At 29.5% G+C, this 72,089-nt stretch overlaps 1 protein-coding gene and 1 long non-coding RNA gene across 6 annotated transcripts; one reads left to right on the top strand and one right to left on the bottom strand.

Annotated features, from left to right (window-relative positions):
• Nucleotides 1-25,318: 25,318 nt before the first annotated feature.
• LOC147806887 (uncharacterized) lies at nt 25,319-27,299 on the top strand. The gene is made up of 2 exons (XM_087168624.1): nt 25,319-27,131; nt 27,217-27,299. Exons 1-2 carry the CDS (start codon nt 25,319-25,321, stop codon nt 27,297-27,299), a joined length of 1,896 nt encoding a protein of 631 aa, XP_087024750.1.
• Nucleotides 27,300-29,425: 2,126 nt separating this feature from the next.
• LOC147806886 (uncharacterized) lies at nt 29,426-53,451 on the bottom strand. Of its 5 annotated transcripts, XR_015435325.1 has the most exons (5): nt 50,617-51,991; nt 50,431-50,523; nt 45,700-45,864; nt 41,139-41,245; nt 29,426-31,644 (listed from the first exon to the last, which is right to left on the bottom strand). It is a non-coding gene; the product is annotated as an uncharacterized LOC147806886 (long non-coding RNA). The 5 variants fall into 5 exon arrangements; XR_015435327.1 differs by lacking the exon at nt 50,617-51,991 and having other exon boundaries at nt 50,418-50,609; XR_015435329.1 differs by lacking the exons at nt 29,426-31,644; nt 41,139-41,245; nt 50,617-51,991 and adding an exon at nt 53,094-53,451 and having other exon boundaries at nt 45,037-45,864.
• Nucleotides 53,452-72,089: the final 18,638 nt, after the last annotated feature.

Here is a 72,089-nt window from a genome sequence, read left to right as displayed (position 1 = left end):
AAATATTCACTTGTTCATATGTGCACTTGTTTTTATATTGAAAATTTTTTTAAAAATAGAATTAAAAAAATTTGATTCCAATTTTTTTTTTTCTAAATTAACCTAACAGGTTTTTCTGAAAAATTACAAGTATACAAAATTTTCGAAATCAATTTTGACAATAAATATGCGTAATTATAGTACGTGAAAGTACCACAAAATTAATTGGAGTGTGAGATAATTACGATAGCTAATAGTCTGCATTGAAGTAATAAAATACCGATTTTTCTAAATATTGAATTATTTTTTATCTCTCATAGGACCTTCTATGGGCTGAAACGAATGTTGCCCCCTATAATTATTCTTCATAAGGCATACATCCCACTAGTTTATTTCAAAATTTGCGAGTCACACTTCCCTTGTTAGAGAAACAAAAACTTCCAGCTTAATGATATTGGCTGAAATTTTGTGGATAAATGAGTTAATTAGATATGGATAAATGAGAAATTAAGTGAAATTTTAAGTATAACTAGATTATGGTGATGATGATGGTCAGATATATTTCAATGGACTAGATTCTTGAAAGTGTTGATACTTTTTCAGCTATACCGTATGCATAACCTGAGATTTTTTTAAAACTATTTTAATAAATTTTTTTTTGATTAAAAATGTATCATGTATTAATTTTACCATTTTAGAATTCTTCATTGCAAGCATTGACAAATAGCTTGCAGAAATAAGGAGAGAGATTAACTTTATAAATAACCATACTTTATTAATACTATATTGCAGAAAAAGGATTTAAAAATAAAAATAATTTCGAAATGTAACGGAATTCCTATTTAAGCTAGGAATAATGAATATAAGCGTTAATGTGTATTTAAATACTTAATACATAGTGAAACAAGAAAAAAAGATGACATAAACTGCATTAGTAAATATTTACGTAAAAAGAAAATCCTTCAACTCTATTAATAAATAAATAAACTAAAGAAGCAACATTAAATTACATTATTTGAATTTTTGATCATTAACACATAGATTGTAACGATGATGGACTGATATTTTTCAATAGACTAGATTTATGAAAATACTGATTTGTTTTAATGCAATAACGAATTATAAAATAATCCATCCTATATCAAAATGTATAAAATTTCTATCCAATCTGCGACTTATTTTAATTAAGTAATTAGGTTGTAATGAAGCATTATTTTAATTTAAAAGTAAGTGGAATAAAATAGTATTTTCTATGAACTTTAACACCACTGATTTCAGCCGAAAAGAAATTTTGATTCGCTGTAAAGAGCTACATAATCATTTCTTCAGATATTTTAATGATGAATAACAACGTTTGAATTTTTAAAATCTTTCTTTCATTTTGAACACATTCTCAGAACCGTAAATTTAATTCACAAAATTTTTATTGATAATTTGCAAAGGATGTTCATACGAATACGTGATATCAAAACTAAAATTTGATTGCATCACTTACGGAGGCCTTTTGGGGCAATTTAAATGTTTAATAACTAAATAAATTAACATTTGCCGAAAAAAACAATCAGATTTTCGGTTTCAGGAGAGAATTTCCAATAAGTTAGGTATGCTGTAATTGTGATCGGTGGAGTGCTCAAAATATTGAGTCGCGTGCCATTGGTTCGCCACCCCTGTACTATAGTATGTTGTAATATAGCACCTGACCGAGTTTGAAATTTGCATCTTAATATTAATGTGAATTATGGACTTATATATATACAGTATATGAGCAACAATTTCTCAATTTTAACGTTATTTTAGATATATATACGTACAGCAGACTTACATATTGTACCACATCGTGGGCTCTCAAATTAGTTTAAAATTATTTCCTAAGGAATGGTAGTATAGTTTGCTATAATGTAACACCCAATCGAGTTTGAAAGTTCTAGACTTATGTTAAAGGGAGATAGCAGGGCCGGCCCTAGACATTTTGGCGCTCCGGGCGAAACCTTAATTTTGCGCGCCCCCCCCCCGTTTTTTTAAGTAAATCTCATGCGACCATATCAGAAAGTCAAGAAAACATTGAAAAAAAAAATATTAAAAAAAACGTTTTATTAAAAACTCAATCATCAGATAACAAGATAAGCAATTTAGCATTTAAGGCAAAATAACAAAGATTAAAGTGTAGTAATGCTAACTACGAGGGTTGCTATTTATATTTCTGGCCTAATAATGAAAAAACAAATATGTAGGATCGAAATTGGTTTTATTGTTTTTCAAAATATTCTCCATGATGATCAATACACTTTTGCATGCGTTTGAACCAATTTTCAAAGCACTTTTTCCAGTCGGATTGAGGTAACTCCAAAGCATGCGTTTTGAATGCATCAACCGCTTCTTCGGGGGTCGAAAATCGTTGTCCACGTAATTTATTTTTGATGTGTGGGAATAAGAAGAAGTCATTGGGTGCCAAATCAGGGCTGTACGGCGGATGATCCATCAGTTCGATCTTTCGCTCCGTCAGAAATGCCTTTGTTTGAGTCGATGTGTGAGAGCTCGCATTGTCATGATGCAGAATGATTCGCCTGTTCTTCTGCTTTTTTCGAATTTCTCCGATGTCTTCTGGCAAACATATGGTCGTGTACCATTCAGAATTAACCATCCTGCGTTGCTCTAACGCCACTGTTGCCACATGACCGTTAATACCGAAGAAACAGGCAATCATTTGTTTCGATGTGCTTCTTCCTCGAACAACTTTTGTTGGTTTTGCCTCGTCTTGGAAGACCCATACAGTTGATTGCTGTTTTGTTTCCGGCCCATATGCATAGATCCATGATTCGTCACCTGTGCAGATTTTATACACAGCCTCTGATGTACCTTGAACGTATTTTTCCAACATATCCTTGCACCAATCGACACGAGCCTTTTTTTGAGCGTTTGTCAGATTATGCGGGATCCAACGCGAACAATTTTTTTTGACGCTCAAATGTTCATGCAATATTTTATTGATGCTAGTCATACTAATGTCCAAAGACGCCTCTATCTCACGGTATGTCACATGACGATCTTGCTTTATCAGTTCACGCACAGCATCGATCTTATCTGGCACAACAACGGATTTTGGACGACCTGCACGGGATTCGTCCTGGATCGACCACGATTAAATTCGTTATACCAATTTTTTACAGTGCTGTAGGATGGCGCTTTATCGCTGAATAAAGAATTAAGTTCATTGAAGCACTCTTGTCTTGACAATCCACGTCGAAAGTTATGAAAAATAATGGCACGAAAATGTTCACGATTCAATTCCATTTTTTGAATGAGAAGAACTTTTCAATTTACTGTCAACAACACAAATGAAGCTCTAATGGTAAATCGTCTGCTGAATTTATGTTTAAAAATATCAAACTTTCGATTAAAATCGTCTGCTGTCGCCTAGCAACATTTACTGTTGCCAAGGCCAGAAATAAAAATAGCAACCCTCGTAAACTAATATTCCATATTATAAATAAATTTTAACAAACCAAAGTAATTAAAATGCCCTTTTTTTAACTTTTCCTCCGGGAAACTCACGAACCAGTGATTTAAAATGTAATTTGTCACTAATTTGGTGTTCTATAGCTATCATTGCCAATCCATTGAGACGATTTTGCGTCTGCATCGTTCTGAGATAATTTTTTATTATTTTTTGTTTTGAAAAGCTTCTTTCCCCTGAAGCCACAGTGACTGGCAATGTAAGTAGGATTCTTAATGCTATGCTGAGGTTTGGTGCTATTTTAAGTGTAGCGATAAACTTGAGAACTTCAACAGGGGTTTCCTTTTTTGTTAATAATGACGAAACAATGTTTATTTCATCGGCTAGTTCCAGGGCGTTAAGATCGCTTGAATTTCCAGCAGTTAAAACTATTTCCAAATCTTTGCAATGAGCTAGCTCATTTCTGGGTATGTCTTTTAGACCAAAAATATTATACAAAATATTATGGTTGAGTGGTTTCGTCATGTTGAATTGAATTCAACTAGGTTTTGCCTTAATGTTTAAATATATTATATTATTTGAATTATGTGCTTAGAAATAAAAATAATAAATTCCGCCTACCGCCTCTCAATCTTGTTAACTATCATTTTGGCGCCCCTAGATCATTGCGCTCCGAGCGGCCGCCTGGATCGCCCTGCCCTGGGGCCGGCCCTGGAGATAGTATAATGTCATACAATATATGAGCAACGATTTTTCCATTTTGACGCACTAGGAAATATACACATACATTTTACCCCATATTCTAGATCTATAATTATTTCCTTTGATATGTTATATTATAATTTAACACGTGACCTTGTTTTAAAATTGCAAAATAATCATAAGGGGAGAACCATTTATACATAAAGTATTTAAGCAACATTGTAATTAACACACTCAGAAAAGGAAAAAATAATAGTACTACTTATAAATATAAAGACATATTTTAAAAATAATACTTTTAAGTATACGTTTCAATTCATTTAAATAAATACACAAATTTTTTGTTTACGAAATAAGGTTTTTCAACATTGATCACGTCCGGGTATTGATCCCCGGACCTTCAGAACCAGCAGTTTGTGACTTGACCGTCTGACTTGCTGCGTATTTAGTATGTTATAACGTAACACTTGAACGAATGTAAAAGCTATGGGTTAACAGAAAAAAGGCACTAACCCTACAATAATAGAAGAGACACTTTCCGTTTTTGACATTTTCTTTTTAATTTCTCAAGAAATACTTAAAAGATTATTTAATAACTTTAGAGATCATGTGATTTGTCATACTTAGCAATAAGATTTAAAATTCTCAAAGGGTAGGGAGACCCTGAACCCTTAAACCCTTCCTTCTCGCTCCCGTGAAAATGACGGGGTGAGATTTCGCCCGCTATTTCTCGCTCCCGTGATATTGACGGGCTGGAGTGTTCAGTAGTAACGCGCCAATAAGAATGAAACTAATTCATTTCTTTCGCTCAGAAAACATTTCATTTCTCATTTTACACACCTGATGGCAGTACCAGGATATTTTTAAGGTAATGGTAGATAGTTTATTTTAAACTAGTTGCAGCAGTAATCAAATACGTAATACAAAAGCCAATAAAATAGGCACTTTGATGACCGTTTTCTTGAAAATTTACCGATCGTTAAGGGGTTAAAGGTTTGAAATTCCAAAACATTCCATTACAAAAATCACTTAAAGATAAAATTTATAATGTGTCAATCTTAAAAATATATCAATTTTAACTCAGTTTTAAAATTCCCTCAATATCATTAAATTTTAAGCTGAAGGTTAAACTAAGGCTTTCGTATCCCTGGCATAAGGGAGAGAAATACGAAAATTATTTTGTCTTTTAAGGACTGTCAGAACACTCGTGGGTGAAAGAATGCCGAATTTCTATTAAAATCATTATGACAATTATAACAAAAACTTTAAAATGCGATAAATAAATAAAAAGTACGCTACATTATAAACATTCTGTTAAATTTCATGAATTTATCTGTAAATCAAACTACACTTATATTTTCCGAAAGCTTATTTCATGTATAACGAGGTGTCGATAAACTACTATAAGAAATATCTTTATAGTAAGTTTATTTTCTCTCCAGATTTTATAGTAATTGTATTCTCCCTAATAACCTGTATTGTTACGTAATTTATCATCAATGGTAGATGGGTTAGAGACCTCTTGCCGCCAGGCTAACTTTGGGAAATATACCTCTGCATGTAACGCAAATGCGGGTTAGTTCCATCAAAAAATCCTCCACGAAACCAAATTTCTCTTAATACTAGATGAAAGAGTTTCCTTGTCTTCTTAATTACAAGGCTACAGAGTTAAAGATTGGTAAACTCAAATTTGGGTCGGCTGCTCACCGACAGCTATAAAGAAAAATAACCAGCAATGAGCCGTGGCTACCCCAATGGGAATAGAGCGTTCGCCTTCGTCGTATTGGTAGGTTAACAAAACTAAATTCCGTTATTTTATGTCATTCTTTTTATTCAGTGGAAGCTCTTTTACACCTAGTTTCCAAATTTAAAAAGTTTTTGTATTTAAAAATTAGACTATTAAAGTTACTTAAAATTTGAGTTAAATTTTGTGTCTAGGTTCAATAGAACAAAATTTAAGGAATTAAATTAACTGTTCAAATGGATCCATTAGTTTAATTCAGAATTTTCTAAATGCTGAGGTGGAGGGTAGAAATCTTTTTAAGACCATTATTAAATATCAATCTTAATTTTCCGATATTACAGGTAATTTATAAAATCACATTTTTGAATTATGACTGAATATTTTGTATATGGATTTCAGTATAAAGTACCGATTTTTTAGTAACTATTGAATTGTTTTTAGAATTCAAAACATATTTTTACTTGTGCCGACAGCGTGTCTGACTGCAGAGCCATTGGCCGCGGGTTCGAATCCTGCTCAGGGCATGGATGTTTCTTTCTCTCTCTGTGTTCTATATCCTTTCCTATTTGTGTGAATGTGACCCGCCCTATGAACGGGGTTGTGTGACGTGGGCGACGCTGCTCCACAGCCGTGACTTCGCTACATTTGCCCACTGGGTAACGTGAAGAGAGTAGCAGCATTTCTGTGGCCAATGGGACAAAGCCCAAGTGCCCGCCATTAAAAAAAATATTTTTACTTGTAATTAGAGAGCTTAAAAATATATATAAGGAATACCTGTGTCCGATCTGCGTCGGTTAAAGAATTTTTCTCATTGCGTACTAGTATGTTAACAAATTAAATTCCGTTATTTTATGTTATTCATTGAAAGCTCTTTATGCACCTTGTAACCGATTTTAAAAAGTTTTTGTATTTAAAAATTAGACCAATAAAGTTTCTGAAATTTTAGAGCATTTTTAAAATATGAAAACTTAGTTAAATTTTATGAATAGGTTAAATAGAACAAAATTTACTGAATAAAATCAACTATTATTAGTTTCTTCAGAATTCTAATTTTCCAAATGCTGAAGGGGTGAAAAAAGACCTTGTCAAAACCATTATTTCTTAATTTCCATTATTACACGAACCTAATATTCTAGTTTTTAACTGTTTTATATCCTTGAAATAAAATTCGAATAAAACAACAAATAGTTTTTCATTGTGCTTAAGATTTTATAGCTTTTGATTATTCCACAAACGCAGATCCTTGCAAAACTACTAATTCCTTAATTGAAATTCTTATTTTCTTAATTAAAACTATAAAAAAAAATTGGAAAACTGTATAACGGAAAATCTTTTTAATTTATATGACGATCTTATGACTGAATACTCCAGGGACCAGAGCGTCAAATGACGGAAGAAATGCGGTTTTTACTTAGAAATATGTAGCGATGAAACTCTTGTAAAAAATGTGAGTTTAATTCATATTGTTAGGACTTAATAAGTTTTAGCGGGTCTGAAATCGCAAGATGAAAAGACTTCATGTAGAATTTTTTTTTTAGAAGTGACTGTGACTCTTTAAATGTAAGCATTGAGTAAAAGAAGAATGTGTGAAAGTTTCCAAATTTCTAATCGGCAATTTTTTTATCACCTAAAATGCACCGAGTTGGTAATTAAGATCTCAACCTTCCTTTTTTGAAATGTTTAAAATGGCGATATTTTCTCTGCCGGTTTCATCTGATGCCAATTTTCATGAAAAACTCTTCACTCTCCCACGAAGCACTCTTCATTAGGCCGGGATAGCCTGGTCGGTAGGGCAGTTGGGCCCATGTTCGTGGGTTCGTACTCCGCCGGTCCAAGACTCTCCGTGTAGTAAATGGTGACTGATTCACGTTAAATCTGCCGGATCACGAAGTCCTCCATGTTCTCATAACAAATTATACCTCTAAGGGTACAGAACTGGAGATGGATCGTTCTCTGCTTTAGGTTTAAATTACGATCTGTGGATGTATGAACGGGTCCGCCCTATAAACAGGTGTGACAGAAGTCCATAGTCTTGGCCATAGATGGCGCTTCTGGAAAACAAGAACAATCGCACCCTTCTACCTTAACAAGCATACGAGAGAATTGAATGGTTCCACTTTTGTATAAACTCCTCTTTGACGGGGAATTTGTAATCTAAAACATTAGGCCCATTTTTATAACAACTTTTACATTTCGGTACTGTACATGTATAAATATAATATTATTTATACAATGATATAATGAATAGCATATCCGACGGACATACCGAAGCTGTTGTTCAATAACAAATATTTAAAATTGTCGGTTTTAATCAGTTAAGAGCTACTATTTGTGACGTCGCTAAAAGACCTTGGAGATCTCAACGGCCTTATTTCTCGGAGGCTATGGTTCAGAGCCAGAGTTTTTTCTTTTAAGGTTAAATTTTATTTTATAACCGTGGTTGAACAGCCAACCCAATTTTATGGGTTTACTGACTACTAATATTCAACTCCGCAGCCTTGTAATTTTTAGCCCAATCCAGAAGACCTGGATTGAGTATTGGGAGAAATTTGCCTTCGTGATGGACTTTTTGATGGAGCTATCCCGCATCTGCGTTACATGGGGAGGAAGACCACGAGAACCTCGCATTGATAACCTGACGGCAAAGGGACTCTAACCCATGAATCGTCTACTACTGAGGATATTTCTTGTTAGTATTGTGGTCAGTGCAAGCGGGATTCGGACCCGGTTCGCCTCATTGGAAGGCGAACGCTCTATCCCCTTAGCCATCGCGGCTCTTTAAGCTTAAATTCGTGAAATCTCCAAAACATAAACGCGTTTTTTGATAATGTAAAGTAGATGAGCCGTGGTGGCTCAGGGGAAAAAGCGCCCGCCTTCTAACGAGGTGAACCTGGTTCGAATCCCAGCTGTGACAAGTCGATACAAAATCCGCACCGACTACAGTGCTGACGTAAAATGCCCTCAGTGGTAGGCGGATCATTGGCCACCTTGTTGTCAGGCTAACCGTGGTAACTTTTCTTCTCCATATTGCGCAAATGAGGGTTAGTTGCATCAAAAAATCCTCCACGAAGGTAAATTTCTCTAAATACGTGATACAGGAGTTCCCTTGGGCTCTGGATCGGGATCAAAATTACTTGTAATAGTGTGCCCTACCAGAGGAAATAATTATAGGTTACACAATGTTGCCCTATAGGTTACTATGTATGTATAGTTACTATGTATATATGAGTGTGCTAAATAGCGCTAAAATGAGGAAATTCGAAACCAATATTTTGTATTACAAGATGGCCCTATTTCTTCCCTTAATATTGAAATTGAACCACGTATTATATTACCGGGTACTAGTGTACCCTACATGATTTTAAAGGAGATAATTACATGCTTAATAGGGGGCCCACAATGTGGCCCTATAAGTTACTAATTTATTTTTTTTATTGTTCTTTACTGAAAATAAATCGACACGAATTTTTGCGTTTTTATTTAAATTGCATATTTTTGACTAAACGAATTTTTTAAAATTTCGCTTTTTTGAGCGCACGACTTCGCAAGTTATTTTTTAACGTATTGTCATCCAACAACAAAAATATTTAAATACACTTTCTTGAAGTGATTTTTCTCAAATTTTAAGAAAATCAACATTAAAATATAAAATTTTTTGTTTTTGACATAAAAAAATTCACTTTTTGAAAAAAACAATTTTTTTTTGCAATTCGGACATCTTTGATTTTTTTTTTAATATTTCGACAGTGTGAAGTATAATCAATAATGATAATAATTCCAAATTTTTGGAATGGTAAGACACTTTGTTCGAAAGATATAAACGAAACAGCACGCACGCCTCGCTCTAGTTTAGTAGGTAGCGGATGAGTTCGAGAACAGTCGAGCCATATTCTACATGCATACGAATCATTTCACCTCATTTTGAGCCACCACGGCTCTAAAATAATGGCGATCCCGTGGTGGGCTCGAAATCACCAAACTTTCGGTTAAAAATGCTCTACACTGGACAATCAACATGATATACTTCATGTATTTTTTGACTCTAAGTTTTATTGCACTTAAGTTGAATATTACAGAGCGCCCCACCTTCAGGTGACCCCCGGTAAGATTAACGTTCTAATGAATAAAAAAAAAGTGCGTAGGAAGTTACGCCGTAGGATAGCCTGGTTGGTAGGGCACTGGGCCCATGTTCAAGAGGTTGTGGATTCGATCCCCGCCGGCCGAAGACTCCCTGTGTAGTAAATGGTGACTGGTGCACGTTAAACCTGTCGAGTCACAAAGTCCTCCCTGTTCACAAAACAAATCATACTTTTGGAGGTACTGATCCAAGAATTTCCTTGTCTTTAATATAATATTAGGTCGAGTTTGGAAATTATAGTTTAATATTGAAGGGAGATATGGGGCCATATATGAGCAAGAATTTCTCCATTTTACTGCTATTGTATATGATTGAAAATAATAGTTTTTAAAAAAATGTTTTACTTAAGTTACAAGATTTAAAAATAAATAAAAAAAAATCACATTTGTTTTTATTAAATATAATTTTTAAATTTTGAACATGACCGAAGCTCGAGTCCCGAACCCTCGGGACTAGAAATACTTGTTTCCTAACACTCAACCCATAGATGTAGACGGGGAAGATGAATCAGTTCACCTGAAGGGCGTCAGGGTAAACTTGAACATTGTAGTCTTTACTCTATATTCGCGCCATCTAATGATCATTTATATAACATTTTGCTCTCAAATATTTTTAAAGAATTATCGAAGAGCTTGGTTTTGAACATAACAATATAATGTAAATAATTTTTAAAAATTGAATCCTCAACGATATCATTGTTCAAAATGATATTTATTTATAAGGAACGACGGTGCGAAATAATATATTTTTTTTATTGAACATTTCGTATTTTTACATTTTCCACAATTTCCAAATAAAATTATCAAATATCATGAAGTATTTTTCGTAATTTTTTTTTTATTTGTTTGCAGATTTCAAAGAAAATTCTTTTCGTTCAAAAATAAAAAGGTCAAAATTAAGTCAAGGCAAATCAGTTAATTCATAAATTAAGGAATACATAAAACGTTTTTAAATTAAATAATCATCTATATGAAAAATAAAATGAAACAAAAAAATAAATATGTTTATAATAGTTTAAAAAAAATTTCTTTAGAGCTGACATTTTCGTAATTATACCTTATGATTTTATTTAAAAGAAATTAAAGGCTTATAAGAATACTAAGTTTTCTTGCAAGAAATTTACACAATTGGCATATTTGGAATTGTTTTACAATATAAGTTTGGATTGCTTTATTATTTCAGTTTTAATGGTACTTTTATTCAATTGTTAATTCCTTTACTCTAACAATGTATTTTTGATGTATTTTTATTAAAACTGATGTGTATTTAAGTTTTTTGTTTAAAAAATTAAAGAGAAAACTTTATTTTGACTTAATATCAAGAAAAATAAATTAATGCCCAATTATTATTAATCATAATTAAGTTCCTTTAAAAAGTTGTTAAAAATCGTTTCTCACAATATATCATACCTTACGATAAAAAAAAATAAAAAAAACAGAGTATTAGTGTAACTAACACAATTTCAAACTCTACACATACTATAAATAATAATAATAATGTATGGATACCATGACTCATTCTTAGGAAGGATAATATTTTTCCTCACACCATAAAAACTTTTCATATAATATAAATTTTCTAAACTTTTAGTCACTTGTTACATTTAAGGCCTTTTTAAGAACTTTCAGGACAAATTTTTAAGGTCATACAAAATATGCTGTTCTCTCTATCTATTTGTTTAATTGACTTAATCATATGATTTTGAAAAATAGCAAAAGGTTGCACGGCCCTGCATACAAGGTTAAAAATCAAAAATTAATAATATAAAATTTCTACTAAAAACTAACAAAAACTTAATAATTTTGTTAAATATCTTATGATTATTGTATACATACCTCAGATTTAAAATCAGGAAGGATAATAATTTCTAACCTTCTATACCAACCTTTTCCATAAAACTCTACTTATAAAACTCATTCAGCTAGGATATAGTATATACTCAGATTACAATTAAACCAGGCAATAGCTCTTGCTTCACTGTCCACCATTTGGCCAAGAAGTAATCCAACTAAATATTTAAACTATATTGGATCTTTGGCAATATCACTGAAACCCTAATATAGTTCACCATTTAGTTCACGTTTGGATATGTTGAAAATCTGAAAATATAGCTTAAATCTACTGGGATTTTATAAAATAATTTTCAAGCAGAAACTAAAAAATAAATAAAAGAGTGTAGTTTTAGATAAAAAAATATACTATGCAAAAATATAATAACATATAGGACTATGAAAAAATATAATACTATGTGAAAATATAATAAAATGTGGGACAAAATCAATTTTTAAAAAACTAGTAGTTTTGAGAAAAAAATTACTAAAAATCTTGCAATTTATTCGATCATCAAAGAATTCATTTTAAAAATAAACTATTGTAAGGACGCAAGATGATGGCAGAAAAACACCATCATAAAGAGCTTAATATTTTTAATCATACTTTCACATCAAACATTTAACAATAAAGGGTAATAACATAACATTAACTAACATTAAAAAAAAAAAGAACTTGAAAGTTTTACTCAAATGAGTGGGGAAAAGGGAACCATGATGGTTCGCAGAGCTCGTCTTGCGTCATCTCCAATTAAGTCAGAATGAAGATTATTGTTACTGTTTTTGCCGATAGAGGGGCAGCGCCATCTGGTGCTACGAATTAACTGTCCGTTACACTATGAATATTGTTAAATACATACCAAAGTAAAACATCATACAGGAAAGTAATTTTCACCACATTCTAGAAATTATGGCAAACAATAATAATATCAAAGTTCCAGACGCTAATAAAAGCATACATTGAGAAAGAAAATATTATAAAATTCTTAAAAATAAATAAATAACAAAACTGTATTTAAACCTATAACTTTCCCAGCTTCAGCCTGATGCAAAAATCACACGCAACATAAAATTAATTATTATTATATTTTTATATAATAAAATCAATGATGAAAAATTTCAAACATAAATAAAAGGATGCACTGAAAAAGAAAATATTATAAAAGTAATTCTTAAAAGAAAAGAAAAAACAGTAGGTATAAATCTCTGTACAAAGTTTCCAGGCTCCAGCCAGATGTAAAAATGATATGCAACATATAATTAATTATTATTATATTTATATATAATAAAATCTTGATGAAAAAATTTCAAACATTAATAAAAGCATACATTGAAAAAGAAAATATTATAAAAGTAATTCTTAAAAGGAAAGAAAAAACAGTAGGTATAAATCTCTGTACAAAATTTCCAGGCTCCAGCCAGATGTAAAAATGATATGCAACATATAATTAATTATTATTATATTTATATATAATAAAATCAATGATGAAAAATTTCAAACATTAATAAAAGGATGCATTGAAAAAGAAAATATTATAAAAGTAATTCTTAAAAGGAAAGAAAAAACAGTAGGTATAAATCTCTGTACAAAATTTCCAGGAAAATGTTTTGTTTATAAATCACATACACAAGCAATTCCAGACATGAACACGCATATCTTATAAATTATAATTTAACATACAGAGTTTACCCCAATATATAAAGGTTAACATAAAAGTTAATATAACATTATAGAATAATAAAGTATTATAAATATAGAATATCATATTAAATATCTACATGCAAAGGGGAAATAAATTTTTTTTATATGTTTTCAAACATTGTAAAAAAATTAACTTGAAGAGTAATTAATTTCCCAGTTTATTTTTATTGTATTATATCACAGTTTATTTAAAATGTAAACAAATAAAAAGCATATACTATAAAAGTAAACTTTATTTTCAAATTTCAGCATTCCTTATGAAATTTTTTTCAATTTTATGTAACAATTTCTTTACAGTTCTATCCCAATGAACTGGAAACGAAAAGAAAAAAAAATTTATATGAGCCTTAAAATATTTTTGAAAAATAATGATTTTTTTTTTCCTTTCCAAAAATTAATGCTTGAAATTAAGAGGCACATACATGTAAAATTAATGAAGAAATCAAAAATCAAAGTAATACTTCAAAATTCTACAATAGATGCCCTACACTTTAATGTTAAATCAAAGCATTTCTGCAGCAACCTATTATGGGTCAAGGCGCGGTGAAGGCCCCTTAATTTTGTGACCAAAAGCATAATGGTGTCAATGCGGTGACACACAATTTTGCCTTTCAATCCCACACAAGCTTTTAACCATCAATCAGCAACTGTGTGTGGGCCTGTCACCGTCCTCCATAATTATACCTCAGTTTGTTTGATAACTCAGCCATTGCTGTAAATTTCAGATAATATAGTATAGAAATCAACTTAAATTTTGATTATAAATTTGATTGGTTAGAAATTAGCTCTTTAATTCAATAACAATAATAACAATTTTAAATGATCAAAAAATTGGCAATACCTGAATATTTTGAAAGCTTAAGGCCATATGAAAAAAAAAACATTTTCAATTATAAAAAACAGTGGGTTGAAATGAATGAACTTATAACTAGGGTGTAAGATTATTTATATGGGGGAACAAACATCCATGAAATGAAAATAATTCATAGGCATTATTTTCTAGTAAAATAAGGAGATGTACTATAAACTTAAATAACTTGACTAAAATTCAATTAAACTTATTTGTTGCCATAAAATAAGTTTTTTAATGAAATATTTAAATCAAAATAAAGTTTAAAGGTCTCACTTTTTAAACTTTAAAAGTCATACGATTTGCAGGTGTAATTCACACAAAGGCAGAATGCAGCCTTTGAATTGATTCAGCATCTAATTATTGCTATTGATTGAGCATCAAACTCAAGTTAAAATCTTACATTATTGCATACATTAAATAACAAAGTTAAACAGTTCTAGAAACTATGTCTGACAAAAACATAGGGGAAAAAAACTTGGATATTTAAGAAACTGTATTTATCTTAACATAATAAAACCCTTGATAGAGTTGATTTCAAAATAAAAATATCTAATTGTTTCTTAACTAACATTTAATAGATATTTAAATAATTCTAAAAATAATGCAGATTAATCCCAAATACTTCTGACAGAACTTTACCTTTAGGTACCTAAATTATTTTAAAATAATTTAGTTTCATTAATTAGTAAAGAAGGTTTGTCAGAAGATATAAGGCTAGTGTAAATATTTTTAACATAATATTTTGTTCTGCATCACATTGTGATTAAATGATGATGTTATACAATAGTAACAAATTTGTAACTGTTCGTTAGAAAATGCAATATGATACAAATAATGCAAAAAAGTAGATAAAATTCATATTTACAGTTAATAAAATTTAAAACAATTTAATTTATTATCATAGAAATCAACTTAAGTTGTGATTAATATTTTCATTCAACTTAAACTAGATTTTAAAAAAATACAATACAATAATGAAAATTTTTAACATTGCTGATCATAAAGACATATATATATATATATAACATTAAGTAAATACCACAAATAGTGACTGTAAAGAATGTTAGACATGATTAAGGTCATAACTCTATTTTAATATAGTCAGTAAATAAAATAATTTTAAAAAAAGAAGAGGTCATTCACACAATATTTTATTGAAATTAAAACTTAGATATAATGACATAATTTTAAAAGCTTCGTGTATTTGCTGACAAATAAGCAAATACAATTTTGTGAGAGGAGTTACTTAAATGCCCCTTTTAGTTTAAAAATAAAAATAGATTTTAACGAAATAAAATATTAATATCTAGTAAATAAAACTAAAATTATAAGTATTACATTTTCTCTATATTTGTAACATTTTTTGAACTACAGAATTTATATTTTTAGGCTACATTATAGAGGCCTTTTAAGAGATTTTTTAAAGCTATTTTTCAATTTTTTAAGGCCAACTGAAATCAAGACATTATACAAAATTCAGTTAGAAGAGTTGCACATTGTTTAAACTTAGAATCAATAATTTTATATGTACTCAATATCTAATTGAGGATCCAGTTCTGATAAGTTAACACAAGGAATTTAAGTAATATGAAAGAAAAAGAGATTTGAGGCTTGAAATTTTATTAAATGAAAAATTTTGCTTTTATAATTATGTAATTTGTATGTAGAAAGGGTCATATATTAATGTTTTTTTCACTTATAGACCATATAACAAAGAATTTATTGTAAGAATGTAAAAGCACATGAATTTCTTAATTGTATTTTAATGATATGAAAAAATGGATTTTTTCATTCACACCTTTTTAAAGCGTTTCAATTGGTGTCTTTTGCTTTTATTTAATATCTTTTCTTCATAAAAAAGTTTTCATTTTTTTTTCTTTCAATTGCATATTTAAAAGGTATAACATTTCCTTCAGTAAAGTTTCACTTCCATTTCCAACCTCCAAACTTAAAGTCAGATATTTAAAGTAAATTTCCAACTAAGCACTAAACATGTTAATTATTTTTTGTGAAAACTTTGGTTGCTAAATGATAAGTTTGCTAGAAATGTTTATTGCAGTTTTTAATGAATTTTTCACATTTGTATAAGTCATTAGAAAAGTGCTGTCCTTGTTTATTTTTTGCTATTGTCTGTTACAATTAATATTATCAGATTGAACATTAAAAACCCACTTATTAAATCATATAAAAATGAATGATTGTATGATTTCTTATTCTTCCTGTACAAGTGAAACATTGCAAATTTTTGACTATAGATTCAAGAATTTTGAACCCAAATCAGCTTAAAAGTAAGAATACTTGTATTACACATCACTACTGTTCCCATCTTGCTTTTATTTTATAATTTTGACATAAAAATTTTTTTATTTTATCATTGATAAACCTTTTAATGATATTTCTTAAAGGAAAAAAAACAACACATTATACGGTTCTAAAACATAACTATGTCAACTCAAAATATTATTTTTCCATGTCTAATAACTTAGATACTTGGCACTACTGTGCCACTAATTCTTTCTCTTAACGATAGGAATAAAACTGTGTTATTAGAGAATTACAAATTTATTATCATAAATTAATGATTTTTACTGAATTTTTCTTAAAAAGAAAATAATTTTAAAGGAAAATAAACTTTGAGAAGCAATATGTAAAAAATTGAGTAAATTATTTATACATATTTTTAATCAAAACATTAAAATCAATGTATCAGAAATATTTGTAATTAACATTTGTGACCAGTTTGGTTCTGATAAGGATTTTGACATTTTTCTGTTCCTCACTACAGGGTCCGGTGTTGTGATAATATAATATTTTGAATATAATTCAATAATTTATAGAAAAAAACTTCAAATAAACCTTTACTGGCCTTTATGGATTGTGTGCCCGGTCAGAACATCATGTCCAAGGCATACACACATTTCAGTTATATCATTTTATTTCAATTAGTCGGTAATTTCTAAACAAAAATTTCAAATAGTCACGAGTGGTCTTTATGTGCATCAGATTTTTTACTGTACCCAAAGTGCACAAAACAAAGCTTGAATTCATAGTATATAGCAAAGTGGATGTTTGCAGCTTTCAAAATTCAATTTTTAAAAAAATTGATTACTTGTTTTTTTAAACAATTACACCAAAAAGTACATAAATCATATCATCTTTCAAGTAGGTAACAAATCAAAGTAAAGATATTTATAATCAAATTTTAAGTTGAACACAATAACAATAAGCAAATTAATAAAAATAGCTAAATATAATTCTTTGCATAGCACTAATAATGAAATTAGATTTTACGATTTAAAATCAAAATTATTTTTAAAAAAAATAAATATATGTATTTTTTATTGTTTAGTTATTGTAAAGTAAATTTTTTTAAGTGAATTTTTATGTTATTCTCAATTATTTTTTTTCTTTCGAGTAAAAGAACAATTGATTACATAATGTAAAAACTAACAGAATAAATAATATTGATTTTGTTTTATTAGAAAACTATAAATGTAATTTAAAAGCCACTTTAAAGCACTACTTTTTATATATGGTTCAAAAAATTCTTTGATGTAACTTTATTCTTAGATGTGATGGTCATAAAATAAGTTAATTGTCTTGATATGAAAATACTTACATCCTCTATTAATTACAAAATGTCAACCGTTAGAAACTGACTACGTAGCTTTGTTATTGATTGCTTTGTTATTGATTATTGATTTTATATTTTAAATATTATATAGTAATAAGTAGGAAAACTTTTAAAACATTCATGATTTAAGTAAAAGTGTAAAAACAATAAAAACCTATAATCAGGACCCTTAAAGTTGACTTGATTGCAGATTTTTTCACCTTAAACATTAATTACATAATAAAAAATATCAGTTAAGAAAATAGTTTTAATTGGACAGCATAGATACAAAAAATTAAGTTTTTCTTAAAATACGCAGTGAGATGGCAGATAAATGCTTTCAGAAATCTCGATTACTAAATTGTAGTTTATAAGAAAAATTTGAATTTTGTTTATTATGATTTGTTTTTATACGCTAAAATTCAATACATAAGAACCTCAATCGATCCTTCTCGGGGAACTATTCTTCACAAACCACAGATGCAGGAAAACGACGACTGAGGGTTAACTTTTAAGAATTTGGAAATGTATGGAAATTAATACAATTGTAATAAGTATAAAACATTTAACTGAAAAATTATTCAAAATATTTACAGTGCAAAAAAGGGATAAATAAATGTATTAACTTCCTTAAAATATTTGGAAATTTTGGTTTTCTTAGGACAAACAATAAATTTTTAACAGCTGTTACAGATTGTAGTTCATTTTCTGAAAGTTCCTGTGAATACAGAAAGCTCCTTATTGTTTTTAAGGCTTTCAGACCGCCTGCAAATGTTTATTTTAATTGGTTGTGTTAAGTTCAGTCTTCATTGGAATTATATTGCACTTCTTCTACTTTTACAACTACTTCTTTAACTGACTACTTCACAATGTTTTTATCAATTGATGCATAAACATCAAACCTGTTGCTTCAGGTGTTTTACCCAAATTGTAATAAATCCACACTTTTTCTTTCACTATTAGCATTAGGATTCAGAAGATATTGTTCATCTTCTCAAAACAAATTAATTTCAATATTTTTATCAAATGTTGGTAAAAATTCTTAACAAGGAAAAAAGTACATGTAAGGAGCATAAATATATCTTGATTAGAGTAAATTCTTTTTAGTGAAATATCATCTTAAAGTAAAAATAAACAGAAATTTAAAAAAATTGCAAGCCATATTATTTCAAAAAATAAAAATACCTTATTTTAAGAAGCCTTGACACTGACTTAGCTTATTATTGAGTGAGTGTACATAACTCAACAAATCTACTCATTATTATTTTTTCAAGATAATGATTTGTGTTAGCCTTTATTTAAATGTTACAAATTAAATTTCAAGTTCATTTTTCTTAATTTAAATTTAAGTTTAATGTTACAAAAAATTAGGCAAGAGTCAAAACTTTCTTCTTTACACAGATTTAATATTGCCAATATGCTTTTAAACATTTAACAGTTAAAACATTCGCACAGATTCTGTATTGTAATGCATGAATGAAAGTCTACAAATTTGCTTGCAATTTATGATCACAGAAAAATAGTAAAAATCTAAGTTGCCGCTTTAAAATATAATAATTTTAAATACACTCTCCATTCATTATGTAGAATAAATAAGTACACCTATGTATCTCAAATTGTTACTATACATTTTTGCATACCTTGAAAATTTTACTTGTCAGAAAGTATCATCAATAGTTATTTCATTGGACTGTAAAAAGAAAAATTTAAAGTATGGAAATAATTAGCAATTAAAAATTATCACAAAAATTAAAAACCATGAAAGCAATAAAAATTTAAAATGACAGCTTTTTCCATGTTCAAAAAAATACTAGTACATAAAAATAAGGATTTCAAGCCAAAAATAAAATAGTGCAAAATTTTTAGCAAATATATAACATCTACTATCATTTTTACTAAATTAAAGTCCTGTATAAAATAAAATTATCCAAAAATAACGAACGATGAATACCAAAATGAGAATCACATAGTTTCATACAAGTTATAATTAACAAATTCAAGCAATGTTATTTTTTATTTTATTTTCAATAACGTGCTGCATTTTTTATTACTGAAAATATTTCAAATTTTTACAAAATTAGTTGCCAAGTAAAAATTTATTACATATGATTTACTTTTTACCTTTAACATTCTCAATCAATGTAACTTTTTATCTGGCCAACTAATGAGAAAAATTTGTTCAAAACTTTTGCTTTAAGCAATTTCTAAATTGAATGAATGATACGCAAGACTGAACAGAGGTTTTATGTGCCTCTGGTCAAGATCTACTACAGACCCATTCCTCAAAATACAAAAATCCTATTTTCATATTTGTAGAATGTTTTGTAAAATTTATAGAATATTTGTAAAATACGTAGAATATTTGCAGAATATTTGACTCTAAATACAAAATTGCAGTTTTTACTTAGATATAAAAAACTTTCTTTAAAAAAACTATAATTAATAAAAACTAAATTTTTTAAAAAATATTTTTGATAGAGCCCTAAGCAGACCCAACCCCAGAACTATGTCCTTCTTCATCACCCCTTGAATACCGCCATAAACAAGAGGACTGAGTGAGGTAACAAGTGAAGTACTAAAGTAAAAATTAAGTAAATTTCATACAAAACAATTTATTATATGCTCGTTATTCATGTAAAAAAAAATTCATAGCCAACTTTTAAAGTTTTACAAAAAAAATTTGGAAACATAGATATAAATTTAATACATAAATAATCAAGTTAGTTCATTAAAAAAAATATCAGTCTCCAAGTTCAAAAAGAACTATTAAAATTAGAGGACTTTAAAAAATATCAAGAAATTAAAGTTTAGAAATTATATTAAAAATATAATTTTCTAATAAATAAGCTTCAACTATTAAGCTTTTTTTTTAAAAAAAAAATTTATCTACCACCTAATAGTTGAAACTAAAATCTGCCAAAATCATGATAAATGTAGCTGCTTACTTTCATATTATAATAAATTTAAGTGTTAATAATTTTTATACCAGAATAATTGACTTTGATAATTGTTTCAAGCAGTTTAATCATTCATTTTTCAATTCATTGTAATAATCACTTCAATTTTCCAACATTTATCTACTGACATATCCTGCTTGCAGATACGACAAAAATACAGATAAATGTTGACCTATAGAGTCGTATTTCATGTAATGGTATATGCTAGGTTATAGGTTCAATACTATGTTTTAACATGACCATTTTAATCTTGTTATTATAATACAGATGCAGACCAGGCTCTGATAATCAAGATTCACAGATACATACTTCAGAATAATATTAAGCAAAGGACGGAAACAACTAATCTAGGTTCATTTCGATTGCGCAAGTAATTTCGGCAACTAACTTATCTATTTTTTTTTTCTTCTTTAAAAACATTACTTATAAATAATAATAATTAAAAAAAAACTGTTTAATTTATTTGCACTAAGTAAGTCTGCATTAATGACTTTATCGCCTACCCAGGCAAAATAGAAATATACCTAAATTTATTTAAAAACTGTTAACAACTAATTGAAATCTAAAAACCAATAACATGAAAAATATATTCCAATACTCCATGAAGTTAAGAAAGAAGTAAAAAATTAAAAACAGGAGAAGTAAACAGCTAGGAGAGAAAATTACACAATACATGCTCAGGATTCTAATTTTTTGTTTTTATTTATGATCTGTACTTTACAAAACTTATTTGCATACAGTGCTAAGAATGTTAAAAAAAATATCAAGCATGTTAACCATTCCAAGCTTCTTCCTGTTCCTTTTTAACTATCATAATTTTAGACAACAGCCAGATTTTTATAATTCCCAGATAAGTAGCTGATCTTTAAATGCTACATTTTAAGATAATTATACATTAAATCCAGAAACTTGTTAAATATTAGAACTTTATAAGCAGATCCTGCAGTAATAAATTACCAAGTGTTTTAACAAAAGAAAAACTAACACCATATAACCGTTGAGAAAAGTATTAAGAATGAGTAAAATACAACAATAAGAAAAATGTTTGTAAAATAGAGTTATAATGATGGCTATAGCTTTTTAATAACTCTTAAGAAAATGTTAAATTAATCTATAGATTAAGATGAATAAACAAATGAATGTGTGCAGTGAAATAGTGAAGAAGCTTTATCTGATTATTGAGATTGTAGAAGTATATATATATATATATATATATATATATATATATATATATATATATATATATATATATATATATATATATATATATATATATATATATATATATAAATGAATATTCTTCATAATTCCAAGAGCATTTAAACCCTAAAATTAGAATTATTAAAAAATGGAGAAACATTAAGCTTAAAATAATGATTTAAGCAGAAAAAATGTAGAAACTTTAAAACAAACCAGTTCTAAATTTTGACTAGGAAGATGGGCTTCGACAGTTTCTAAGCGATACTTATGTGAAGCTAAGCTCCTCATTTCACCATAAGTTTTCCAATCGTGAAAGGCATGGCTGCTAAATTCTAAAATAGTTTGTAAAGGCAATGTTCAACATAAGCTGGAAAATGATACAAAAAAAATTTATAAACATATAGAATACACTTTTATAAAAAATATATTTTATAATTAAAATTTATAAATGCATTTCTCTATTTAAGACTTAAACTAAAGCAAACAAGTTCACAGAGTTCAGACATATTTGCAAAATATATACAATATTCCAGTGCTTTAATTCTAACAGTTTTTCCTTCCTAGCATAAAAAGGATAGCAGGACAAGTGGAAGAGACATATTTCCTGGAAACAAGGGAGCTTTTGTTTCACAGTTGATGTTATCACTGGCCCCACCCTGATTTTCGTCATTTATTCCTTTCTGATTTATGCTTCTCCACTCCACGCCCATTTCTTACACTCTACAGCTGTTCATATGGCAGAAGGGAAAGAAAGACTTCCTTCTCTTGTAGATAGTGGTCTCCAGGAAGTGAGTCCAAAAAAGGATTAGGGAGGGGAAAATTCCAGGTATGCTGACCATTCCTTGGAGTAGCATTAAACATGAAAAAATAAAAAGCACAGTAACAGGTGGAAAAAATGATGAAATTTCCAGTGTGGTTTCTAAAAAGCAAAATTTTTTGAAGGAAAAAAAAAAAGTAATACTATATAGGCCGCCCCATTAGATATGCCTACCTACTAAATTTTCAAGTTTTAAATCAATAACGCCGCGGCCTATCTCCGCGAAATTACGGTATATATATATATATATATAAAATATTATATATATATATATATACACTTCTCTTTTATTTAAAGTTTACTTGTAATAAGAAAAAACATTGTAATTTTTATTGTATCATTTCTAATATTTGGCTGCAGATTTTCAGAATTTGGCGACACACAAAAGTGCCGCAAACAGTGGTTGAGAACCATTGTTCTAGACAAAGATATTTCATGCATAATTTTAATAATATTGAATGCAAGCAAAGTTAAATTTTTTTTTAAAAAAACTTCACCAAAAGAGTCATGTCTGTAAAAGAATAAAAATTCAGAAAACAATATTTTAATTCTTAAAAAAAAATCAGAAAACAAATAATTCTATTTAATTTAGGTTAAAAATTACTAAGCTAAATTATTCAGTTGAATAAATAAATATTTTTTATACTAATAATTATGGTAACAGACAAGGCATAGTAAAAAAAACTCTTAAAAGCTTCATCAACCAAAGAGAACATTCAAAGTAGATTATTTCCTTTTCAAAAGTCCCCATCCATAAATTCCAATTGTGTTACTTAAAAAACGTAAATAAGTGATGACAAATATGGCATGAATTTAAGGACAGCTGTACTTAGTTAAAAAAAAAGTTTACAATTTTATTAGTTGATTTTTATAATCTTTATAGAATCTTTTTAGAGTATTTAACACTTAAGTACACTTTTAGAGTATTTAACACTTAAGATACATGACAGAAGAGAAACATTTTAGGGTTTATTTAAAGAACCACTATGCTTTAAGTTCCCTCAAACTTAACACTTTAAATACTATTTTTCTAAAATACTGTCAAAACTTATCAATAAATATTATTGTGAATACTACTTTTCTTCTTTATTCTTATAATTTTATATTTTTCAACTTGGAAAGTATCCTACAAATGCTCATTTAATAGACAAAAATTATGTAAACTTTAACATCTTCAAGAAAAAAATATTTTTCAGATGGCAAACATATCCGGAACAAAAGAATCCGAAAAAAAAGGGGGGAATTAATAATATACCAGAAAATAAAAGACATAATCTTTTCAAATGCTCACACGATTACATCTTCAAAAAAAAAAAAGAGTGCTTTCCAATATTTTATCAATATAGCCAAAGCAAAATATCTCAATACAATAGTGTGAGGAGCAATTAAAGAAAATTACAACAAATAATATAGAACACATTAAGTAAAAATATAATGTAAAGACAGAAATTAAAATAAAAAAACAGAATAAAACATAAAATGAAATCTATAAAACGAGTAACGAATGAACTTACATAAACGGGTAATTTTTCAAGATAATTTTTTAGTGATAATCCAAGAAAAACCTTCTTTAATAATATTGTCAATAATTTTATTTAAGTATTTAAAGAAAATTGTGCCAGGTTTAGTTAGGTAATTATGTTCATCTATAGGGGTAATTACAAATTTTTTCTGTAGTTGCTTAATTGATTGAACAATTTTAGAAAAATTTGTTGAATTGTTATTTAAATTATCCTTATTATTGAAAACAAAGTTTTTAAAGTAATAATAAACACCCTATTTCCATTCTGTTAACAAATCTAAAGATTAAGAGAATCTATTCTTTAAACTTTAACCAAAAACTATTTAACCGTATCTTTAAACAAAAACTATTGAGATCATTAAGAAAGTATTTTGGAATTTTATTAATTGATGTATGGTAAATGGTCTAAATTTTGTGCCTTTTATCATTAAATTCCTAAGTTCTAAATTTTCTATAATATTTAAATTACCAGTAATAATATGTTTATGATGTATATCAACAAAATTAAAATATTTCTCTTTTTCACAGTGACTTTCATAATCGAATATATTTATCTTCCCTAAATATTTGCTTATATCATTATAATTAACTATAATTCTATCAAGAGATTTATTATATTTAAAGCTTTAAACTATGTTAAAATTAACTAGCTTCGGCTATCTTCGGGTAGCTTCGGCTATTCCGTGCGCCAGTCCCAAGCCTGGATAAAGGAGGAGGGTTGGGCGTAGGGCTAGTCCCTCTACCCCGTAAAACATCCCTGACTACAGAAACCAAAAGCATATCGGGCCAAATTCTCTTGGCGGAAGCAATGACTTGTGAAATTCCAAATGACAGTTATCTAACCTGGAATGAGGAAATCACGCCTATGAAGTGTCGAAGGGAAAGCCATTTGGAGCCTTCGATGCGGAAGAAGTCATTGATGAAACCTAAACACAAGTTACGAATTGGCGCTTGGAATGTAAGAACTATGTACCAATGTGGGAAAAGTAGACAGGTATCAATGGAAATGGATAGATACCAATTGGATATCTTGGGAATATCAGAACTTAGATGGACAGGTTTTGGCAAGATTAAAACTGGAAGTGAACAAATCATTTTGTACTCGGGAGCTGAAGAAAAGCACGAAAGAGGCGTGGCGCTAATCATTAATAAAGAAACAGCGAAGAGTCTTTTGGAATGGGAACCAATCAGTGAAAGAATTTTAAGAGCACGATTTTATTCAAAATATATTAAACTATCAATTATTCAAGTGTATGCACCAACGAATGATGCTGATGAGGAGGAAAAGGAGACATTTTATGATCAACTACAATGTGTTTTAAATCGAGTTCCAAAACATGACATGATAATTCTTATGGGAGACCTTAATGCTAAGGTTGGAAAACGGATTAGTGATGATGAAACCTCCATGGGAAACGAATCACCGGGTGAGAGGAACGAAAATGGAGAACTGTTTGTTTCCCTGTGCGAACTAAATAGTTTAAACATAGGTGGGAGTAGATTCAAGCATAGAGAGATACATAAATGTACATGGACCTCACCAGACGGAAGAACAAAGAATCAAATAGATCATATTGCAATTAATAACAAGTTCAGGAGCTCACTAAGAGACGTAAGAGCGATGAGAGGTGCCGACGTTGGATCAGATCACTACTTGATTCTTGCAATATTAAAACTGAAATTAAGAAAATCACCAAAGAAGACGGGCCATAAAAGAATAAGCTATGACATTGCTAAGTTAAAAGCCAAAGAGTGCAGACAAGAATTTTCAATCGAGTTGAAAAACAGATTTGAGCTGTTAAAGGAAGAAGAAAATCATGGCAACACTAAGCAATCAGAAAATGAGGTGAAAGGAAAAGTTGAAGAGACTTGGGAACATATCAAAAACATTTATTGCGACGTAGCAGAAAAAGTGTTGGGTAAAAAGAAAGGAAAGAAAAGCAAAGAATGGATTACGGGTGAAACATTAATACTAATTGAAAGCAGAAGGAAAAAGAAAATACAGATGGAAACTACAAAGTCTGAAAGATTATTTAATCGGTATAGACAGCAGTATAGTCAAATTGATAGAAAAGTAAAAAAGTCAGCCAGAAAAGACAAAAGGAAATATTTCACAGACCTTGCCAATGAGGCTCAAGATGCAGCGCAAAAAGGACAAATAAGTACTTTCTATCAGAAAGTGAAACAAATAAAAGGAAATAAACGAAATTCGCAATGTGCAGTACGAGACAAAAACAATAAGTTACTTACTACGGATAAGAGCATCGAAGAAAGATGGAGAGAATATTTTGAAGATACGCTTAACGCACACCATGTTGAAAATTCTGAGCAACTCCCAAATGTTACATTAAATGTAGCATCTACTGTAGATTTTTCTTTGGAAGATATCTCGCTGGATGAGGTACAGAGTGCCCTGAGGGCCACAAAACCAAAGAAGGCTGCAGGGAGAGACGGAATTGTGGCAGAGATGCTTAAGGCAGATTTTAAAACCGCTACAAGACAGTTGCAAAAGCTCTTCAATGAAATCTGGAGAAATGAAAGAATACCAGAACAATGGAAAGAAGCAGTAATAGTGAAAATTCCCAAGAAAGGCGATTTAACAAAATGCGAAAATTGGAGGGGCAATAGCCTACTTTCCATACCGGGAAAAATATTTGGAAGAATAGTTTTGAATAGACTAAAACATGAAATTTATGGAATTTTAAGAGAAGAACAGGCAGGTTTCCGCAGTGGAAGTGGAACAATGCAGCAAATCTTCACACTTAGAAATATCATTGAGCAAAGCTTAGAATTTAACACCTCTTTATATTTAAACTTTATTGATTTCAGTAAAGCCTTTGATTCAGTTAAGAGAGAGAAATTATGGGAAATTTTATCACTTTATAATATACCAGAAAAATATATTAACATAATCAAAGATATGTATGATAACAGCAAAGCATGTATAGAAGTTAATGGAGAATTAACTGAATTCTTTTTAGTAAAAACTGGCGTGAGACAGGGATGTGTTTTATCGGGATTTTTATTTATACTGGTGATAGACTGGATTATGCGAAACAGCTTGAAAGATCAGTGTTTTCATCATAGAAAAAAAATGGGTGAGAATTTCTCACCCTTTCTCAAAAACAGGGTGAGATTTCAGAAAGTTAAGTGAGATTTCTAAAAACTGAAAAAATACAAATAGACTTGGGAAAAAAAAATTTTTTTTGTTATAATACATTTTTAACGTCTTCTATTTTTTAAAGCATTGAATATTTTTGCTGCATCATCATTGAAGATTTTGCCTTTACTAGGTATTTGTCCATCTTACATTAGCGCATAAAAAAATTTGAACGTCTTACATGAAAAACCATACCTACAGTAAACACGTGGTTGCAGAGAAATGTGTTCTGAAAGGGGTTCCGTGGTTCGGAGGGGTTGTGTTCTGTTGTTCGAAAAAGTTCTGAACAATGCCTACTGGTAAATAGGGAAGCTGGATAACGGGGCAAGTGTTGAAAATAATGAAGATCCAGGAAGAAAAGTGAAACGGATTTTATTCTAAATGACATAATTCGAAGCTTTTTCCAAAATGCGAGAAATTCGCGAATTTTGAAATTGATTTATAGAATGCGCGAATTTCTCGCGGCAATCATTTTTTAATGCGAGAAAAGAAAAAAATATGCGAGATTCTCGCGTTCTCGCGCTGTAGTGAAAACACTGAAGATGAAAAAAGAGGAATAAGGTGGAATTTCACAACTACTTTAGAAGACCTTGATTTTGCTGATGACATCGTACTTATTTCATCCAAATGTACAGACCTTCAACTTAAAACAGACAAATTCAACAAATATTCAAATAGTGTAGGTTTATTCATGAACAAGAAGAAAACTAAAGTAATGAGAATAAATCAAAAGAAAAATGACAAAATTAAAATCGAAAATCACGAAATAGATGACATAGAGTCATTTAGCTATTTAGGTTCTATTGTAGATAAAAAAGGTGGAAGTAGCGAAGATATTAGACAGAGAATAATCAAAGCAAGAACATGTTTTAAGGGATTACATAAATTTTGGAGAGAGTCAAATATTGAAATAAAGACAAAAATAGTTGTTTACAAAGCTATTGTTAGAGCAGTACTATTATATGGCGCAGAAACCTGGAAACAGACTAAGATCGAAATACAAAAATTAGAAACCTTTCAAAACAAATGTTTAAGATTTATTTTTAAAATTTTCTGGCCTTACAAAGTATCAAACCAAAATCTATTAAAGAAAGCTAAAATAAAAACAATCGAAGATGAAATTAAAAAACGAAGATGGAGCTGGCTCGGACATATCCTTAGAATGCCCAAAGAAAAAATTTCATCTGTTGCGCTTACATGGGCCCCTGATGGTAAGAGAACAAGAGGAAGACCCAGACTTACCATCCAGCGCATGTTTTTGGGCGAATTAAAAGAATGTGGAATATCTGGCTGGGAGGAAGCAAGATCTATTGCTAAAGACAGGAGGCGTTGGAGGGATATGCTGGAGGCCTTAAGTGCCCAAGGCACGTAGAGGATAAGTAAGTAAGTATGGTAAATGGTCTAAATTTTGTGCCTTTTATCATTAAATTCCTAAGTTCTAAATTTTCTATAATATTTAAATTACCAGTAATAATATGTTTATGATGTATATCAACAAAATTAAAATATTTCTCTTTTTCACAGTGACTTTCATAATCGAATATATTTATCTTCCCTAAATATTTGCTTATATCATTATAATTAACTATAATTCTATCAAGAGATTTATTATATTTAAAGCTTTAAACTATGTTAAAATTAACTATTAACTATGTTAATGGATACAAATTTTTAAAATTTTCAAAAATATTATGAAATTTGATCTTATTGAAAATAGGGCTTTGAAAATTAAAAATGAAATATAAATTATCTAAATTTTTCTTTTTTTAGGGGGGGGGATTTTATTCATTTTAGCTTTCACAAGATCGAAACAAAGAATTTTGAATTAATAAAAGAAAAGCTAATAATAAGATATTGAAGCTTACATACATTATTACTCTTAACGGAGAAAACAAAATATTAGATTGGTTTAATATTATAATGATTATTAAAAACTTTTTTCCAAATTAGAAACAAAATTTTTATTTAATTTGTCACCATTAAGAGAGTTTCTATTACTTATTGATCCCCATTTACCTCAATTTGTAAGCTTATCTTCAATATGAAAAAGTGAATAAGTTGAGGAGTTATTTAAGTTAATCTGTGTATGTTGGAAAGTATTGTTTAGCCCATACAGGAAAATTGTTTTGTATAAAAGTAAATATTAATTTTCTTTTTGTAGTCGTAAATCTAAATCTTCTACTATATCTAAAACATTAATTTTGACACTGCTAAAATTATGTTCTCTAAAATGATTCAATTCCTGGTTATTGATAATTTTATTACTGTTTATAACAGAACGGTGTTGATTAATTCGAATGTTAAGAGAGTTACTGATTTGTCCAACATATTTCATATTATAAAAACCATAGGTTAACATATAAATAACAGTTTTAGTTTCACAAAACGATTTGGAGCCATCGTTATTAAGAATTGTATGTTTGTGGTCAATATTAGGACAAGTTTTGCATCTTTTATCACCATACTCTTTATAAGACGGTAAAATTTCGGGTATTGAATGTAATTCAAAAAATCTTTTGCTTCCGCTTTCATAGTAGCAGGATGTCGATCCAAAGGTCCCCTCTGAATTAGGCTCTTCGTATTGTGTACAACATGAAGAATAATTTAAATATCAAACATATTTTTTTTTAAATATTGAACATACTTTTTACCAGGCGCTAAATTGTTATAACTGTTAAAATCCATTAAAATAGGCTCATAGAGCAAAGTCCTAAGCACACGCAATGTCCCAACCACACGAAATTAGAAAAATAATTAATAAACGGAATGAGTAGGAAAACGAAAGTAAGTTAATAGTAGATAATAGAAAGCATTAAAGGTGCATTAAATATGATCACTAAACCATAGCATAATAGAGAAATACAAAAAGGACAACAGCAAAAAAAACTTATTAAAAAATAAAACTTATTGTTTTACTTAATTTTCTTCATACATATACAGTGGAAAGTCACGTATCCGTACGGCGGGACTTTCCGAAGTCCGTATATTTGATTTTTCTGTGTAATTGACCTCCAAGGTAAACAAAGCTTAAAATGATCTGAATCTAAGAAGCAGAAAATAAATAAACATTATTTTTCGGGCAATAATGTTTTAGTATTAGAATGATATCTAATCCATCATAAACAAAATATTAGAAAAAAAATAATTATTGCTATTCTAAAAATAAATATAGAAAACGAAAAAAATTCCCAGTTATGAAAATATTAATTGCTCTCTCCACCATTTTAAACTAGAACGATTCAAGCAAGAACGGGAAATTCTCGTCATTCAATAAGGTGGGTAGGTGGAGAAGAAAAATTCATTTCCTCCTTACTTGTCATTCAAGTTGAGGGCCGGGTAGTGACAAATTCTTATTTTCTCTCCCATCATTGGCTATCAATCAAGCATAAAGCCGTGGCATGCTAATTGGGTTCTCTTTATATTTTCTTGTGTGTCTAAAGGGGATTCCCCCTCCACTTTAACATTCAAAAAGGTTCCAGGAAATACCTCTTTTACTAGCCAGCTGCATAGAAAGAAGGGGGAGGGAGGGGACTCAGTTGTGCTCTTTTGAAAACACCCCCCCCCTTTCCTGCATTCCAGAGGAGGAGCGTCATGGTCTTAGTAGATCTTCTGTTGATTTATGGGTTCAATGCATAGATCTCTAAAAGCTGAGAAGGGGAAAAACCTGTCAAAAGACTTCATTTTTTTTTTTTTTAAGGAGAGGGGAAGATGAAGAAATGTTTATTTTTGATTGTTAAAAAGTGTCAGGGAAATCGACCCTTCCGGAAAAGTGACGTCCAGATATGGGATGTTACACTGTATATATATATATATATACACACACATGCAGAGCATTAAAGAAATAACAACAAAATCTACATGCCCGTATCAGGTTTGATCGTGTGTCATTGCCATTTTAATACAGATCAACAACATCAGGAGGGAAAACAGCATGGTGCCAATATACGAAGCTGCAGTCAGAAGCATCCTTCAACCTAAAATAAAATAAACGAAATTTAGTATAAATATTTTAATTAGCAAAAATAAGTTTTAAAAAGCTGACAAAAAATAACTTGGAAAGCATAAGCTACAAAAAATTACTTATTACTTTATAAAAGCGAGAAGAGTTTTAAAATTTATTAATTTTTGTTAATAAAACTGATGAGCGCAAGATACATGGTAGCTAAGATCTTCAATTAAGTTCTTTATAAAATCTAACAAAATCAAGAAAAAAGTAACTAATAATTTTAAATATAATTTACTCTTAAAAGATAAGATTTGCAAGTAGTTAAAAAATAAAGAGATACTTTTTCTAAATGCATAAAAAAACCTGGATATACATAGCGTAATTTTGCAGAGATACACCATGGCATTTATGATTTATAAACATCAAACTTTGGTATGCACTGCGTACCCAATGAGGCAGCCTATGCAGTATTTGTTTTTGGAATAATACTACTTGAGCTAGAAAATTCTATTTTGTTCTATTGATTCTCCAAAATTTCATTATTATTCTTAATCTTTTTACGCTTTGCAGCAATCTATTTTTATAATTGATGATCAATAATGATTTAAAGAATTAATGCAGGTGAAAAACAGTTTGCAAGAATGTAACAATAATGCAACATACGTTCCACCCTTCAACCAAAGAAGCCATTAATGAATTCACCTCCCTCAATCACGCCGCTAATAGTCTCTTACAAAGATCGACAGAAGTATGATCCCCCCTTCTTTTCTGCTGCAGGCGTGAAGAAAAAATTTGAAATATGCAAGTCATTCTCTAAATCGAATGAGTGAAATGGTAAAATGATCTATCTTAAAGGCCAAGTTTATCCCCACTTTCAGCTGAAGGTCAGCTTTATTATTTTTAATCTCAAAAATATACTATTTCCAAATTTAGAATAAAATGATGCAGCATGATGAGCACGTGGATAAAAGAGGAATGCGCAAACTGCTTTTTATTTTACATCTAATGTTTATTTTAAATAATTTTTATTTTTTTATAACTTGGACATAATAAATTAACTACAAAAGAAATAATGCATTCACGATCATTTCATGTTTTATTTTTGAGCAATCATTTGTTTATTTTTATAACTATTTTTTTTAAAAATTTTTAAAAGCTTTCAGCTGTTTATCATTTGATAGGCTAAAATTTTAGAAATTTAAAATTAGTAAAAAGAAATAGGATGCATTAATGATTGTTTCATAGTACAATTTTGAGTCAAACAAGACTTATTTTACTTTATTCAATAATTATTTATATTTTTTGAATTATTGTAATGATTTTTAGCTGGGTTTAATCATTTGATTTAATAATATTTAGGTATACAGAATATACATCACGAACCATAAAATATACAAGGGGTGAATAAATAAATAATGCATTAAATACATGTATATAAAAACATTCCAATCATGTCTAAATGAAATAAAAATTTGAAAATATTGGCCATTTCATCATCTTTAAATGAGCTTAAAATAAATGCATACAAAACAATAAGTATATTCATTTGTAGCATGATACTATGCAAATATTAATGAAATTTAAAATAAGTATTAAATAACTTATTTTACGTTACAATGTGAATTCGGATAGAAAAATATAAATAAAGATACTAACTACCTAACAAGTTTTGGCTCTATAGTTTGACAACTAAAAGTGCAATTTAAATTTGTGTTCCACATATTATTTAAAATTTTTAGGTGAGTTTAATTTCAAGTAAAATGTTAAATTTATTATTCATTTTAGTAATCAATATTTTAATAATGAGAAAAAATTATAATACGTTAACCAATGTACCTTTTATGCTAAAATTAAATTTTTGAAAGTAAAAAATACGGTAGCATACAACTACATTTTTAAAAAATAAAATATAGTGGCACACTATTTTTCACTTTAAAACAAATAGCTTTTAAAAACAGACATTCTATTTTCCAAACCAAAATTTTAAAAAAAGTTAATAAATCTCTATAGAATAATAAAGATATAGAATAGAAAATTTAAAAAATATCAATTGCTATTTATTTTGTCTTAAATATAGATACATATTCTGTTTCAACTTTATTTAGAAATAATCTATTTCGTAAATTACATTGCATAGGAACAGTAATCACTAAAATAAACTTATTTTACCATGAGAATATCATTCTGAATATTAGTGTACACATTCCCATTAGCACAAAATTTTCATTTTAAAATATAAAAAGATTTCTTTTTTATTTCAGATGTTTTGCCAATATAACTTTTGAATTTATAAAGTAGGAAGACAGTTAATCAATATATTAACAATATATAACATTACTTATCAAAAGTAATGTAATTTTATTAGCCAGAAAGAGTATATATGCAATAATAAATCAAAACATACTGATGGTAATGCAACATTTGAACTATATTCAAAATACTTTTAGAGGAATGGGTGTCACAAGACATACTTTTTCTTTTTTCTTGTGTGTGTTAACATTGTGTTACATTTTTCAAAAACTATTAATTTCAGAAATGCATGCTCTTTGAAACTTTTGACCCAAATAAAAAACATTTTAATTTTAAAAAAATGCAATTTACTTGACTTGAATGACTCTTAGAGCACCAACTACTAATTTTGTGAAAGATATCAGTGTTTTAATTCAAATAATATGTTAATTAAAGTCATTTGTATATTAAAATCCAGTAACTGAAAAATGCAGTTGTTATGGAATTATTCATCATTTTATGTAATTCAAATAAAATAAAATGGATTATAACATGTTTTACTTTTGACTGAAATATGAAATAATGCTACTATTTGCACTCCTACAGACATAAGCAACCAGTCTTCGTTCTTTTGCACATTTAAACTCACACTTTATAATCAAATAAAAATAATATAAAACTTAGCAAAAGTTTTTTAATTCATTCTTATGCAAAGCTCTTAGCAATATTTTTTCTTATTTCCAATGGGCATTGTAATATTTAACACTAAACAGGGCATTGTAATATTTAATACTAAATTATTTTTTAAACTTTTTGAATGAGTTTAAAACAATCAATTTCTCTAAGTTCAAAGGGGAAGAGAACTTATTAAGCAAGATGGAACTGGACATTACAAATGTTTTTTTTTATCATTATATTAAATAATTCCACTGCATAAAATGCAATCTATCATACATAGGAATAATTTTACAGGGTGACCACTCAAATCAGATTTCAAATTTCCCTGATTTTTCCAGATAAAAATCTTAAAATTTCCAGGTTTCAGTTTCTTTATTCTAATAAAGTGTAGTCAAGAAAAGTGTCTATAAATTATAAAATATTTTATTCAAAATGTTATTTTTTTAACATATCTTGAAAAAAATAATTTATTTTGACAATTTGGCAAAATTTTTTATTTATTTTTTAATGTTTTGGTACAAAATTTTGAATCAAAAATCATGTATTGACCAACAAAAGAGTAAAATTAAATATTAGTATATAGTTAGTTCTTAAAAAAAGCCTTTTTTTTAAATTAAAATATGTTATAAAAGGTTAAAATGAAATAGAAAAAATTAGCATTAATGCAACAATTGTAACAATTTGTCAATAAACATAGCTGTTAGTGATTGTAAAAAAAAAATGATTGGTTGGTTTGCTAAGAAAAAATAATTCACAGATTTCTTTTAATGGGAATACAAAAGCTTTCAGAAAAAGAGTGCATTATAAAACCTATTATTATTATTAAATTATAACCAACTAATTTTTGGAGAATTTTATAAAGTTAAAAGTACAAAAACATTTTGTCAAAATGGAAAAAAATTACCACGAAATCATTGGAACAAACTTAAGCCATAATAAATCATTTTTAAGTAAGAGAAAAGTCAATATTTAAAAAGGTTAATTATAAAAAAATTGCTAATTAGATAATTAATTTGCAGCCTATTACTGCAGCAGTATATAAAGTATGAATAAAAAAAAAATAAAAAAAAAAGAAAGAAATAAAATAAAATAAATAAAAAAATATTTCTAAAAAAAGAAAATTTAACACTAAATATTTATTGGATCAATTCTTTTTGAAAGCATTTTTGATCTTTTATGCTTTTTCACACAATTCAAGAAGTATATTAAAACATTAGCTACATCAGGTCTCTATAAGAGTAATTTGGGTACCTTTTATAACAGTGCCTATTAACACAAAATCCGTAGCAACTAATAATAACACCATTAAAAAATAATCACTGGCATCAATAATATTTTGTTTTATGCTCCACCCATGAAAAAGATAAGCATACTTTATTTTACGTTTTTTTTCTTCAAATTTATTATACAGGTAAGTGTTAAAATTAAGCATCTTAAATTGGACACAATTGAAACAGTCTAAATTAAAAGAAAAACACTTATACCATAATATTGGTGGTTAAAACACATTATGACTTTCGTAGTTCATTTAAACAAATTTAAGAATCCAAGTATTAAGTAAGTGAACTTGATATAGAACTTAAATAAAAGTTTGTAAAAAAAATTCTTTTTTTTTACGGTAAATTTAGAAAGTAGTTGTTAATTTAAATTCATACATCATTATAAGTTGATGTAAAATTTTTTATGCTCTAAGGATAATGGAACTAGGCACTTATATTTGTTACAAAATTTTTATATTAATTATTTTAAAAAAGATTTATTACAAATTATTACCTAATAATTATTATGACTGGAAATATAATTGAAATTTGTTCATTTACAAAATTGCCAAAACAAAGTAAAAACAAATGGTTTCAGATAATTTCAAAGGATTAAAATTAAGCATTTTTTTGATTGAAACAGTATTGTCATTAATTTTTCTCTCATCTAGTTTAAAAAGTATAAATTTTAATTACTTTGCATTTGTACTGAAAATTTTATTCAGTTTGTACTTCTATTCAAAATATTAGGGCCATGTTACCATAAATATTATTTAATTAAAGTGTATTTTATCTTGTTGAAGATACAATTTCATATTACAGAATTCACTGTAGCAGATTTATCTGAAAACAAATTTTCTGTTACCAAATACACAAAGCCAAATGTTAAACAGACACAGATTTACAATTACTGATGCTTTATAAAAAAATCATTATAAAAAAAAGTTATTGCAATTATAAATTTGAAATAAAATAAATAAAACTAGTATGATAACGAATGACCATCTAGCCTTGAAATGCTTACATAATTTTGTTTGATTTTATGATAAAAAATATCCCTGTCAGTAAAAAAAATTACTAATTTGATTCTTTCTCTACATGCAAAAGTTTCCAAAATACACTAAATTCTTTTTTATCATAAACACTTTATTTTACACATCTCTCCAACATCGTTATTTATAAATCATGAATAATTCGCAGAACTTCAAATTTAACACTAAACATACCATTACCGGTAAAATGACCATTTAAGAATTTTTGCATCGAAAATGTGCTTATCATCTTATTATTTTTTAACATTTGACTTCATGACTTTTCTAACAATTATATACAGTTAATATTATATTTTTCTTTTGGTATTTTGTTTGTTTCGAATAATACTTGTCATATACCTGTTTCTACCACAGCCAGTCATTTGACCGGGAGAACAATTTATTGCTTCATAAGGTTATCGGATCAGAAATTACGATGTAATGCGCGTTCAACGTATTGCGTTCGGTGAGTTGCACATTTCTACTAAGACTGTTGCATATTAGTTCAATCAGAATAACTGTGAATTCAAATTTCAAGAAAGTACCTAAAATTTCAGATTTTGACATTTTTGTGAAAGAAAAAGTGGCAAAAACTGTTTTCGTAAGTAGCTTATATTTTATTTTGATAGCTATATTTCATTTCTAACTAATTGTTAGTTTTTACAAAGAAAAATGTCAAAACAATCAAGACAGCACAAGTTCTTATAAGAAATAATATTAATTATAAGAATTATAATTCTTATAATTATAAGAATAATAATAAGAATTATAGAAATAATAATAATTACAAGAAATATGTCTGTGGAAAATGTACAGTGGGAAATTGCTCTAAAATCCAATAAGAATATATCTGAGATATCCAGATAAAACATACAATTCATAAATGAAAGAAGTCCCTCAGATATCTCATGGATATCTGTGATAAGTCACATGCATGTGTCAGATGTTTCTGGGATATACAACAGATGTCACAATACCCAAATATCTGTTTGATATCTAACAGTTGTAACTCCTGGATTTCAGAGGAGCATTTCATGGATATTCAGAAGATTTGGAAATATCCAGCCTTTTAGTATACATCTCAAAGATTTTTTGGGAATATTTGATGCTACACAGGCTTATTTCTGTAATACCATAATAATTATCACCCTTACGGCAGAATTTTTTCGAGCTATCTGCGACAAAACTCTCTGGCACTAATATCTTTCTGCAAGACACTTTTAAGAATAACAAACATATATGTTTCAAATTTAAGATAACAAAATCGCTGTGTTTACAAAAAAAAAAAAAACTTTATATATTTTTTAAATAAAACATGCAATAATTTTTAATTTTAATATTATGGGTGATATTCTCTCATTTTGTAGGGGTGGGGTGGACACAAATTATTTTCTACTTTGCATTTTGTAAATAATCATCACAATAAAAAAATTAATAAAAAGTATGAAATCCAAAGATCGACAAAATCATGCGAATCCGGCTCCACAAATGCGTGTTTCAAATCAGGCTCCTCAAATGCTTCGTTTCAAGATTACCTTATTGTAATAAATAACAGCGCATAAAAAAATTTCAGATTTCAAAAAAATGGAGAAATCAATAGCAATAACTGCAAAAAGTAGGATAGAATTATCACCTTAAAAAGTAAATACTCAAATGCACGCTACGAATGTTCCGTATTGTTTCAAATATATGGGGATATTTAATATCCAAGTTAAAATCAATATCAATAACTGCTGAAAATACAATTAAAACTTTATATTGATTTACGATACTATCGGCGTAAATTGAGCATGTCAAAAATTGGTTATCTATATGCATAATTCAAATATTATGTGTAAATTTCTAAAAAGAAAATTAAATATATATTTTTTTTACTTTTCAAAAGAAAGATCTTTTTGCAAGAACTCTAACGTGCTCAGACAGCATGTCTCTATGATTCTGACACAGGGATTATCACTTCATGTTATTTTATACATTAATCTGTGCATTCCAGCGTGTCAATTTTATTGAACTTTTTTACATGTACTACATTTTGTACTTAACTTTTTGAGATATAATTTTTGATCATTTTTCCTTAATTTATAACAACCAGTGTAACTTTTTGCACTATGTCATGAGAAGATCATGTAAAGAACCTACACTCATATTGAGCAAAATCTTCAGGAGCATTAATGCAATAATTATTGGCATGCTTTGTTTTTAAGTGATTGACTCAATATTTTGTTTGAGAAAGTTTGTATAAGAACTGAAATAAGAATAACAAAAAGTAAAAATTTAAAATGCTATACAAACTCAAAGGAAAAAGTATAAAGGGAGACAGTGGTAATAAACAATAGATACTTTTATCAAAATAAAACTGGACTCATTTCATCCATGTTTGACTTTTTTGATAGATCTTACTAATTATTTGCATTTAAAAAAATATATGATTAGAAAAAACACAAACTGAATCTTATTCAAGTTTCACTCTTTCAAATCAATTATAGTTCTGAAATGTAACTTTTTGCAGTTAACAGAAACTCATCTATGCATCGGAGTTATGTAATTTTTTATTTCTTGCAAAAAAAAAACAACAAAAAAAACCAATGAAGAAAACATTAATAAAGAAAAAAAATCATAATATATATTTCTTCCACATCATACAAACTTCAATACAACTATTGAAATAAACTTTGTTGGAAATACAAAAATGTACAGAAATAAAAAATTATCTAAAATTTATATTTTTATAAAAAATTACAAAAATATTTTTTAAAACTTTTTACTTTTTTTGTACTAATGGTGTATCAGTTTTAATTTTCTGATTTATAAAAATATATTTTGAGCTTTAGATTGATATTATCACAATTCTTTAAGTCATTTTCATATAAGTTTGCGAAATTTCTATTTTGTTTTAATTTCATCACTTTATTAAATAGCATTTCGTATTAGCCCATTTTGAGATATTATCATAAAAGAAAAAAAAAAGAAAGATCAATAAAGTTTTAACTAAGAAATGTTTTATGGAGAATATAGTAAGGATAAATTAATGAATAAGATAAAAATCATAATAAGTGCAAATTATTGCTCTTATTTACACACAAACAGGAATTTTAACATGTACATTTATTCAAAGGGCAACGGTCGGCCTGGCCTACTTAGATATTTGATTGTCCATCACAGAAATATTGGACATCATCACTTTCCAAACAGAAAAAAATCTTTGTTTCATGAATTATTTTGTTTAATAAGCTGCAACTTACAGGGTATCTACTACATTTTAAATTTTCAAATTCATGACTTTCCATGACTAATTCCAAGAATATTCCATGACTTAACGAAGTTACTATTTTCTCTGACAAAAGCACAACAATAAATTTAAAAAAGCATTATAACATTAATTGAAATGATAGGTATAACGAAAATTCATACTCTGCATCTTCATATTTATTTTAAATTTAAAAAACAGAGTAAAGAAAAAGTTGAAGCAATAAAATAGCTGAAAAAAATACAAAAGCAATTTGTTTCTCCTCTTTTTTACTGCAGAAATATATTTTAAAGATGCTTTTCTTGTGTATCGGAGATTAAAGAAATACTCCTGATATTTCTGTTCTCTTTTCAGAATAAAAAAAAATGGCCAATGACTGGCTTGCTTCAGCTAGAGTTTTAAAATGATAAAATAAAATAAAAATAATCACAAAAATTCTGAAATTACAGAAGTTTAAAAGATAATTCGCTCTAGAAATGATGTTTTATCTTTCATTTTTATAAAGAACACCATAATTTTTAAAGAACACAATAAAAACATTTTATATTTTAATAAATATGACTGTGAGTGGGGATTTTGTTACAAATTCAGATATTCAGTACATCATGAAATTGTGTGTGTGTGAGGGGGTAAATTCTATTTTAAAAAGAGAGACTTTTGGGCGCCCTGAATCCATGATTTTTTTAAAATAAATAGTTAAAATCAAGACATTTCATGACAAATTTTGTTCAATACCAAGATTCAAGACTTTCCTGGTGTGCAGATACCATGAACTTAAACCTGTTTCTCTATTGATCATAAATTGAAAAAGTTTTTGAAAAAAAGCAAGATCAATTAGAAGTCAAAACTAAATGAACACCAAAGATAATTGCCTAACAGTTATTAAATATAATTAACAGTACACAACTGTAAGACCTCAAAAAAAAATTCAAAATATTTTGAGCTTTGAAACCAAATTATTTAATTTACACTCATAACTATTCTAATTTATCCAATCTGAAACAAGTGTAATTTAATTCAGGGAAATTGCATACTAAAATACTACAACTAATTTATGACATAATTAAAATGAACATACTCGTTTTTTTTTACTTCCAATCTTGTCAAGAAATAACATCAGTTGAGTATATGGCCAAGACTTTATTTGTTAAGCTGTAACTGCTCGCCCCTTTTTGATTTGTTCAGCTAGATGACAAAAATTGATAAAATGAGATATCTACTTAAAGACACGAGAAAAAGAATGACATTTTGTTCACAAATATAGTTTAAAATTACTAAATTTAATTTAAAAGAAATAATTAAGAATAAATCATAGAGCAAAAAAGTTATTTTATAGATTTATTACAGGGTTGCTACTCAAATCTGGGAAGAAGAAAAAAGCTCCCTGCGTTTTCCCTGTATATATTATACACAATATTCTATGAGGAAACACACAATTACTGCGCAAATTTGTATGCTATATCAGGATAACTAATACTAGCTTTAATTGCTAGAAAAACTTAAATAAGGAACAGTTTAACATACATAAAAAAAATAAAAATACAGCAAATAAAATAGTAAAGTATAACTGAACTATATTTAAATACCCCATAGATTGCACTTAAAGAGGACAACATTTTGTAAAAAAAGAAATAAATATTCCTTGCATTTTCCCTGTTAATTTAGTTGATTTTTTAATTCCCTGTATTTTCCAGGTTTCCCCTATTCTCCCTGTGGAGTGGTGACCCTGTATTTTATTTTCATTTCCTTGATTTAATTTTAGACGTTAGATACCAACTATTTTATAAGTTTTTAAGCAAATGTCAAAAGACTATGTCAATCAAACAATGTTCAACATTCATATGTTTAGAAATGAAAATTATCACATTTTATCCATAAAACTCTTGATCACTGTAACAATCATTTGCCTCATTTCTCTTCCTAAATATAATTTTTTTATCTGGATTTTTATTCCGATGTTTTGTTGAACTATTCAGGGGTGATTGTGATCCCAACTCAAAAATCCTGAAACTTTCTTATTAAAATCATTAATGACGCATTTCAAAAAATTAATGTCTTTATAAAGTTAAATCATTTATATTTTCAAAACATTAAATTCTAAATAAATTATTTACAGCATAATTTAAATGAATAATTATAAGTTTACTTTTATCTCTAATCACATTTATTATTCTGCCAGAAAAAATATTTACAAATAAAAGACGCCAAGTATAAATTCTAGTTCTAATATTTTTTAAATAAAAGAGACAAGAATTTTTACACATGATCGGTGATTTCTTGAAGCTTCTGGACCTAGGATTTCCAGAAACTTCAGGAGTGTTGTTAGCGAAAAATCCGGTATTTTTCCGGAGCACAATCACCTCTTTAGCAGACTTAGCTGGTTTAAAACAATACCGTTTAAACCAAATGATTTAAAAGAAGAAAAAAAAGAGAGAAAAAACAAAGTCAGAATATTTTTTAAAAAGAATCTTTTTAATAAATAAATTTTCCTGTATTTATATTGATTTTTTATTTGTTTAAATATTGCGAAGTGACAAGATGGTTTTCTCACCTTTTTGGAAATTTTGAGTTAAATTCTGTTATTTTAAATAAACACAAAACTGCAATTTTCAAATGTTTAGGGTTTTGAGTTTTCACAAAAATACCAATGTGAAATAAAGTATTGTAAGCAAATTTAAAATAAAAACATGAGGTTTTGTAAAAATGCTTAAAATAAATTAGACCATAACAAATTCAAAAGTAATTCTTGTTCTAACAAAAGTATAAACAAGAATAAGGTGCTTTTCTAAATTTTATTTTTTCAGTTCAATTTCATATTTGTTTTCTGCTACTTAGATAAACAAATTTGAATTGTATACAAATTTGAATTTTATGCTTACATTCATTATTTTAAAATTCATTTAAAATATTTTTTAAGTAAATTTTTCATTTTGCAATATGTCAATAAGAACATTGTTATATTTAAAGCTCAATTATGTTAAAATAAATGACACAAAAGTAAATAGTTCTTTGCTTTTCTAACGGTCAAAACTAAAACTCACCTTTACTATAATATGTGTGTATATATTTATGTAACACATTTATCAATTTTATTTCTTTTCATCAATCTTTTATTAAATATTTCTTAATTGAAAAAATACATTTTCTTGAATATCTCATTCTCCTTTATATTAAAATTCGTCACAACATATATACATATTCACACATTACTAAGATAACATTTAGATATAAAATACTATTTAACCTTTCGTTTAAAATAAAAAAAAACCTGGTTTTTGGGTTTTTATGAGAAAAAAAATAACTTTCTAAACCCTGTCTACCAGTCGTGAAAAATTTCAGTAACCTTTACTTCCTATTTAATGATTTTCAAGGACTTTTGAGGTAACTATTTTTTTTCTTCAACAAAAGTAATGTTGAGAAATTGGAATTAGTTTTTAAAAAAAAATGGTTATTAGCAGATCCACTAAAATATTTTTATCTGAGATGGTAGACAAAACTTTAAATATTTAATTAAATAGCTTAACGAGAAAATTAGAATAATTTTCAGCATCATATTACACAGTTTTTCTTAAGATGTAGGTGTTTGACCAATCTTAATCAGCCTTGATTTCTCAAACATATGTAACAATTTTCTTTAACAGCAGACTTTCTAAGTCTTAGAGACCCATAGTTCTCAAAATCTAACTGAATCTATGAATGACTATACATCTTTTGTTGTAAAGAAAAATATGAATATTTATTAATTTTAAGATTTTTATTTTATTACGTCTATCATCTTGGTTATTTTTTTAAAAGAAATTTGTCGTGGCATATTTTTTAAATTATTAAGCAACAAAAAATTTTGTACATATAATGAATATTAAAAAAACATATAAACCAAATTACTGTGAGCATAAGTTTATAGTTATAACAGTCGTCTTTAGATAATTTTTGTTATTGCTTAGACATGCTTTTAAGAACTGATATAGGTCAAATAAAAATTATACAACCTGGTTGCTTTGAATCAATGTGATCAAGGAAATGTGAAATCAATGCAATTTTAAAATGCAGCATCATGGGAGAAACAAGACAATGTAGTATTTCAACTAAATAATATAATTAAAATGATGAAAAGAATAAAATTGATAAATGGGCTACATAATTACAAACATTTAAAATTGTAAAAGTATATTTCAGCCTTAATGGTTCTAAAACACAAAAAAAAAAAAATTACTTTTTGGTCATTAGCTTTAAATGTAACAATGTTCTTATTGTTATATTTCAGCATAAACAAAAAAAAATATTTTAAAAATATTTAAAAACAATTTCTTAAACTTTTTTTTTAAATAAAGTATAAAAATAGCAATTTTAAATATTATAATAATAAATATAAGCAGACTGCATAAATACAATACAAATTTGTTCACCTAAGTAATAAAAAATAATTCTGAAATTAAACTGTTAAAATAAAATTTAGAAAAGTAATTCATTCCTGTTTATACGTTTGACTGCAGCAAAAATGTATCTTTAACAAGTTTGTAAAAATAAAGTTTGAAAAACTTTTATTCTTTCTGTAATTACACAATTTAACTAATACAAAAAAACTAACATAACAGGGAATAACTAACAATCTATTTTATTTTAAACATTTTAAGAGTTATGATTTTATCTAAAAATTGAATGCTTTAATTTCTTTTACATAGGCTTTTGTTTTTTTGGGGAGGGACAAAATTAATTTTACATAAACAATTAAAAATTGCAGATTTATGTCTATTTCAAGTAGGTGAATTCCAATTATCAATTAAACTCAAAATTGTAACAAATGTGAGAATTTCTATTTCATTTTTCAATATTTAAACTAAAAAAATTCACACAAATAGCAAAAAATTTATTTAAAAAGATGTTTATTAAAAAAAAAATTATAAGAAAACCAGGCTTTATCTTTTAAAAAAAAAAAAAAAAATTTTTGTTTTGACCTTGTTTTAAACGGACAAACTATGATTCATGAAAGAAATTAAGGGAAATATACTAATGAACAAAACAAATTGCTATTAAACAACTGAAAACAGAATTTTATTATTTTTTTTAAATGATCTTCAACAAAATTTACTGTGGACAGGTAAATAAAATATATATGGGTAATTAAATAAAATATAAACCTAAGGGTAAAAAAAAATTTACACTCAGAGGTAGCTAAATAAGAAATAATAAATCACCAAGCGCCGAGGTCATTTAAAATAACTTAATTTTAAAGCAAATGTAGGAAGTTAAATTTACATTAAAGATGGCATTTACATAAATTAATGACATAAAAGTGAGAGCGAAAACAAAGCGACAAAGAAGAGCCGATCCACACAAATGATTATACATAGGTAGTTCTAAATTAAATTTTTTAAAATACAGAACATCTGAGTCTCAGTTGTTGTTAGTTTACGTCCCACTAGATCTGAACTATGGGCTATTAGCGACAATCTGGGAAGCATCGCAGAGGATAATTCGAAGACATGCCATCACCATTTTTCATCCTCTGGAGAGGGGATGACCTCTACTTCGGTAGCCTGATGACATGCAAAGTCAACCACTTTGCTTAAAACAGTTTAACGAGGACCGATACAGCACACTCTCGGTCCCTTTGCATGCTGATCAAAGAGGTTACTCACCCGCACACTGACCCCAGCCAGTGATGCTTGACTTCAGTGTTCTATTGGGATCTTGATGATCAGTCAGTTCACTGCGGGACTCAGAGTCTCGGTGCAAAACAATAGCTATGAAGCCCCAACGTTATCACAGCCATTAGGATGAAGTCTATTAAGACCCATTTAATCCTAAAAATAAAATATATTATTAATAAAATATATAATAAAATAAATATATGTTGTGGGAAACTATCAACAATTTGAAATTTCTAACTTTTTGGATTGATTAAATAGATCGGCATCATAAGAACTAAATACTGCAACGAACTTGATTAAAATTTATAAGGTTTATGCCAATATGGCAACAATCTTCGTAAAATGTTCTGCAAATGTCACCCAAATTATATGCATGGGCCAAATTTGGCGAAATGTTAGGAATTAGCAAAATAATAATGAAAAAAAAATTTATATTTAATTCCATGTTTTAAAAAAAAATTCTAATTTTATTATTCTAAGTTGAAGGTTTCGGTAGCGAATATTATAGAAATAAATAAGTTCATCCGCGCATTGCAGGATGGCCATAGTTTGGAAAATTTTTAAAAGAGGCACCAATTACTTAATGAGGTTATTGTAAGTTTTAAAGGCTTTAATTTTAGGGATATTTCAGGAATACAATTTATCAGCTGTAACATAAATTTACAAATATTTTTGGATGACAATTGCTACCAGCTTTTAAATTTTTCTGGAAAGTGGCTACACTTGGAAGGTTTCTCCTCCCACCCCCCTTTTCCATGAGATGAAGCATTTAAAATTGAAATGTTTAAATTTAAAATTTATGTGCTTTCTGTGGACTGACAGCAAGATTTGTCTATCAGCTAAAAGAAATATCTTTTGGGCTTTGAAAATTTACTTTATTTAGGAATTTTTAGATAATTAATTTTTAGTATATTTTGTTAATTTCACAGTTTTTCTTATTATCTAATCTCAACATTTTACTCAGCATGTTGAATTTATTTACAAATATTATAGCTTTTCTTTTTTTTACTAAATTTTAATAAACAGTACTCCTAAATCATCATGGGGTAATAGTTTTAAAATGTTTTGGATAGTGAGGAACAGGATAGTGTGGAAAAATCATTTTACATAGCTTATATTATAGCAATGGTAAAAGCATACTTAATATTTATAATAATTATTCTTAATGTTGCTGATAAAAATTACTTTACATGATATTTACTATTTTGGACAATGTATTAGTCAACAAAAAAAGTTAAGTTCCCTTTTACACAGTCAAGTCACATTAATGTGACCACCACCTACTTTCGACGTCAAAGTGACATAACCAATCGCAGAGTGTAGGTGGCAGCACATTACAGTGTAGTGTATATATTGGATGTCCTAGGGCATCGAAAAGCATTTCAGTCGTTGGCGCAATGCAGAAATGTAGTGATTTATCCGACGTCCAAAAGGGCATAATTATTGGCTTTCGGGCCAAGGGTGGAAGCATTTTGGAAACGACTGATTTTGTGAACTGCTCGCGTACCGCCGTGGTAAAAGTATACCGTGCATGGCAAAATGGCACTATACAAAACAAGCGTCGTGGCACATGTGGTGCACCACGGGCCAAAGATGGCAGAGGCGAATGAAGGCTACGGAGATGCGTTCAGACGAATAGACGTGCAACTGTTGAGCAACTGACCGTCCAGATGAACCAAGGGGCTACCAAGAGTGTATCCTCAACAACTGTTCAGCGAACGTTGCTGCGCATGGGCCTCCGTAGCAGACGCCTGGTTAATGCATCCATGCTGACTGCTGTTCATCGGTGACGAAGGCTGGAAATTGCACGCCAGTACCGCAACTGGACGTCCACAGAGTGGCAACAGGTGGCTTTTTCCGATGAATCACATTTTATGCTCCATGGGACAGATGGACGTTGGCGTATACGGCGTGAAATGTCTGAAAGCAACACCCTGCAACAATTGCCGGAAAGCTGCAGGCTGGAAGAGGGAGCATTATGGTTTAGGGAATGTTTTCCTGGCATTCACTGGGTGCACTCATCATTGTGGAAGGCACGATGGATCAATAAAAGTACGTATCTGTCCATGCGGACCATGTCCACCACTACATGCAGATGATTTTTCCTCAGAATGATGGCATCTACCACCAGGACAATGTAAGGTGTCATACAGCTCGCAGTGCATGTGCGTGGTTCGAAGAGCACCAGGATGAATTTACCGTACTCCCCTGGCCGGCAAACTCACCGGATTTAAACCCAATCGAGAATCTGTGGGACCACCTCGATCGGGTTGTTCGTGCCATGGATCGTCAACCGCGTTATCCAGCGCAGCAGGCCACGGCACTGGAGTCGGCATGGCTCAACATCCCAGTGAACACTTTCAGAAACCTAATTGACTTTCTTCCTGCACGTCTCGTAGCGGTCCGCTCTGCCAAAGGTGGTTATTCTGGCTTTTGACAGGTGGTCACATTAATGTGACTGGACTGTGTATGTATAAGATGCATTGCAGTGTAATGATATCCATGTGTATGGTTTAAATTTTTTATGTTGATAGAAGGCAATGAAAACTGCATTTATCTAAAAACAGAGAGCTTAAAATGCAATTTTTTTAATAATATTTATTAATGCAAATAAATTCTAGTGAAGTTTCCTTATTCTATGTGTCCCGATTTCTGTTTTTTATTCTATGCAGCTGTCTCTTATCTCATAGCATGTGTACCATAACATAAATTATGCAAACATAAAGCTTTATTTTCCCCCTTCAAGTTTATCTACCATGTTAAGATCACGGTACACTAAAAGAATAGTACTCCCATTGGTCTTCTAAATTTTTATTGTTTGGTGTGACTTTAAAAACTTATAATACTATAATTTATGCCTGACTAAGTTCTACTAGATAATAGAAAAGTCTGAAGCATCTGAAACAGGCTTCCCCGACCCAGGGATGACTATTTCCTCCAATCAGATAGCTTATTATAGTCACTAACTAGGCTTGTTATAAGAGTGAGAAAAAATAAAAAAGCTAAAATACACATATCAACTCGTGAAAAAATAATTAAAAAAAAGTATGTAAAACTCATTTTCATAATTTACATACTTATTTAAAGTTATAATTTGTGCACATTAACAGTCTAACAAATCAAAGATTATCATGATTAAATAGGATAACATAGTAAAGTAAAACAAAATAATGCAGAAATATTAAGAAAAATAGACACTAAAGATTTTTTTTTATTCAGGAACTTTTTTCTAAAGTTTAAAAAGTTTGAAACTTTGCCCAGGGACAAGTCAGATGAATCTCTTGCCTGGCTATAAAAGAAATCAGCTATAAAACTGAAATGTTATGAATATATTACACCAAAGACCATAATAATCTTCAATTAGTAACAATCTTTAATAATTAAGAGTTTAAAAAAAAAAGGATGGTAGATTTTGACTTGAAAATATTTCTTATTTCATGCAAATTTTGCAGTTAATACACAATAGAATTATTTACTTAATGGACAGAAAACATTGAGAAAAATATTATAAAAACTTTAAAATGGCGAGCATAAATTATTAAATTGATTATTAATTTTTGTAAAGATTTAAAAATTTTTTAGCTGAAGCAATGTAACAAAAGCAAAAGAGACATTAAATAAATTGTATGTGAAAACTAAAAACTAATCTATAAAAATAAACAGACTTTAAATAAAATACTTTCATCAACAAATAATTTGAATGAAATGCTTATTATTTTACCATTCTTTATCAAAACTACAATTTAAAAGAAAAACAAAAATTTTAAACATAGAAATGTTTAATAAATATAAATTATTATATCTTCCTTTTAAAAAGTAAATATTATGTTTAAAAAAAAGCCACAAAATATAAGTAAACGGCAAAAAAATGAGAAATAATTGCACCTGCATCAGGGTTCATACAGAGACCAGAAGAAGAAATCCAAGGAGTATCCAAGGAGTCCAAAATTTTAAGGACTTATCAAAAATTTAAAAACTTTGTGTAAAAGATAACTAGACAGTTTTTTTTTCTTTAAATTAAAAAGCAGTTATTATAAGGAACTTGCAAAAATGTATATTTCACATAAGATATTTTTTTCCTAGCCCTTTTGAAATAAATCTTGACTTTGTCAAACTTCATCAAGAAAAATAAAGTTATCACTTTCACACATAAATAAATACATAGTACAGATGTTAAAGGTTAACATAAAAGTCTACCAATCTTATATTTTTAAATTTGAATACATAACAAAATCTAAGGCATTTCATACAAAAAAAAATCACAGTAAATCATTAATTAAGTTTGCTCGTAGCATGTAAAATTCAAATTATTTGCTGTTATTTTTTTCTTCTAACTCTAGCAATTCAATTTTTTCTTTCTTATTATGGAAGTTTTTCTTAAACTATTAGATTTTAACAGCTAAGTCATATCATTTTGTTTCCCTGCTTGAACAGCAAATTAATAAGTGGACTTAGTAAGTTCATCTATGCAACACAATAATCTAAGGAGTTTCTAAGGACTAATTTTGAAATCTAAGTAGTTCCAAGTACTCCTTGGAGACTTTTTCATTTCCAAGGAGTTTCTAAGGAGTATAAGGAGTCTGTATGAACCCTGCCTGCATAAACAAATATTTTTGATGAAAAATGTAGACCTCCAACTTTTTTTTAACACATAAAAATTTAAATAAAATAATTAAATTTCTTGCGCCTAGCTAACTGAAAAATACCTTGTTTTCGTACCCTCTTGTCCACCAATACCACAAGGATAAATAGATACAGAACCTCTGTTCATCATCCAGTGCACATTTCAAACTATTTAACTGAGAATATGCTCTGAAAGAGAATAGAAAAATGTTATAAAATTTCAACTAAACATCCATAGAAAAGTATATAACAATGTTTTCGAGTAAAGACATGACAACTTACTTCATTGAAATGAAGTAAATTTTCATGCCTGGGGAAAAAAATCAAAATTGAAGCAAAGAGGACAAGGTTATTAACAGTGGAGAAAACGCTAAAGTCAAAATTGGCATGCATTAGACAATTGACTGTTTTATCCAGATTTAAACACAGTTTTAACACTCATATCAGAAACCTAAAATTTTAGGTAAGAAAATAATTATTAGCTAATATGAATGTGAAGTAATTATAAATAAATAAACATAGAAAATAACAAGTGATCAACTATGATGTTCAATGGTTCTGACATTAACCCCCTTTTTAGTTTTGACAATCACTGTCGAAAATCGTAAGTTTTGGTGAAGAGGATGATTGATTATCAATAGTAAATATTGAATAATTATGACTAAGAATTTGCAAAATTGCAATTTATCTAATTTACTACTAGAAAAATATATAGAAATTGAAAAAAATTATGATTTTTTTTTTCAGAACAAAGTGCAGTCACTGAAATATACAAAGTATAATAAATAAAGTTATGAAATAAAAAAAAATAGAAGTAAATTTTGTTTCCTCCCCACAGATCTAATAAAAATAAGTCAGAGTTTAACAGATGTAACAGTTGCTACAGTCAAATTTTTAATTTTCACTTCAAATCTATTGCAGTTTATTAGTAGTATATTTCATTTGAATTACCTATATGATAACTAAAATTTATTGAGAATAATCTATTTGATTAAATTTGTGTGAATACAATATTTTCATATTAAGTTATGCTGAAGCTACCAAATATTATACACTCATTTTTAAATTATTTTGCACACAAGCAATGGACAGATGTAGTTTTATCTTATGCTTAGCAAAGTGCTTCTTGTTAAAATTCTTAGTTGAACTATTACGGAATTAGTTGCAAATCACAGTTTTTCTTAAATTTTTACATTTTATTCAGATTTTTAAAATAGAGATATTTAAATAATTTCAAATAGAGACCTGCTTTTACAAAAAAAAAAAAAAAAAAAAAAGAACCCAGAAATTTAAAATTACAGGCTCCTAAAAATCTGCAGTTTCATCAAAGCTAGTGAAATCACCGGAGTATTGGGAAATTTATTTTAATAACTGTACTAAATATTGTTATCAACTTGATAAAGCACTTTAACCGATTGATTGAAAAAAATTAATCGATTTATACGAGTAAATGATATAATGATTACATAGCAAAATTATTCCGTAAAAATATATATAATTGTGCACATTACAGTATAAAATTTTTTAGATTATTATTGCTAAATCAGGGGTCTGTCTAGGTTTTTCTGAGAGGTACCTATTTTGTGAAAATTTAGACATAATTTGCGAAAAATTAAAAATTATATTTAAAAATCCAACACAAAAATATGGCAAGAATGTGGATTTATCATTTCTTAAGGAATACAAAAATAAAATTTTAAGAAAAAGTATTTTGCGAAACTACCGTTTTTCCTAAAATTAAATGTGTGAAACTACCGTTTTTCGTAAAGTTGAATTTGTGAAGGTACCGCTAAACGGTAGTAAATTCGGTCTGGACAGACCCCTGTAAATAAAATATGCAAGTTATTTTTTTGCATCGAATTATCGTTGGATAAACAAACTTAATAATTGTGGGCAAAACATTTTCAATTCGACTAAAAAGTTCTTCAGATATGACGAAATATTCGAAATATAAAACTTAATCCATCTGATTTTGAACCTTAAAATGTCATCTGCACTAATTAATTGCCATGTTTGAGATCACCCTTTCAAACCATGAGGACTGAGTCAGAGAATGTGAAGATCTGATCATTAGATCAAAAATGATACTGGGTGGTCTGATTATTTTTTCAAGCTGCACACATAAGCATGAAAAACAAATAATGTGAATTACAAAAAAAATACGCAGGTTAAGATTATACAATTATTAGTGACAACTTTAGTTTTAAGAAAGCTAAGAAATCTGTCTAAATTGTACCATCAATATTCAGACGAATAACAACTACCAACTCAACAATTAGAAAAATAGTAATTATCTGTAATGTAAACTTAACAGTTATAATATATCAAACATAATAACCTTAAAATATAAATAATACATTAGTCATTAAGAAAGTAAAGAAATTATTTTAGATACATTTTTAATATATGATGTATAATATGAATAATAATTATATTAGTAATTAAAATGCAAATATTATGCATGATTGAAATAATTATGTAGATGGATGTTTAATAAAATATCTTTAATGACAAAAAAGAAACATGTCACTGGTTTTTATAAGTTTTTGCCACATTTCGACAAACAGTTTATTATACTTTTCGACAGGTTTTTGACATGTCGTGTTAAAACCAGCTTTTGATGCAAAAACTAAAACCCTGGATAGTAAATGAAATCTCTCCAGGAATTTTTCCATATCACAAGAACCTGTCGTGCAAATTGCAATTGCCAATGCATTTAATAGATTTTAAAATCTCAATTTAAAGAAAAAAAGATATACAAGCTTGATTGGAGGTCATGAGATATATATCCTTCAAGTTGGTCCTCGTCTGTAATGTGTCCAGTACCTTGTAAACCGCTGCCCGGAAGTTGCAAATATTTGGAGATTATTCAGCTACAGATCATGATAGGGAAATCTTCCCCATTGCCCAAGAATATATGTTTTTTTTCTTCCGAGTAACACTTTTTTCTAGAGAAATATCAAAATTAAAACAACTTTTTTTAAAGCATCTTATAATTACAATCTAATTGATAATATAGATAGTAATAAAGATTTTCAAGCTATAAAAAATCTTTTTCAAATATGTGATAACTAAAATACAATAAGCAAGAAAAATAAATTTAACGGCTTAAAACAGCTGTAATTCTTTAATATTTTACATAAACAATATAAAGACTTTTTTTTAAAAAAATTATGATCTAAAGAATTATTAAAATATAATGAATTTTAATTAATACAACTAAATATAACAGGTACACAACTCCAAATCACAAATTTAATTCACAACTACTAATAGCATAGAAATTTTTATAATCATATAATGTTGAGTATGAATACTTAAACGAAATTTTAAATATAATATACTACTGATATTACACCTACATTTTAGAAAAATTTAAAAATGAAAATTATTACATTTTATATCTTTTAAGAAAATCAATATAGAAATGCATAAAATGTTTACTAGTATAATAAATGGTTAAACTGAGCTCAAGAATAATTAACCTTAAAATTAAATCATGAAATACCTATTGCATTTTAATATATTTCACAATGCAAGCTATATTAAAATTTAATTTAGGCCAAGGGTCAGCAAATTAGTAGATAGAAAGAATAAAATACAAAAGAAGTAACAAAAATTACAAATTGCAGATTTGCAATGTGAAACCAAAGCAACTAACAGAAAGCTTACTTGTTATTCAAATTAAATGGTTAATTCTATGTAGCTAAACTATAAAAAAGTATTCTTTAAATTTGAGTGTTGTAAAATTACCGGAAAATTAAAACATTTTATTATATTTGAAAATGTAAACAGTTTTAAAACTCAATTTAGACCACCGCTGATCATAGTAGTATATATAGGAAAGTAAATAAAACACAAGAAACAACAGACATTTCAAATAGTAGATTTGCAAAGTTAAGCTTATGAACTAACTTCATCCAATAACAAAAAGTCAATTTGTTACTGAAATAAAATGGTCAATACTATAATAGTTAAGCAATAAAAAGAGTGCTTTTTAATTTAAAGATTTCATGAATTGTTTCATTATGGCAGCAGTAACTGAGAAATACTAATTGTAAATACATAAAATTGTAAATAAAAACACTTTAATTAAAATAACGGGTGTGATATTCTACTGTATTTACAAAAATAAAATTAATATATCTGCCTGGAAATAAAGACAGATGTACAGACAGAAGTAACGGTGGCTAGCTTAGCCTTGGAGTAGAGAGGTCCCTGGGTCAAGCCAGACCCTTAATCCTCGTTCATGATAAATAAAAGATGACATGACACAAAATTAGTTTCGCTTATTAAAGGTGCAAAGGTTAATAATAGATTACAAAAATTACAGAGTGATTTACGTTGTGTACAGACAGAACGACTATTAAGAACAAATTTAAGATTTCCAATAACAGCGCTTCGCCTAAGCCTATGTTAACCAATCAAATTCAACGATGCGCATAGAAATTTGCACCTCAGAATTTGAGAGGGAATTTAATTTTGAATAACCAGTAAAATGACGAACAGCCATGCCTAATGCAAGATGCTTCGGTGTCTGTATTCTGCCCTTTGAGGAAAGAAAAATTAAATCTTGGGCTATAGATAGCAGTTTCAATCTGATGCCTGGCTCTACATTGACGTGTCTTTCTAAGATGACATCTTCTGAAGCGCCAATACACCAAGCAAGAAAATTAAACAGTTCTGGTGAAATAATTTTCAAAGCAGCATCCTCTGTTAAATCACATGCATTAGGAGGCCAAGGACAAACATTTGAAGGCACATCATTAATAATTGTTTTTAGTGCAATGGATGAGGTATACAAGTCTCTTAGAAGTCCTCCTGAAGAGTTATTTGTGGCTCTAAATGTTTCATCAGCATCTTCACTGTCAGTGGAGCTCTGTTCGCATAAATTTATTATTGTTGGAGCTGATGTCAGGCAAACAACTAATTCACTCATATTTTTTGATTTTTGTTTGACAAAATCAATTTGAGGACACGCTTTTTTAATTTTTTTCTTTAAGGTATCATTCCTGAAAATCTTTCATTTCAATACCTTCAACTTCCTTTACAGTTCTGATAAATTTTTCTTTTTTCTTGTTCATATCATAAACTTTGTGCTTTTTAATGACTTTTTCTTCCAAAATACACTTTTTAAATACCTCAAAAGATTTTTCGTATAGTTCTGAATTTTCAGAAGAAACTTCTTTTACAGTCAGAAATTTAGTGCAATTTTTATGACAAGATCTATGGTAGCAAACTTCGATTGCCACCATATCTTTGTCACGTATTTGCATAAGCAATTTCTCATCGTTTTTAGAAATTGCAGCAGACAGCAATTTATTTTCTTTAGTTTCACACTTACTTAATGTTTCTTTTTTTCGCTTGCCAGAATGACGTTCTTTTGTGTATTTTTCTGTACGACACAAAATACATATTTCAGGCAAAACATTTGCACGTTCTCGATTAATAAATTTTTCATTGTCACTTCGAGTAATTATTTTCTTTTCCATCATTTGAAATAAAGCATAGCAGTGATAAAAATTATTAGTGATAAGAATGAAAGAACTATTTATTAAGTATTAAATAATGTTTTATTCAGAATTTAAGTTTTATTTAAGAATATATATGAGAAAATAATACGAAAGCAAAAACATTTGAACGAGCATTTAACTGTTTGTTTACAAACACAAGATCGAAGCAACAGATGTTTTTAAGAAAGAGTCGATTTGATTCGTTAGCTGTCTGAGGCATGTTTTGAAACCGGCGTTTTTATTGGTTCATTGCTAGCGAGAAGAAATAAGGCTGATAAAAAATAGTTTGTACTTTTTTAAGACCATATAAAATAATGTGCAATTATTGAACTTTAAATTTTGCGTAATAAAATATTACGAAACATATTTTTTTATTTAAATGAAAATTAAAGTTGCCCCTTTTTCATCGGAACGAACTTGAATGATAAACGCTCTTGGCCCAGGGTCTAATTGGGGAAAAGGTCGCCAGTTCAATGATTGATGATCATAGTATCTTTTTAAAAATTTTGAGTTAACGACTTTGATTTTAATCTTTTTGTTTTGAAAACCCATCCTTCAAGATATGATTATGATGTGCCGTAATAAGAGTGTTTTTTTCGTGATTTATTCTCCTTTTGAAATAAAGAGAAATACTTGGAAGAAAAAAAATTTTATGGTAGTGGGGAAAAAAAAAAGTTTTTGTATGCTGGTTTTAATGAATTAAATTTCCTTTTTTACCTTATCGCATAAAAACAAATAAAAAAAACAGACTAAAATATGTTAATTTTTCGAGTTGAAAGTATTTCTTATATGATTAAAAATAACATTAAAAATTTTATTTATTAATATTCAAGGATTCTATTTTTTCATTTTTCCTTGAGTGAAATACGAAGAGGTCGAGCTAGATTTATTATTATTATTATTATTTTAAGTTTGTTATGAATTCGAAATCCGAGGATTTAAAACATCCAGAGCATGCAGTTTGTTTCGTAAAAAAGTTTTTATTATGAACTTTCAGAATATCAGAATCCTTTAAAAAAAAATGACCAGAAGTCTCAAATCGGTATTTCAGCGATAGAGAGAAAAAGAAATTTTTTTTTGTCAAAATCGAACCATTATAAGAATGAAGTTGGTAAAGAAAATATTAAAACCACTTTGAATACGATTTAAACTTGGTGTTTTTAATAATTGCTTTATAACTCTCCATATTTCCTCTATCAGTGAACCAAGTTTTGATGTTTTCAGACCGACCCCCTCAGGCGGCGATTGATAGCGTTTTCTTTCTTTTTTCCTCTCTATTAAATTCACAACTCCCACTACGCAGACTTTTATGACTTCTATTTTTTAAAAGGGTACTAAAAATATACATCGAGGCAGTTTTTACGTAACAACCTATATTTTGTAGCATTAAATTCTCGATTTGTTTAGGTTAATGCGATAAAATAAAAAGATATGCTCGTTTATTTTTCTATTCAGCTAATTGACTATAACAATAAGTTGAATTATTTTATTTTATTTTTATATTATAACCGTCGTTGAACAGTCCACCCAATTTTTGGGTTTACGTTTACTAATGTTCAACTACGTAGCGCTGTAATTTTGAACCCAATCCAGAAGACAAGGAAACTCATAGATCAAATATTGGGAGAAATTTGCCTTTGTGAGGACTTTTTGATGGAACCCGCATTTGCGTTACATGGAGAGGAAGACACCTCCCACGGTTAGCCTGACGGCTAGGAGATCCGTCTACCACTGAGGATATCTCATATCAGCACTGTGGTCAGTGCAAGCCGGATGCGGAATTCGTATCGACCAGCCATCGCAGGGATGGAACCCCGGTTCACCTCATTGGAAGGTGAACGCTCTTACCTCTGAACCATCGCGGCTCAAGTTAAATTATTTAACAGAAATCACTACCGAAGGGCAGCCTGGTTGATAGGGCCCATGTCCAAGAGCACGCTGGTTCGAACCCAGCCGGCTAAAGACACCCCGGGCAGTAAATGGTGACTGATGCACGTTAAATCTGTCAAGTCATAAAATCCCCTATGCTCCCATAACAAATCAAACCTCTGGGGGTACTGATCCAGGAGTTACCTTCTTCTGGATTGGTTCAAAAGTACAAGTCTATGGAGTTGAACATTAGTAGACGTAAACACAAAACAAAAGTGGGTCGGCTGTTCAACGACGGTTATAACATATAAAAATCACTACCGTAACTTTAAAACTACTCAAACATACACATTGTTCTACTAACTGGTCATGCGTTTCTACTATTTATATCCTAAAGGCAAGGGGTATATGCATATACCTACTTATCGTAAGTGTGATTAGTTTCTTCAAAATGTCCTGCACGAAGGCTAGATTTTCGCAATGCTTATCCCAGGAGTTTCCTTGTTTTCTGGGTTGGGTTCAAATTTTAAGGCTACAGAATTGAACATTGATATGCGTTAACTCAGAAATGTGTTACCCGTTCAACGGTGGTTATGAAATAAAATAACATTCAATTAACCAATGTCTTTTCATCTGCTTTCTTTAAAAAAAAAAATTATAAGAAATTCTTATGACACATTATAAGATAAACTTTTCTACAAAATGGTCATAATATCAGGAATATTGTGAGACACTCAACTCGATTCTTACAAGTTATACCTAATATTTATTTTTTTGTTCAAAGCGATAAAAAATCTTTTTTCTTAATAATTTTTTTACATTAGTTTAAGTAATTCAACATTATATGATATTTGGTATTTATATTCAAAATAAAAGTACTATTTATATGCGAAAATACACCTTGGAAGGATAATATTTTAAAACAATACACTTATCATTGGAAAACCAATTACATTTAATTATCGAAAAGGAAAAACAATTATCATGTTATTTTTTGACTAGCTGATTGCTATCTATCACATGTTATTCGTTAAGAGAAAAAAACAAAACATGCATGTTAGTTAGCATTGTGTGCAAGCATTTTTAGTTAGGAAATGAGTTATTTTAATCATTTCGTTAAAACTTTATGTGTTAAAAAAGGCATTCACGCTACAATACATAAACAATATAACAATTTCAGAAACAAAAAGGCGTATTATAGATCGTATTTCACATTTTATTTTTAAAATTTAACTGCATGTTTCTAATGACATTTGTAAGCATAATAACAATATTGTTTACATGTGTACTAATTTTGATGAAAAATATATAAACAGTACAAAAACTAGTTATACAAATTATTTAATCTACTGATTTTAAAAGTTTTGATTTTAATCGAAATGTGCGTTTTGCCGAACTCCCTCCCTGCCCTTTGTAACAAACTGTTGCAGTTTTAAGAACTTCTACCCTCCCCTCCAGGCGGGATGTCATTATTTTATGTGCTATTATTAATTTAATACGTATCTTACACTAAAAATTCCCATTTAGTGAATTAGCAAGTTTGAAAGGAAACTATGAAAAAGATAATGACTTAAATATGGGAATCATGCAAGAAAAGGAAAAAAAAATTAGAATTCCTCTCTTAAAAGGAGACCTTACAAAGAAAAGATTGAAAAACACAAATGGATGACAAGGGACGGGTAGAGTGCCGGAAGTAACTTTGAGCGATTTTTAAATAATTAATATGTTGGCAAGTAATCAGAAGAATTTGCAGCCGTAATTTAAATCCTTAACTTAGTTTCTCATTTTATTCATTTTTTTTCTATCCTCCTCAGTTTTTATTTCTTTATACTTTTCACGCTTTTTAAGAAATATAACTCAACTAAACTCAAACACAAACCCGTATTTTCCTTGCATTAAATGTAACTTTTTTTCGAAGGATTTCGATTCGTTATCATCAAAACATGGAGGGTTGTTGCCCGTAGTCTATAAAATACGGGTTCCAAATATTAAGGCTGGTGAGCGATTGAAAGTTCGGTACCCTAATTGTTAATGTCACTTTGTGCGTATTTCGCTATTACTTAAAAACTTTTAAAGCAAATCGTAAAATTCATGCACACGATTATAAAATTCCTTTATCCGATGATAATTCAACATAAAAAATAATTTTTAATAATTATTTAAACTAATTCAATAATATCCTCCTTAGTTTTGCGTGTGAATTGTGTTTAATCGATGAAAGGCCCTCGAGTGCAAAGGGTTAAATTTATTCGCTTTTTCTTTTTTAAAGCGTTACTTTTAAAAATAACTGTCATTCAGGTGATTTGCAACGTCCGCCCTTAAACCGCTTCGCTGATTATCCCGAGTTAACTCGGGTACGTATATATTGCAAATATTTATTATCCCGAGAGAACTCGGGCATAGCAGAATTTGTCGGTACGCTTTGTTTTCCTAAAGCAAAAAAAAAAAAAAAAAAAAAAAAAAAAGGAAGAAAAATCTGCTGTGATCAGAAGTTTGTTAGGGAGTTATGCTGTTAGATTGTGGGACTGCAAACATGTTTTGTGCAATTGTTTATACGATGGTTGATGACATTACATAGAAGAAAAAGGGTAAAACAAATGGGACATCACTTCACTGGCTGTTGTAAAGTATCAATTTGTGTTGTCACTTTTAAAAACTATTATACAAAGACTACTATTTAATTTTCTTCACTTTCCCGAGAAACTCGGGATAGTAAACTAATAGTGAATTAAATATTTTTTCACAAATAAAAAAAAAAAAAATTTTAACTTAAAACTTGTTTATTATGTTTTGTTTCAGTTCCTTGTATTTATTAATGAAATAAAAAAAATATGTCGATTTTATGCATTTGTTTCAACAAATATTGGGTAAGGGAAGCGGTTAATATATATATTTTTAGAATCCTTGTCAGAAATGAGGAGAAAAAAAGTCGTAAATTAATGTTTAACACCGTCAAAAATATAACGATAATTATTGAAGAAGCTGGGACTAAAATCTTCTTAGCGTGTACAACATAGCTTCCCAACTTATTTTGGGTCACCGTCCTCTTCACAAGTGAAAAACCTTTCAGCTCCCGCGTATAGAAAAATATTTGAATATGAAGTTATAAACATTTTACTCCCATATTAAGTCGTTTAACATTTTTGTTTTGATGCTCTTCTGAAACCTTTCTATCAAATAATGGAAAATATATTTTATAGCTAATGCATTTAAACTATAAATGTTTTTTTGCTGTTGCTAATTTTAGTAATAATAACTCATATGCAGGTAGGTACTTTATTGACGTCGCATTAGAGCTACACAATGGGCTATTGGCGACGGTCTGCGAAACATCCCTGAGGATGATCCGAAGACATACCATCGCAATTTTGATCCTCTGCAAAGGGGATGGCTCCCCTGCTTTGGTAGGCCGACGACCTGCGCACGAAGTCGAGTACTATATGGTAGAATAGCTTAACGCGGACCAATACGGCGCATCCTCGGTCCCTACGCAGGCTGATCAAAGTGGTTACCCACTCGCACATTGACAGCAGCCAGTGATGCTTAACATCGGAGTTCTATCATAAGTAAATAATTTAAGTGTTTTTGCGTAAAAATAAATTCAGCGGAATCATTTTGAAATTTAAATTAAATACTTAATTAAATAATTTTGCTATATTTTATTGAAAAATTTTTTCGACAAATTTTATCAGAGCTGCTGTAGATAGAGCGTTCACCTCTCAATGAGATGCCCTAGTTTGGAAACCCAGAGGTGGTGGTTGATTCGAATTCCGGTCCCGACTCGCACCGAACACAGTGCACTCGTAGGATATCCTCAGTGGTAGATGGATCAAGGGTTAGTATACCTCAGTCTTCGGGCTAACGGTGAGATGTTTTCGTGGTTTTCCTCTCACTATAACGCAAATGCGAATTAGTTTCATCAAAAAGACCTCCGCGAAAGCTAGTTTATCCCAATGCTTGATCTATGAGTTCTCTTGTCTTTTGGGCTGGGTACAAAATTACAAGACTAGTTGAACATAGATAGTCGCAAACTCAGAATTGCGTCTACTGCTCAATGCCGACAATATAATAAAAATGTAATTTGGTAGATCTGTAATCCACCGCCTGATTTTTTTTTATTAGTACTACTCTGAGTGAAATATTTTTAAAAATCGAATCACATATACTTTATGAGTTAACAAAAAATGTGAGGAAAAGTATATTTGAGAACATCCCTTTGAATTATAACACAAAGAGAGAAAAAAAACACATAAATTATACAAATAAACTATCTTACCAATACCTTCAAAAATTCTTTACAAAAAGTGTTAAAAACAAACAAATATTTGCATACTTCATAGTTTTCTAGTATCAAATTTTCAAATTTGAAAAATATTATATTTAATTAAGATAAAGGATACATCAATCTTCAAAATTTTCCGAAAATCCATAACATCTCTTAATCAACCACAATTTTGTTAGGTCCCTGCAGAAAAGCTGCACCGCCTAATGCGATAATCCCCCCATCCCTATCGGGAAACTATGACACAGAAAAAAAAAGGAATTGAAAGGCCATTATAAAAAGAAAGAATACAATTTTTTCAATAATCTGACTGGTTTGGATGTTTTTCTTCTTACCTTCCAATATCCATTTAAAGAACTTCCTTCCGGTTAATAAGCAAAATCTATTTTGGCTCATTATGTGCCCCCTAAATAGTGTATAAAAATTCCCTTTGGTACATAAAACTCTAATTTCCGGCAGATTTTGAAAATTATAAGTTAATATTAAAGGGAGTTACGGAGTGAGTCATGAGCATAGCTCCAGAGTCGAAATTTATCCGTTTTTTAGCTAATATTTCCTATTTCCCAAAAAAGAATAGTTATTTTTATATATAGAAAACTTTATTCATGCTGAAATGACGAAAAATAAGCTTCAAAAAAATAAAATAAAATAAATAGAAAAAAAATTAAAAATTAATCCGTGACCAGCACCGACCCCCTCACCACCAGGTCTACAATCTTCTTTACCCATGGCGCTAACAATCTCACCACGACTCACACGTTGCTTCCACGAATATGAAGCTTAAAGAACTTCCTTCGGGTTAATTAACAAAATCAAATTTTGCCCTTTATGTGCCCCCTAATTAGTGTATAAAAATCCCCTTTGGTACGATTGTTTGGTATATAAAACTCTATTTTCTGGCAGAGTTTAAAAATTATAAGTTAATATTAAAGGGAGTTACGGAGTGAGTGGTGTGCGTAGCTCCGGACACGAAATTTATCCCTTTTTCAGCTATTAATCCCACTTTCCCAAAGAAAAATAATTATTTTTTTCTATATAACACTTTATTCACGTTGATATATCGAAAAATAAATTTCAAAAAATAAAATAAGGTAAAAAGAAAAAAAAAATTAAAAATTAATCAGTGACCCGGACCGAACCCCTGACCACCGCGTCTACAAACTTCCTTACCCATAGCGGTAACAACCACACCACGACTCACACGATGCTTCCACGAATATATAGCTTAAAAAAACTTCCTTCCGGTTTATTGACAAACTCTATTTTGGCCCTTTATGTGCCCCCTAATTAGTGTATAAAAATCCCCTTTGGTACGATTGTTTGGTATATAAAACTCTATTTTCTGGCAGAGTTTGAAAATTATAAGTTAATATTAAAGGGAGTTACGGAGTGAGTGGTGTACGTAGCTCCGGAGACGAAATTTATCCCTTTTTCAGCTATTAATCCCACTTTCCCAAAGAAAAATAATTATTTTTATCTATATAACACTTTATTCACGATGAAATATCGAAAAATAAATTTCAAAAAATAAAATAAGGCAAAGAGAAAAAAAAAATACAAATTAATCCGTGATCTGGACCGAACCCCTGACCACCGCGTCTACAAACTTCTTTACCCATAGCGGTAACAACCACACCACGACTCACACGATGCTTCCACGAATATATAGCTTAAAAAAACTTCCTTCCGGTTAAATGACAAACTCTCTTTTGGCCCTTTATGTGCCCCCTAATTAGTGTATAAAAATCCCCTTTGGTACGATTATTTGGTATATAAAACTCTATTTTCTCTCAGAGTTTGAAAATTATAAGTTAATATTAAAGGGAGTTACGAAGTGAGTGGTGTGCGTAGCTCCGGAGACGAAATTTATCCCTTTTTCAGCTATTAATCCCACTTTCCCAAAGAAAAATAATTATTTTTATCTATATAACACTTTATTCACGTTGAAATATCGAAAAATAAATTTCAAAAAATAAAATAAAGTAAAAAGAAAAAAAATTTAAAAATTAATCCGTGACCTGGACCGAACCCCTGACCACCGTGTCTACAAACTTCTTTACCCATAGCGGTAACAACCACACCACGACTCGCACGATGCTTCCACGAATATATAGCTTAAAAAAACTTCCTTCCGGTTAAATGACAAACTCTCTTTTGGCCCTTTATGTGCCCCCTAATTAGTGTATAAAAATCCCCTTCGGTACGATTGTTTGGTATATAAAACTCTATTTTTTGGCAGAGTTTGAAAATTATAAGTTAATATTAAAGGGAGTTACGGAGTGAGTGGTGTACGTAGCTCCGGAGACGAAATTTATCCCTTTTTCAGCTATTAATCCCACATTCCCAAAGAAAAATAATTATTTTTATCTATATAACACTTTATTCACGTTGAAATATCGAAGAATAAATTTCAAAAAATAAAATAAGGTAAATAGAAAAAAAAATTAAAAATTAATCCGTGACCTGGACCGAACCCCTGACCAGCACGTCTACAAACTTCTTTACCCGTAGCGGTAACAACCACACCACGACTCACACGATGCTTCCACGAATATATAGCTTAAAAAAACTTCCTTCCGGTTAAATGACAATCTCTCTTTTGGCCCTTTATGTGCTCCCTAATTAGTGTATAAAAATCCCCTTTGGTACGATTGTTTGGTATATAAAACTCTATTTTCTGGCAGAGTTTGAAAATTATAAGTTAATATTAAAGGGAGTTACGAAGTGAGTGGTGTGCGTAGCTCCGGAGACGAAATTTATCCCTTTTTCAGCTATTAATCCCACTTTCCCAAAGAAAAATAATTATTTTTATCTATATAACACTTTATTCACGTTGAAATATCGAAAAATAAATTTCAAAAAATAAAATAAGGTAAATAGAAAAAAAAATTAAAAATTAATCCGTGACCTGGACCGAACCCCTGACCACCGCGTCTACAAACTTCTTTACCCATAGCGGTAACTACCACACCATGACTCACACGATGCTTCCACGAATATATAGCTTAAAAAAACTTCCTTCCGGTTAATTGACAAACTCTATTTTGGCCCTTTATGTGCCCCCTAATTAGTGTATAAAAATCCCCTTTGGTACGATTGTTTGGTATATAAAACTCTATTTTCTGGCAGAGTTTTAAAATTATAAGTTAATATTAAAGGGAGTTACGGAGTGAGTGATGTGCGTAGCTCCGGAGATGAAATTTATCCCTTTTTCAGCTATTAATCCCACTTTCCCAAAGAAAAATAATTATTTTTATCTATATAACACTTTATTCACGTTGAAATATCGAAAAATAAATTTCAAAAAATAAAATAAAGTAAAAAGAAAAAAAAATTTAAAAATTAATCCGTGATCTGGACCGAACCCCTGACCACCGCGTCTACAAACTTCTTTACCCATAGCGGTAACAACCACACCACGACTCACACGATGCTTCCACGAATATATAGCTTAAAAAAACTTCCTTCCGGTTAATTGACAAACTCTATTTTGGCCCTTTATGTGTCCCCTAATTAGTGTATAAAAATCATCTTTGGTACGATTGTTTGGTATATAAAACTCTATTTTCTGGCAGAGTTTGAAAATTATAAGTTAATATTAAAGGGAGTTACGGAGTGAGTGATGTGCGTAGCTCCGGAGATGAAATTTATCCCTTTTTCAGCTATTAATCCCACTTTCCCAAAGAAAAATAATTATTTTTATCTATATAACACTTTATTCACGATGAAATATCGAAAAATAAATTTCAAAAAAAAAAATAAGGCAAAGAGAAAAAAAAAATACAAATTAATCCGTGATCTGGACCGAACCCCTGACCACCGCGTCTACAAACTTCTTTACCCATAGCGGTAACAACCACACCACGACTCACACGATGCTTCCACGAATATATAGCTTAAAAAAACTTCCTTCCGGTTAATTGACAAACTCTATTTTGGCTCTTTATGTGCCCCCTAATTAGTGTATAAAAATCCCCTTTGGTATGATTGTTTGGTATATAAAACTCTATTTTCTGGCAGAGTTTGAAAATTATAAGTTAATATTAAAGGGAGTTACGGAGTGAGTGGTGTACGTAGCTCCGGAGACGAAATTTATCCCTTTTTCAGCTATTAATCCCACATTCCCAAAGAAAAATAATTATTTTTATCTATATAACACTTTATTCACGTTGAAATATCGAAGAATAAATTTCAAAAAATAAAATAAGGTAAATAGAAATAAAAATTAAAAATTAATCCGTGACCTGGACCGAACCCCTGACCACCGCGTCTACAAACTTCTTTACCCGTAGCGGTAACAACCACACCACGACTCACACGATGCTTCCACGAATATATAGCTAAAAAAAACTTCCTTCCGGTTAAATGACAAACTCTCTTTTGGCCCTTTATGTGCCCCCTAATTAGTGTATAAAAATCCCCTTTGGTACGATTGTTTGGTATATAAAACTCTATTTTCTGGCAGAGTTTGAAAATTATAAGTTAATATTAAAGGGAGTTACGAAGTGAGTGGTGTGCGTAGCTCCGGAGACGAAATTTATCCCTTTTTCAGCTATTAATCCCACTTTCCCAAAGAAAAATAATTATTTTTATCTATACAACACTTTATTCACGTTGAAATATCGAAAAATAAATTTCAAAAAATAAAATAAAGTAAAAAGAAAAAAAAAATTAAAAATTAATCCGTGATCTGGACCGAACCGCTGACCACCGCGTCTACAAACTTCTTTACCCATAGCGGTAACAACCACACCACGACTCACACGATGCTTCCACGAATATATAGCTTAAAAAAACTTCCTTCCGGTTAATTGACAAACTCTATTTTGGCCCTTTATGTGTCCCCTAATTAGTGTATAAAAATCCCCTTTGGTACGATTGTTTGGTATATAAAACTCTATTTTCTGGCAGAGTTTGAAAATTATAAGTTAATATTAAAGGGAGTTACGGAGTGAGTGATGTGCGTAGCTCCGGAGATGAAATTTATCCCTTTTTCAGCTATTAATCCCACTTTCCCAAAGAAAAATAATTATTTTTATCTATATAACACTTTATTCACGATGAAATATCGAAAACTAAATTTCAATAAATAAAATAAGACAAAGAGAAAAAAAAAATACAAATTAATCCGTGATCTGGACCGAACCCCTGACCACCGCGTCTACAAACTTCTTTACCCATAGCGGTAACAACCACACCACGACTCACACGATGCTTCCACGAATATATAGCTTAAAAAAACTTCCTTCCGGTTAATTGACAAACTCTATTTTGTCTCTTTATGTGCCCCCTAATTAGTGTATAAAAATCCCCTTTGGTATGATTGTTTGGTATATAAAACTCTATTTTCTGGCAGAGTTTGAAAATTATAAGTTAATATTAAAGGGAGTTACGGAGTGAGTGGTGTACGTAGCTCCGGACACGAAATTTATCCCTTTTTCAGCTATTAATCCCACATTCCCAAAGAAAAATAATTATTTTTATCTATATAACACTTTATTCACGTTGAAATATCGAAGAATAAATTTCAAAAAATAAAATAAGGTAAATAGAAAAAAAAATTAAAAATTAATCCGTGACCTGGACCGAACCCCTGACCACCGCGTCTACAAACTTCTTTACCCGTAGCGGTAACAACCACACCACGACTCACACGATGCTTCCACGAATATATAGCTTAAAAAAACTTCCTTCCGGTTAAATGACAAACTCTCTTTTGGCCCTTTATGTGCCCCCTAACTAGTGTATAAAAATCCCCTTTGGTACGATTGTTTGGTATATAAAACTCTATTTTCTGGCAGAGTTTGAAAATTATAAGTTAATATTAAAGGGAGTTACGAAGTGAGTGGTGTGCGTAGCTCCGGAGACGAAATTTATCCCTTTTTCAGCTATTAATCCCACTTTCCCAAAGAAAAATAATTATTTTTATCTATATAACACTTTATTCACGTTGAAATATCGAAAAATAAATTTCAAAAAATAAAATAAAGTAAAAAGAAAAAAAAATTTAAAAATTAATCCGTGACCTGGACCGAACCCCTGACCACCGCGTCTACAAAATTCTTTACCCATAGCGGTAACAACCACACCACGACTCACACGATGCTTCCACGAATATATAGCTTAAAAAAACTTCCTTCCGGTTAAATGACAAACTCTCTTTTGGCCCTTTATGTGCCCCCTAATTAGTGTATAAAAATCCCCTTTGGTACGATTGTTTGGTATATAAAACTCTATTTTCTGGCAGAGTTTGAAAATTATAAGTTAATATTAAAGGGAGTTACGGAGTGAGTGGTGTGCGTAGCTCCGGTGACAAAATTTATCCCTTTTTCAGCTATTAATCCCACTTTCCCAAAGAAAAATAATTATTTTTATCTATATAACACTTTATTCACGTTGAAATATCGAAGAATAAATTTCAAAAAATAAAATAAGGTAAGTAGAAAAAAAAATTAAAAATTAATCCGTGACCTGGACGGAACCCCTGACCACCGCATCTACAAACTTCTTTACCCGTAGCGGTAACAACCACACCACGACTCACAGGATGCTTCCACGAATATATAGCTTAAAAAAACTTCCTTCCGGTTAAATGACAAACTCTCTTTTGGCCCTTTATGTGCCCCCTAATTAGTGTATAAAAATCCCCTTTGGTACGATTGTTTGGTATATAAAACTCTATTTTCTGGCAGAGTTTGAAAATTATAAGTTAATATTAAAGGGAGTTACGAAGTGAGTGGTGTGCGTAGCTCCGGTGACAAAATTTATCCCTTTTTCAGCTATTAATCCCACTTTCCCAAAGAAAAATAATTATTTTTATCTATATAACACTTTATTCACGTTGAAATATCGAAAAATAAATTTCAAAAAATAAAATAAAGTAAAAAGAAAAAAAAATTTAAAAATTAATCCGTGACCTGGACCGAACCCCTGACCACAGCGTCTACAAACTTCTTTACCCATAGCGGTAACAACCACAACACGACTCACACGATGCTTCCACGAATATATAGCTTAAAAAAACTTCCTTCCGGTTAAATGACAAACTCTCTTTTGGCCCTTTATGTGCCCCCTAATTAGTGTATAAAAATCCCCTTTGGTACGATTGTTTGGTATATAAAACTCTTTTTTCTGGCAGAGTTTGAAAATTATAAGTTAATATTAAAGGGAGTTACGGAGTGAGTGGTGTACGTAGCTCCGGAGACGAAATTTATCCCTTTTTCAGCTATTAATCCCACTTTCCCAAAGAAAAATAATTATTTTTATCTATATAACACTTTATTCACGTTGAAATATCGAAAAATAAATTTCAAAAAATAAAATAAGACAAAGAGAAAAAAAAATACAAATTAATCCGTGATCTGGACCGAACCCCTGACCACCGCGTCTACAAACTTCTTTACCCATAGCGGTAACAACCACACCACGACTCACACGATGCTTCCACGAATATATGGCTTAAAAAAACTTCCTTCCGGTTAATTGACAAACTCTATTTTGGCTCTTTATGTGCCCCCTAATTAGTGTATAAAAATCCCCTTTGGTACGATTGTTTGGTATATAAAACTCTATTTTCTGGCAGAGTTTGAAAATTATAAGTTAATATTAAAGGGAGTTACGGAGTGAGTGGTGTACGTAGCTCCGGAGACGAAATTTATCCCTTTTTCAGCTATTAATCCCACTTTCCCAAAGAAAAATAATTATTTTTATCTATATAACACTTTATTCACGTTGAAATATCGAAGAATAAATTTCAAAAAATAAAATAAGGTAAATAGAAAAAAAAATTAAAAATTAATCCGTGACCTGGACCGAACCCCTGACCACCGCGTCTACAAACTTCTTTACCCGTAGCGGTAACAACCACACCACGACTCACACGATGCTTCCACGAATATATAGCTTAAAAAAACTTCCTTCCGGTTAAATGACAAACTCTCTTTTGGCCCTTTATGTGCCCCCTAACTAGTGTATAAAAATCCCCTTTGGTACGATTGTTTGGTATATAAAACTCTATTTTCTGGCAGAGTTTGAAAATTATAAGTTAATATTAAAGGGAGTTACGAAGTGAGTGGTGTGCGTAGCTCCGGAGACGAAATTTATCCCTTTTTCAGCTATTAATCCCACTTTCCCAAAGAAAAATAATTATTTTTATCTATATAACACTTTATTCACGTTGAAATATCGAAAAATAAATTTCAAAAAATAAAATAAAGTAAAAAGAAAAAAAAATTTAAAAATTAATCCGTGACCTGGACCGAACCCCTGACCACCGCGTCTACAAAATTCTTTACCCATAGCGGTAACAACCACACCACGACTCACACGATGCTTCCACGAATATATAGCTTAAAAAAACTTCCTTCCGGTTAAATGACAAACTCTCTTTTGGCCCTTTATGTGCCCCCTAATTAGTGTATAAAAATCCCCTTTGGTACGATTGTTTGGTATATAAAACTCTATTTTCTGGCAGAGTTTGAAAATTATAAGTTAATATTAAAGGGAGTTACGGAGTGAGTGGTGTGCGTAGCTCCGGTGACAAAATTTATCCCTTTTTCAGCTATTAATCCCACTTTCCCAAAGAAAAATAATTATTTTTATCTATATAACACTTTATTCACGTTGAAATATCGAAGAATAAATTTCAAAAAATAAAATAAGGTAAGTAGAAAAAAAAATTAAAAATTAATCCGTGACCTGGACGGAACCCCTGACCACCGCATCTACAAACTTCTTTACCCGTAGCGGTAACAACCACACCACGACTCACAGGATGCTTCCACGAATATATAGCTTAAAAAAACTTCCTTCCGGTTAAATGACAAACTCTCTTTTGGCCCTTCATGTGCCCCCTAATTAGTGTATAAAAATCCCCTTTGGTACGATTGTTTGGTATATAAAACTCTATTTTCTGGCAGAGTTTGAAAATTATAAGTTAATATTAAAGGGAGTTACGAAGTGAGTGGTGTGCGTAGCTCCGGTGACAAAATTTATCCCTTTTTCAGCTATTAATCCCACTTTCCCAAAGAAAAATAATTATTTTTATCTATATAACACTTTATTCACGTTGAAATATCGAAAAATAAATTTCAAAAAATAAAATAAAGTAAAAAAAATTTAAAAATTAATCCGTGACCTGGACCGAACCCCTGACCACAGCGTCTACAAACTTCTTTACCCATAGCGGTAACAACCACAACACGACTCTCACGATGCTTCCACGAATATATAGCTTAAAAAAACTTCCTTCCGGTTAAATGACAAACTCTCTTTTGGCCCTTTATGTGCCCCCTAATTAGTGTATAAAAATCCCCTTTGGTACGATTGTTTGGTATATAAAACTCTTTTTTCTGGCAGAGTTTGAAAATTATAAGTTAATATTAAAGGGAGTTACGGAGTGAGTGGTGTACGTAGCTCCGGAGACGAAATTTATCCCTTTTTCAGCTATTAATCCCACTTTCCCAAAGAAAAATAATTATTTTTATCTATATAACACTTTATTCACGTTGAAATATCGAAAAATAAATTTCAAAAAATAAAATAAGACAAAGAGAAAAAAAAATACAAATTAATCCGTGATCTGGACCGAACCCCTGACCACCGCGTCTACAAACTTCTTTACCCATAGCGGTAACAACCACACCACGACTCACACGATGCTTCCACGAATATATGGCTTAAAAAAACTTCCTTCCGGTTAATTGACAAACTCTATTTTGGCTCTTTATGTGCCCCCTAATTAGTGTATAAAAATCCCCTTTGGTACGATTGTTTGGTATATAAAACTCTATTTTCTGGCAGAGTTTGAAAATTATAAGTTAATATTAAAGGGAGTTACGGAGTGAGTGGTGTACGTAGCTCCGGAGACGAAATTTATCCCTTTTTCAGCTATTAATCCCACTTTCCCAAAGAAAAATAATTATTTTTATCTATATAACACTTTATTCACGTTGAAATATCGAAGAATAAATTTCAAAAAATAAAATAAGGCAAATAGAAAAAAAAATTAAAAATTAATCCGTGACCTGGACCGAACCCCTGACCACCGCGTCTACAAACTTCTTTACCCGTAGCGGTAACAACCACACCAC

Source organism: Parasteatoda tepidariorum, chromosome 7 (assembly GCF_982258835.1).
Source record: "Parasteatoda tepidariorum strain Cologne lab strain chromosome 7, Ptep-v5.0, whole genome shotgun sequence".
Taxonomy (NCBI): Eukaryota; Metazoa; Arthropoda; class Arachnida; order Araneae; family Theridiidae; genus Parasteatoda; species Parasteatoda tepidariorum.
The sequence above is the reverse complement of the archived record's forward strand: the minus strand, read 5'-3'. Positions and strand labels throughout refer to the sequence as shown.

What these genes read in the sequence shown, in the direction of transcription:
- LOC147806887 (XM_087168624.1), top strand. Translation starts at nt 25,319, where the DNA reads ATGACTTGTGAAATTCCAAATGACAGTTATCTAACCTGGAATGAGGAA. An exon ending in AAAATGCGAAAATTGGAGGG is followed by an intron (nt 27,132 to 27,216) that starts GCAATAGCCTAC and finishes TGGAATTTTAAG; the next exon opens with AGAAGAACAGGCAGGTTTCC.